Raw genomic sequence first — 72,089 nt, 5'->3', positions numbered from 1 at the left:
AAAAAGGTGTTTAGTATTTCAGCTTTACGCGTGTCATCCTCTGTTTCAATGCCATCCTCATCTCGGAGTGTCTGGATATGCTGTTTCGAGCCACTTACTGATTTAACGTAAGACCAGAACTTACTAGGATTTTCTGTCAGGTCGGTACATAGAATATTACTTTCGAATTCACTGAACGCTTCACGCATAGCCCTCCTTACGCTAACTTTGACATCGTTTAGCTTCTGTTTGTCTGAGAGGTTTTAGCTGCGTTTTAACTTAGAGTGAAGCTCTCTTTGGTTTCGCAGTAGTTTCCTAACTTTGTTGTTGAACCACGGTGGGTTTTTCCCGTCCCTCACAGTTTTATTCGGCACGTACCTGTCTAAAACGTATTTTACGATTGCCTTGAACTTTTTCCATAAACACTCAACATTGTCAGTGTCGGAACAGAACTTTTCGTTTTGATCTGTTAGGTAGTCTGAAATCTGCCTTCTATTACTCTTGCTAAACAGATAAACCTTCCTCCCTCTTTTTATATTCCTACTAACTTCCATTTCAGGGATGCTGCAACGGCCTTATGATCACTGATTCCCTGTTCTGTACATACAGAGTCGAACAGTTCGGGTCTGTTTGTTATCAGTAGGTCCAAGATGTTATCTCCACGAGTCGGTTCTCTGTTTGATTGCTCGAGGTAATTTTCTGATAGTGCACTCAGTATAATGTCACTCGATGCTCTGCCCCTACCACCCGTCCTAAACATCTGAGTGTCCCAGTCTATATCTGGTACATTGAAATCTCCACCTAAGACTATAACATGCTGAGAAAATTTATGTGAAATGTATTCCAAATTTTCTCTCAGTTGTTCTGCCACTAATGCTGCTGAGTCGGGAGGTCGGTAAAAGGAGCGAATTATTAACCTAGCTCGGTTGTTGAGTGTAACCTCCACCCATAATAATTCACAGGAACTATCCACTTCTATTTCACTACAGGATAAACTACTACTAACAGCGACGAACACTCCACCACCGGTTGCATGCAATCTGTCCTTTCTAAACACCGTCTGTACCTTTGTAAAAATTTCGGCAGAATTTATCTCTGTCTTCAACCAGCTTTCTGTACCTATAACGATTCTAGCTTCGGTGCTTTCTATCAGCGCTTGAAGTTCCGGTACTTTACCAACGCAGCTTCGACAGTTTACAATTACAATACCGATTGCTGCTAGGTCCCCGCATGTCCTGACTTTGCCCTACACCCGTTGAGGTTGTTGCCCTTTCTGTACTTGCCCAAGGCCATCTAACCTAAAAAACCGCCCAGCCCACGCCACACAACTCCTGCTACCCGTGTAGCCGCTTGTTGCGTGTAGTGGACTCCTGACCTATCCAGCGGAACCCGAAACCCGACCACCCTATGGCGCAAGTCGAGGAATCTGCAGACCACACGGTCGCAGAACCGTCTCAGCCTCTACTGTCATATACACTTTTCACTACTGAAGTTGATGCGATCGTTAATCCAACGGTACCTACATATCTTCCGCAAGCACTAAGCACTCGCTCTAGGCTATTTCACTGTTCGTGACTTGCTAAACTATTCATTCCCCTGTGTAGACTCATTTATTTCGAAACATAGTCAGAAGACATCGCACAGTCGATAGAGGCCACAGGCATCTCTATATAAAATTCGCTGTATTTTCCTTAATATTCCTCATTACAAACACACTGTGCATGAGCGGCCTGCTCGAAATGCATATTGTTCCTTGGAAATATCAGTTTCTGTGATATTCTTCATGTAGTTATTATCATTTGAGTATTGGTTGTGTTTAGAACACCGATGCCATAGTAGTTTTGATGATTATTGCCTTTCATCTACATCTACATCTACTTGATTACTCTGCTATCCACAATAAAGGGCCTCGCAGAGTGTCCAATGAACCACCTTCAAGCTGTCTCTCTACCGTTGCACTCTCGAACGGCACGCGGGAAAAACGAGCACTTACATCTATCTGTGCGAGCTCTGATTTCTCTTATTTTATCGTGATGATCATTTCTCCCTATGTAGGTGGGTGACGACAGAACGTTTTCGCAATCGGAGGAGAAAACTGGTGATGTTTTCCCTTCATTAAGAGAGATGTTTCTTCTGTTGCTTATCAGGAGCGTGGGATCTTAATTAATAATTATAAGGTTGTTTTATCTAAGTATACGCCTCCATATTTAATTAGTTCGACATTTGTTTCAGATATTCCGGAAGCATTTCTATTCGTTATGGGCTTGGAACCTCTTGCAACTCCTCCACAGTAATGGTCTGTACTGTTCTACTACACATACCTTCTACAGTGTGACCTTCAGCTGCCTATGTGCACCATAAGTCAGTATTATGATTTATTTACTGCTCAGGGCTATCATGTCTCTTCAGGCATATTAATGCCTACCATGTACGCCAAGACGCTGGTGGACGGGTGCCATTAATTTCCGTGTACATTGTACTCTCTTTGTTTCGCAGCGTTCCTTTTTTATACTGTAAGCTTTCCAGCTCTGTGATGGTTTAGAATTTATAAACTTGTAATAAACTGCTTGTTTTTCTTTTACGACATTTTTATTTTCTGTGTTCCCAGTCTGGAGGAATCTCATAGCGATTAGCTAATTCCTCCGTAGGTAACATCAAGCTACATCGAAGAAAAAATTTTAATGACTTTGACATGATACGATTGTGACGGTACGTCCCATAAATATTGACATTTTTATCGGTTGTAAACCGCAGTTAAAGTATTTTATGAATATAATTGTTCTAAAGGATACAGTTAACGTTCTTGAATCAGCTGATATGCAGCGATAATTTAAGAATAGCATCTTTATTTAATGTTTATGAAAATAATAAAGGATCGAAAGAGCCGCGATTGTAAGGCCGAGGAGGAAGGTCGAATTTTATGGGACACACACTGTTTTGTTTCGCTATACGGAAGGCAGCCATTGAGCTGTTACACATATTTTATATAAGTTATTCGTATTACTGCTAAACCAAAATTGTCTTATTATCACAAAGTGAATTTCTTTGAAATAGTTGTCACCTCAAATGCTCGCAGTGGCTAACTATTTTTAATAAGATTTTTTCAGTAATTTGCGCTGCGAGAAGCTCATCTTCCGATGCAGCTTCTGGTCGGCCATCACGCGCCGAAATATTAATTTATTTTTCAAAGTGTTAACAGCAACTGTAAATGCGAGAGATTTCGTTATAAGAACCTTTTTAAATTGCAGCAGATAATTAAGTTACGTTAAAGTTCATGATTTCAAATTATGCAGATTCCATGAGTTCAGAAAGTTTTATCTTGGCCGCTCCACGGCAACAATCGAAATTATCTCAAGCCTTGCTTTGCAATCAGTAAATAGAAATTAACAAAATTACATTCAATTCAGTTAACGGCAACTATATTTTTGTCACCACGTTCAAAATCTAAAGTTGATTTATGAATAACAACGGCCTTTCAAGAACCCGTTTCATATTTACTTATGCACGTAAGTAAAGGTGATAAGAAAACATAATATCCCTGAGAGAAAGAGTCATGCTCAAACCAAAGAAAAATTCATGCAGATAAATTACTAATATATATATATATATATATATATATATATATATATATATATATATACAACGTAACAAATGCCGCCGACGTCACACGATCCACATGCTTAGAGGAAACAACTTGTGATGCCGTCCCTAATAGGCGTTAGGGGTAACCATTGTAGGTACAGGCACAACAATGTCAATCGTAAATAAAATGGCCCACAAGGGAGGAAATTAGATTATCGCTAACTTACGAAATGAGACATTTTTTCTTAAATAAATGAACTGCCTACAAAGAAAAATGACTTTCGTCAAGAAATTTATAGCGGCTGGGGCACCGTATATACAAAAAAGATTGTAGCGATCGTTCTACCATGGTTATATTGTGAGCCTGGACGACAGTCACTGCTGAAGTTCTCACTACTGTTCTGTCTTTCAAGATCACTGAGTTCCCAGGAAATATCGCAGTGCAGAAGCGTTTCTTGTATGCCACCGGGACAGTATCATGCAACGAGTTATCCAATGGCGGCAGCCCAGCGCCCCCATCGCCGCAGCTTCGTCCCCCTACCTCATATTTCCAGTCCCCCCACGCCCCCGCTTCATCCAACGATACCTTTGAGGTGCACCTCGTTATCTGACTGCTCTCAGCTAATGAAGCGGTTAGCTCTCTGTTCCGCGGGTGGTAAACTCGTCTCGTAGTGAGCGCTATTGCGTCTTTACGTCGACCACTGTGTCCTACACAGCATTTTGCGGGGAACGCTTGGTACTTCACTCTTCTCTTAATTTTCAGTTGTAAGTGAATTTTATCAACTGCGCTCTCTGAAAATTCAGCATTTTCGTTAAGACTGGCTGGAATTTGTCTCAGTTATGCGAAATTTTTGTAATGAAACATTAAGAGTGACTAGACGTTCAGTATTAAACTATGGTTTCTCTGACTCATTCGTTTAAGCTTCTGTTGCAGCTGACACTTAACTGTGACAGTACAGTAATCGATGTGGACGAGCGGTTCTAGGCGCTTCAGTCCGGAACCACGCTGCTGCTACGACCGCACGTTCGAATCCTGTCTTGGGCATGGATGTGTGTGATGTCCTTTGGTTAGTTCGGTTTAAGTAGTTGTACGTCCAGAGGACTGATGACCTCGGATGTTAAGTCCCATAGTGCTTAGAGCAATGTGAAGTGCAGTACTCGAGCATACGGCACTTTAAAAAATGACAATCATATTGTCCATTGTGAGAAGTTCTGTAATCACGTCACAGTAAGGATATTTATCACATATGAAATGAGCCTCTGCGAGCAATGACTTCATGAATATTGTTTTATTTTCAACGTGCGACATGTTTCGAAAATTTATTGTCATTTTTTAGAGCTCGATTTTATACTTCCGGAAAGCAGTGCTGTATTTTACTTTTGTCTTCGCCATATTTTAACTTTAAAGTGAAAAAATTTTCTTCACTATTAAAATCAAAATAAGTCTACTTAGAATACATTTGTTAGAAGAGTAACAGAGGAATTTTGCATCCATAAAGAATTGCTGCACTCTATAAAAACCAAAAAGATTCAAACACGTTGTTGAAAAATGTTTTCTAAGATGTTGTAACGATACATATATGCATATCGATTGTCGCCACCTCAAGAACACTGTTCGTTTGATGCGTATTTAGTGCAGACGCTCTGTCAGAAGGCGAGCGCCAAAATAGGTGCGAACATATACCGCCTATACCGCCTAGTGGCAAAAGTATGAAATAAAGCACAGTGACCTCACGCAGTTAAGAACTGCATTGATTGGTGCTGCCACGTAGCGACAAATATAGAGAGTGGTATACGGCACTGTTTACTGTATTTCACATAAAATTTATTTATAGTCAAACTTTTAATACTGTGATTTTGTCGTATCTAAAAGAAATAACTAAACAATAGCCTAAGAAGCATAATGCATTTAAAAAGAGTGAAACCGGTAGGATTATTTGGATGTAACGTAAGTAACGGGAGCGACTATGGGATAAAGAACGCTATGCGAACCAACCCTATTTTAGTCGTTTTTCTGAGTCTTGGTTATGATATCGTTTTTTATAAACAACATAAAGCTGTCACCGTGGAAAGCTGCTTTCGTAAAAGTGACTAAACAGACTTTATGGTTCCTCAGACAACTGTATTAATGAGCCCACTTGTGAAGAGACTGTACATTGCTGATGTGAAACCACTATTAAGAAAGTGATATGGACATTGAAAGGCTTCTAATGGATGCAGGCTGTTATTTCATATTAAGTATTCAGTATCTTTCATGTGATGCAAGCTATTTTTATGGAAAATTTAAGAAGAATTTTCGATGGAGACCGACTGAGTGTTCACTACATCAAGTGAACATTTAAATGTCACTATTGCGAGTGCTATTAGAACTTATGCACAAGCTGAACAGCAGCCCCTACTGAAAGCTAAGTTATGAGTCAATTTCTCTCGAGTGATATGTGACCTTTAGAATAGTTATCGTACTGTTAACAGATTTTGTATGTTTTTATTCATGAAGGGTGAATAATTTCAAACTTTAGCTGGCTTTAAATAATACCATTATCCATATTCAACAATTTATAACGTCAAAACATGATCAGGAATCATAGTTCTACCTTTCTCCACCAAAAATATCATCTAGGTGTGATATAAAATTCATTGTGCCAAATTCTATATTTAAAACCATTCACACAGAAATCTGACTAAACAACACATCTTTTTACTTGTGTCAAACTTCAAGTGTCTTTCATATACCTAGGCTGGTTATAATTACTACGTTCAATATGTTCACTATCATCACATCACTACGATAAAACGAAGTTTGACCTACTTTTTCTCATTGTAACTACTTGTAAGTAGAGGTGGTGAATGTTTCTGCTAGAAACATCAGCCGCCACATGCACAATTAGCCTTCAGTCCATTTTAACTGTCTAATTAACTCTTGAGCACTAATAACTGATATTACAGTGCTTGTTCAGAAAATATTAGATACAGGCTCCCAGGTAGATGCTATTTTTCTTGACTTCCGGAAGGCGTTCGATACAGTTCCGCACTGTCGCCTGATAAACAAAGTAAGAGCCTACGGAATATCAGACCAGCTGTGTGGCTGGATTGAAGAGTTTTTAGCAAACAGAACACAGCATGTTGTTATCAATGGAGAGACGTCTACAGACGTTAAAGTAACCTCTGGCGTGCCACAGGGGAGTGTTATGGGACCATTGCTTTTCACAATATATATAAATGACTTAGTAGATAGTGTCGGAAGTTCCATGCGGCTTTTCGCGGATGATGCTGTAGTATACAGAGAAGTTGCTGCATTAGAAAATTGTAGCGAAATACAGGAAGATCTGCAGCGGATAGGCACTTGGTGCAGGGAGTGGCAACTGACCCTTAACATAGACAAATGTAATGTATTGCGAATACATAGAAAGAAGGATCCTTTATTGTATGATTATGTGATAGCGGAACAAACACTGGTAGCAGTTACTTCTGTAAAATATCTGGGAGTATGCGTACGGAACGATTTGAAGTGGAATGATCATATAAAACTAATTGTTGGTAAGGCGGGTACCAGGTTGAGATTCATTGGGAGAGTGCTTAGAAAATGTAGTCCATCAACAAAGGAGGTGGCTTACAAAACACTCGTTCGACCTATACTTGAGTATTGCTCATCAGTGTGGGATCCGTACCAGGTCGGGTTGACGGAGGAGATAGAGAAGATCCAAAGAAGAGCGGCGCGTTTCGTCACTGGGTTATTTGGTAACCGTGATAGCGTTACGGAGATGTTTAATAAACTCAAGTGGCAGACTCTGCAAGAGAGGCGCTCTGCATCGCGGTGTAGCTTGCTCGCCAGGTTTCGAGAGGGTGCGTTTCTGGATGAGGTATCGAATATATTGCTTCCCCCTACTTATACTTCCCGAGGAGATCACGAATGTAAAATTAGAGAGATTAGAGCGCGCACGGAGGCTTTCAGACAGTCGTTCTTCCCGCGAACCATACGCGACTGGAACAGGAAAGGGAGGTAATGACAGTGGCACGTAAAGTGCCCTCCGCCACACACCGTTGGGTGGCTTGCGGAGTATCAATGTAGATGTAGATGTAGATGTAGATGTTTTACGAGTGCTTATGGTTTATTTTTTAGGTGCAGACGGAAGCAAGCATTTTACGTTTAAATTCTTGTACTAGTTATGCTAAGGTCGTTTTAAAAATCATTTCAAATAGATGAATCAGTTAACGGTTTTATTAGTGTTTTCTCCCCTAAGAAACAAAAATATTTATTCATCATAAATATTTTTGTGGTAGTCTGTTTGCTCAACAGTGCAACTAAGTGAGCTTGCTGCTATATTATAGAAGGAATTGCATCGTTTCTAGACAGTCCCTTCCATGGTCTATGATCACACACATTAGAAAGTTCACCATTGGTCGGGCCTGCACATCACCTCTTGGTCTCGTATCGCACTAAGTGTAGCCATCTCAACTGCACCTGTGCCATAGTTGTACTCACTAGAGTCATAGCCACCAAGACCACTGTCACATGCGAGAAAACAGGATAAAGAGGTGCCACATGATACATACTGCGGTTTCGACTGCATGCCGCAGTTTGCATTACTTAGCTACGGGTTCGACCACCAGTATGCTGTTCACTCTGTCGCTGCAGTCACAATCCACATAACGTAAGCGAATATGGCAGGGAAATTTTGAATGTTTAGAAGCACATTTAAATTTGATCCCAAATTGAAAAATGGAGGCGAAGTTCAAAATCTATCTAATTTTAAAATGATCTGAGCCACACATATGTCATTTATCATGCTATTATTTGATATGTCTCAGGCAGATATTTAAAACTGGGAGATGCACATTCGTCATGCTGGGGGAAGTACAGTGGTTCAAGAGTAACAAAAAATGTAATTCTGTCTTGTAAAATTCACCACAAAAGGTTTATCTGTGAGCGTGATGACAGCTATTAAAATAAACAGGAATCTGTCTCAGTCCTGTTCAATGTATCCAATTATCCCATGAACTTGTCAGTCTTATGTGCACCCACAATGAGTCAAGCATATTTGCGTACCAAGTATGCTTATTTACAGTGGAAGATCGATTTGCAACCCTCAAACACACCAAGATATTTCATGAAAATAATCTCAATTTCCGTCAATTTGAGGACACAGCTTGATCTAACAAGTAGAACAGGAATGCAGTGGTCCAGAATGCTTCTTGCACTGACTACAACATTTGTAGAAACATAGTGACCGTAATTAATTTTGTCCAGCCCTGAACAACACGCTGTCGACTACTGGAGGCTGTGGTGTTACTCAAGTTGTGTAGCCCTATGATAGCCAGCCCACTCGCCCCTAACTATATGCAATCTTCTGGTCAGTCACTACAGATACCCACTATGTATCTGCAGGCAGCAGTTGCTACAAATGAGATATCACTCGATGGGCTCTACGAGACTCACAGCATAGCATGTTACAGCGACGAGAGTCCAGTGCAACTGGTTTGTGGGAGGTTCACACACTGTTTTGTGATGACTGTAGAGTGGTGATAGAAGTGTGAAGCATAGAAAATAAAATGCATATATACAACAAATCACTGAATGTACACGACATGAGGTCAATTTTGTGGTGAAATTGGTGAATTTTAATCCTAAATCAGCTATTACAGAGATTATTCTGCAAGAAATAAGCCCTTGATAGTTATTCTGAAATATGTAACCTAAAATGCATAATAAATTGAAGTCCGATTCTGCCCTGTAAATTGTGACCTTTTCAGTATGAATGCATAATAACTGTGAAATGTCAGAGATTTTACGTCAGTGAAAAGTATTTCCCAGAGAGCAACACATGCAGCAAAGTGGGCGAAAACTATCAGCTGTAGTTCTGACATCTGGCAGTTCTGTTCATTGAATTATCACAATAAGGGTGTACTCAGAAACCTGTGACAAATAGGAAGGGGAAAATTGCACACATATTTCTGATGAACACTACCATTAGGTGCTTCGGTCTATTTAATGTGCATTTATAATGCCAGTATACCCATCTATTCGTCCACAAGTTTTCCTTTGTGATGAATGCAGCCACAATTCCTTCAATGAGACTCTTGTGTGGGAAGTCTTTTGCTGTGTATGTCAATGTTCTAACAAAGTCTAATGATGCAGTACATCACACAGTAACTACTCTAGGAGGCGTGAGACACGGAGAAGTGTGGAAGAATAGCTGTAAATTACATATTAATTTCACTTGTTTAGAGGTACTTTTTTTCAAGTAAGATATGCTTACATGCTTAGGTGATATTGCTTTAAAATCTCTGATTTTGATTTTACTCGCTGCTTACATTAAGCTAACATCTTTTCAGAAGCCATAGTTACAACATGTAGACTATTATCAATTCACATCTCATTAGCCAAGGAGATGAAAGTGAGCTCATTGATGGAAACAGATGCAGGAGTAATACAGGTATCAGCATTAACAGCATTGCACGTCCATACTTAACAGTGTACTGGTGATACCATACTAACATTATGAACAAGAACAAAACAGGACACTAGATCATATCAGTCTTTCTCTCATAATAACCATCATTGAAATGGTTATGGATATGTTTACATAGCACTGGAAGAAACTCAACAGTCCCTATCACTGACTCATAAGCGCTCAAACTATGAAACTTTTTAACTCGTTATATATTCAGTCTGCATACAAGGATACTAGATATGACGGACATCAATCCTTTAGGAGTTTGGTGCAACATTTTGCAATAGTGCATTGCCTGCAAATTATCTATATGTAACAGCAACATGTTACATCCAATAGCACACAGTTAATGTAGTTGGGGGCAAGAGTGTCATAACTGCATGTAATAGGCTACCATAACAGTGAACCACATACACCCTGAAACAAAAAATTGCACGATTCAACACTCGTGACACAGGCATTCATCACTCTGGAAGATAAAACACAGTTTGGAATACAAGAATGTTAGTATCTCACATCTGAGTAATCATAAACAGCATACACAGACATAAAATGTTTCCACAGTATTAACGCCAGTGTTAATTGGATAGGTCTGCTGGGTATACATCTGGTATCACTCTCTCAATATACATCAGTCCTCCTTTAAGCTCACTTGGTGCTGATTACTACACCATCCCACAGCATACACCCATTCACATTCGTTATTCCATAGCCTTCCTTATGAGACCACTTCCTTATCAGGTCTAAGCCTGATACCATATCGACTAATGACCACAGATGTTGAGTCCAGAGCCATTTGAACCTGATACCACAATCCATTGTGAGGGTGCTTGTGCAATAGGTCTTTTGCTGATTGAGATAGTGTTGCGATGTGAAACAATTGCCCCTCTGAGCTTGGACGAGGTCTGCTAGTTTGAGGAATGTGAAAATATTTTCAACTATAATGAAATATATTTGACAGTGATTAAGAGCTATTCCACGTTTTGAGGGTCTGATTTTAATAGGGTTATTCTCAAACGTTTCAGAAGAAGTCTGGACGTTGAGTATTCTGTATGAAATGGGAGTATGGCAGGTTACTGTTTGTGCACTGCACAGTGGTGACTAAGTAACTATTCACTCCATACATCTACACGTCACAGGAAAATTGTAACAAATTGCCAAAATACAGTAAAAAATTGCCCCTAATAATATACGTAAATGCCCCAGAACTGTAACAACGTGTCCCAGAAATGTATCAACGTGCTCCAGCACTGTGACTGCTTGCCCCAAAACCATAAATAATTTCCCGAAAACTTACAGATTACCCTACACTGTAACAAATTGCCCAAAATCTGTAACTCATTGTTCGAAAATTGTAAATGGTTGCCTCAGTTATATAACATCAAACCACGGAATATAGCAAATCGCTCTCCCAAACTATGAAAAATTAAAAAGCACTTCAGCAAAAGTTGTAAGACAAAGCTGCCTCCGACAAACTGTAACTAATTACTTCAAAATTCTAGATAAATACCTACAACACCGGAAGAAACTAAACCACAATTGTATCAGCTTGCCCCAAAAATGTCAACAAAGTAACTGACATTGTGACAGTCCGTATAGTGAGCTATAGAAGATCACAATCCTGAGGCTTCTGGGTTACTCTGCATGATTCTATGTTTATTATTGAAGTCTGTGATTGAAGATAGCAATTGAAATGGAAATGTCGTGTGATTAGGGCTCCCGTCGGGTAGATCGTTCGCCAGGTGCAAGTCTTCCGATTTGACGCCTCTGCGGCGACTTGCTCGACGATGGGGATGAAATGATAATGATTAGGACAACGTAACACCCAGTCCCTGAGCGGAGAAAATCTCCGACCCAGTCGTGAATCGAAAGCGGGCCCACAGGATTGACATTCCGTCGCGCTGACCATTCAGCTACCATTGGCGGACGAAGATAGCAATCAGAGATGGCGACATATGATGTCATCGAAGACATCATATTCGAAGATGTTCATCCAAGATGGTGGATCTAGAGATATGGACACAGCCTAAACGAATTCTTCAAATATCTGTGACGTTGCGGTCTCTTACGCCCAAAACTCCTGTGCACTAGGCAGTCATCAGGTAAATTGGCATACATGTCCTGTATAGCCTACCCTAGTGAAAAGTTGATCATCAAGTAATGTCATCACAGATAATCCATTATGAACACAAAATACGTACTAGAAACGTTACTGTAAGTATTAAAGCCTCTCAGTATTCTTTATTAACGTCCATCATGTGTGTGTCTTTTCTCATAATTTTCATTTATTATATTTCCCTCAGTGTGATGCTTCCCTGACAATATCATTGCAATTCTTGAGACACCTGAGCAGCAGCAGAAAGCAATTCAGAAATCAGACATGGTCCCTGATACGTTGCAGTACGACACAGTACTGTTTCCTGACTTTGAGTTTCTGAAACATCCACCACCTATATGAGTCATCAGTCCGCCAGCATATCACAGAGCACCTGATACATTAAAGCAAGAATCAAGTCATGACACAGATTTGTTCTCAGAATCTGTATTTTCCTATCACAAACAACTCTAGAACTAATCAAATTACTGCATTGCATAGTTCTGCAATAAATAGAGCAGCACACATGAATGGTTGTCTCCTTCTCTCCCACAGACATCTTGGGTTATTCAATTGCTCATACTTTACTGACCAATCACTTTTAATCTCTTCAAATAAAGACTGATCGTCCAACAGCAGCCAAAAGGCGCTGCAGTTGCAATATTAAATTTAATCTCATGTAAAATGTGCTAAGTCTCATATACATTATGAGAACCAGGACAGCAAAGATCCCTTTACATATAGTATTACGCTCGTACGCAAGTTATATTACACATTTCTGAGACAGTAGGTTCTGAGAATTTGCTACGTACAGCTATAAATGATTTACACATATTGAACGGCATTTTTCGTCTAACATACAACACTACTTTAAACCAAAAGCGGGTTGGAAATACACAATCATTTTGTAGCTTACCTTTCCCGAGAGTTTCATAAATTTCAAAGAATGTCACCAACTAAAAACGTAACCATGTCTTACTTGCGATGAAGTGCTGCAAAACATCTGCAATTATAATATTATACCCAGCTATTCCCCTAAATATTTACTTCTTCCATACTTCCTCATATCTCAGTCCTTCTAATGTAGCTGTCGGTGGCGTCCTGTATTGTTAGACGTTGGGTAAAACTGTGACGTCATATATCTCAGAAAAACTTGGAGAACCCAATGTAGAATGGGTTTCCTACCATAATGTGCTTTTGATTGTTAGAGTGATGTAAGCTGAAACAGCAGATCACTCCTTTGTGGTCATACGCAACCTTAGTTAGCAAAAGATTTTCCAGACAAGCGCCTTGACACCGGAATTACACTTGTACACATCTGAACTGATTAAGAAATCTTGTGGAAACATGAGATGTTTGTACTGGCCTGCATGCCCAGCGCACGAAGGCAGCTAAGCCGAGTGTCCGTCAGAGTTATGAGTGGGATATTCAGCTTCCTAGTTGTGGAGATATTGAGTCTGTGGCAGAAATAGGGACAACGTTAAATCGATGATTCAAGGAACAGGCAGAATTCTATGTCAGAAGAGCAAGTACTAATTTCCATATTTTATGGTATCAGTGTTGGTGTCAAAGATATTCATTTCACAGATATCCATTCCCTATCTTTTCTAGGTTACTGTGCATTGTATAAAAACGAGTGAAGAATTCACAACCACCGAACCGGAATCGAACATGAATGTCCTGAACATTTGATGTTACATATCTTCAGTCACCTATCAATGCCTTATGTCACTCAAAATTACTGCTGTGTTACACGATTTAGGTACTATATTCGCTGAGTTCAGCAAAAAATTGACTAGTTTCACAGTACATTCAATTAACCGTTTAATTTATGCACTATACTGTGTGTGTGTGTGTGTGTGTGTGTGTGTGTGTGTGTGTGTGTCACTCCTTACACATAGTTTACGAACATGAGAACTTCCCTCAACTACGTAACATTGGGCTCTTGCTTATGTACTGTATAATTATAAATGCAGGCTGCATTCTGGACAACTATCTCCATCTCCCATCTGTCAGATGGTGCTGCACTCTTCTACAGATGGTAGCTGAGGATTTTCGTAATGAAATGTCTTGCACAAATAAGTTACAGGCCGCTACACTCGACAAATGTAACTTTTTTTCAATCATACCGATATATGTGACATTTTTGAGGATTCTGATTTGCTTTACTACTTTAAATAACCATGTTTGGATCTCAGATGTGATTTATCCATGATGGGTGCATATAACATTAACGATTTTATTGGAGTGTTGTGACGGGTGTCTATGACAAAGGCTGGTTACTGTTTATATTAACCATCGAGATAATAACACATTGCCCACACCAAAGCGGATGTTCTTTACGAACATCTAGAAAGTATTAAAAACAATATTCGTTTATATCGTTCGTTAAAAGTAATAATATATTTTGCAAAGAGGTATTACTGTGTCAGTAAGCTTCAGAACTGGAAATTTTTTTAGCACTCTCTTAAGAACATCAACAAACTTTCAATACTATATGCTACTAAACTGGGGCATTATTTTGTGCCTAGCTTGGGATAATGCAAATTTCGCTAAATTTTACTGACTTTTAGTCCTAACAAACTTTTTAAAGAAATGTCATATGTAAATAAGTTCCTGAGCCTGAAATTATTGAGTATGACATTCAGCGGGGGAAGACGCATATGAAGACTTAAGTTTTTCGGTTAAGTTTAACTGAAAATTACAAACCTGCTGCACTTTTTTTTATTAATAGCTACACATTGCACATGGTTAGCATATCTTCACATTACGTTGAAGAGTGGAGACTGAAAGATAGTTTGTAGATACATGAACTGCGTAAAACACTCACTATTAATAAAACACCTGCAACGGAGAATATTTTCTATTTTTGTAACTTACACTTACGCTGCATCAGGCCGTGTTGGAGTAGAGTAATGTGTATTTACCTGAAAATAAAAAAAAATGGAATCAGGCAGAAGAATTTATTAAAAACGATAAATATTTATTTCAAAATTTTGAAGCATAAAGTAACTGACAAGATTACAATACTTACTAAATGTTGGTATAAAGTGCCAGTTACCTTTGGTACTGCAGTCACTCATCTCACACGTGAATCTTTTGTAGCGATTTTTACAAGCACAGGATCAGTTATTTTCGCTCACCTGAAATACTGCACAACTCTTTCTCCAAGAGGACCAATACACATCTCCTGATATTTGAATTTCCCTCAACGATATTTGAAATGACATGGTCGTGTATATGTGTGGGCTATTGGTCATTTTTAACTTAGATAGATATGGAACGTCCCTTCTATTTTCAGTGTCAGATCAAATGTAAGTATGCTTCTGCATTTTAAAATTTCCTCAAAATTAAAACGTGGGTCACAATGTTTGGAACTGTAATATATTCATTACCAGAATACTAGTGACACATCTCGGAACTGAAATTCTTCAGTTCTCACTAAGTAACTGAATCAGCTGTGTACTTCATGCAACACCTCTGTGCGATACCTGAGGGCAGTGCGGGAGGAACACCAGCGATGAACTTCGTTACGTGCGCCTCCTGAGAATGCAAGAACAAGCTTTCCCTGGTGTGGTATTTGTTTAAATAACGACAATTGCTCCTATTATGTCATAGCAGCGATGGCTTCGGTTTTCTACTGTGACATTAAATGGGAAATATTTTAGAGTTTGCGCAGCGAGGCTACCAGCATTTCAAACTCAGGACAAGTCAACCGTGATGTAATAGGGAAACCAATTACATGAGGAATTTGCCACCCGGATATGACTCCAAACTTAGAACCCAAGTGACGTAGAAACCAAGCAGACTGAGCTGGAAAATATGCCAATTATGCTGGCCGCACCAGTATTCCCAGGTCCGCCATCTCCGTTCTTGAGCCGTAGGATTGTACCACTATTCCCAAGCCTCCATATTGGATTGCCACCTTTAATAATGACGTTATATTGACTGAAATAGTATTTCCAGGTCGTCATCTTTGTTCCTGGCATGATACCGACTGTCCTTGAACTTCGCATCAGCAGACCAATGTCCTACCTTTATGTCCCACCAGTTTACACAGGACAACTGCCATATCCCCCGCAGTAACATCAGAATGGTCAGAGGAAATCAAAGTGGAACTACTGCTGTACTTTGAATTTCCCGTCAACTTTTTGATATCGTGCCACTTTATACACAGGGCAGTTCGCTTATGCCAGAGGAGTAAGGAAAATCTGACAACGATACATGAGATCATCAGTGACACCCTAGGTGGTAGAGGATTGGGGAGGTGGAGGGGGAAGGAGGAAACCAGGTAACAATGAGGGCTGTTCCCTTACACTGTTAGGTATACTACAGTAATTAACTCACGCTGATATGTTTCACGCAGTCGGCAGCAATGTCCTTATCAAGGTAAGAAAATTACCTTTCATAATTATTATTAAACATGTTATGGCGAAAGACTGCTGAACTCTGTTCTAAAGGAACAAGTAGAACTGATTCTTATATTACAGGACATCCAGAATGAAATTTTAGCGGAACTCTAGCAGCCATATGTATCAGTTATCTGTACAACTACACAGTCTGTGTAGGACAAACAACGTTGTGAACGATAAATGATTTTCAAAAGGCCTCAATTATAGCCAGGGTACTTTTTCTCGAAAAAATTCCTGTGTTGTTTATTACGTTATGTTGTAAAACGAGTCATGCTTTCGGCTATGGCTGCAAATGACTGTGTAACGATAAAGTACATTCATAGGATATGGAATACCTTCGTTAGATATGGAACCGGAGGAAATCATCCACATAATTTTTCTGCGCAACTGACTGAGTCACTACATAAAAAGAGCTAATTCTTTTGGCAGACTCGTACACACATTGGTGATCAGAACCTGTGGTTTACTGAAGGTAAACAAATGATGAGAATCAGCTAAATTTAATAAGTAAATAATGCATGGACCATAGATTAGATTAGATTAGATTAGATTAATACTAGTTCCATGGATCATGAATACGATATTTCGTAATGATGTGGAACGAGTCGAATGGATCTTAAGGCATTTGTACGGAGCGACAGAGAATAAAATAATTCAGTATAATGTACCACGAATTGCCGAAGTTTCATGTAGCCAGTGCACCTAAAAATATTTTCTTGTGTAATCTACACCTACATCTATAATTTTCACACAACTTCGATGTGCACAGCTGAGAAAAATTCACATTTTTTTCAGTTATTACGACTTTTCTGTTCATTCCCATTTGATGCGCATGAAAAATGCACTACGTTGTTAGCCAGAATTCTTCCTCTTGGTCGGTACTGGAGCGATACGCAAGGAGTTGCACTATATACCTATATTTTTTATTGAGTACTAATTTCTGAAAATTTAAAAGTAGATTTTCGAAGGAGACTTTACGTCTATCTTCACCTGTCTGCCAATTTAGGATTTTCAGCGTTTCTGTGGCTGTCTGTTATGGTCAAACAACCTCCTGGCAGATGAAGGCTGTGTGCCGGAACTGCACTCTAACATGCAACTTTTGCCTTTGACAGGCAAGAGCTACATGGACTGAGCTATTGCAGTACGAGTCACGACTGCCCTCACAGCTTTACTACCGCGAGTACCTTATTTACTACCTCCCAAACCACATAGTTATACTGCAATGTTGAGGACTAGCACTCCTGAGATGTGAATAATTTGCTGATGCTCTGTAATTGAGACCGCGTTGTCAGCGTTTCAGCGATTGAAAGGGGCCTCTTGTGGGTCTTCATATGACAGTTGCTCGAATTTTTCAGCATCCAGTTTTGTCCGATATGGTTCCGGTGGACCACGTCTTATAACAACGTTTTGCTTTCTGTTGATTAAAATTTTTATAATTTTTTTATTTTTTGCTCTAAAAATGTCGCATATTGGTACTATATTTTATGTATACACAAAGTAGAGTATAGCATAGTGAGGACTGAAGTTCTTTGCATTGTATGTAAGTAATGTCTGTAAAATACTATGTAACTTGTTTAATACGTTAAATAATTTTCTGATAAACTTTCGATTTTAAAAAATATTTTGTGTGTATAAATTGTTCTTGTTGATGTAAATTTGACAAATTAAGACATGGTCACGCTTAGCAACAGAATACGAAATAGGTATGCTTTCGTTTAAAGGAAAAGTGGTCTGGGGAGACTGTAGGGAAGCAGCATACTCACGCCCTATAAAATTCACATCAGTCTTTCCATTGTGTGCCAGCCTAGTCCACTGTAACTAGCTCTGACGTCATAATCATTGCGCAACACTTTAAAATGAAGTAAATAACCTGAAACGTTTCTAGCATGTCAGGAGTAATACAAAATCAATATGTGTTGGATATCAGTTCAATAACTTTAACCATTTTCGAAATTTGGATGTTTTTCTGTAAAAATCATTGGCGCAACAGCTAGAAACTTAAAAAATTATATTTAGATTCCATTCGCATAATAATTTAGTAGAAACAGTATTCTGGATCTCACAAATTAAAATTTTAGTTGAAATTCATGATTTTCTAGTTTTTGTCTAAGAAATTAAGGAAGCAAGATAGATTAGGTAGGCGAATAAATAAAGCTACGATGTTTAAATTTAAGTAGACGGTAGATCCACTATAATCATAAACATGTGAGAAGTTTCAACTGAATAACTATACAACTATAGATATAGCGAGTCTCCAAAGAGCAAGTTCAAAGCTCGTCTACTGCGTGTAGTGTAATTAAATTAATTCTCTCGCCCTAAATGTTTGACTTAGCCACGTCAGACTTTTATTATGATTACCTACTTGTGTGCTGATTGCACAATTAAATTGAAAGCTTCTTCGGCCATCAGCAAAGAAAGCAATGATTTATTCCATAACTTAAAGTGGTGCGTTACTAGCCCAGCAGCTAATCGGGAGAGCAGACTTGATCATGCGTTCCCTTAGCCGTCCGCACCGCGGCTTTATATGTAAGAAAAAGGAAGGCCCCTGTTCTCTCTAGGCGCTGATTAGCGCACCACCTGTACCGGGAGTCGCGTCGCGTCGGTATCGTTGATATAAACAGACTCGGATGCAGTAATAAGTTACTCGGGATACGCGTAACCATGAAATCGTTTTCGAGTGAAGTGTTAATTTTGGGATGACGTTAATGATCTATCTTTAGTTTGCGAATGTCGTATTTTCACGTGCCGCCGCAGGACAGACGTTCTACCATTATTAGCGTGGCGTTTGATGAACATTATCATCAAATTATGGCTAGCATTCACTTAAACATTTAATTTGAACAGTTATAGTGGCATGAGCGCATTAGACTCTGAACTGCTCTGGTAGTTGGATTGTGTGGATTCTTTTTGGTCTGTGACTTTCAGAATATAGCGAACATTTTAGAGAGAATGGTTTTTTGATTGTGAATCCCCGACAAAATCCTAATTCCTCAGAGCTATAAGCTGTAGCTATAAATCTGTTTCTCGGATGAAGTGGGCACTAGGAATTCTAATTACAGGCTTCACGTTTTGCTAATCACTTTCTGGATGCCAATATTGTAGTTAGATAGCCAGTGTTGAGAATGGCAAGCCACAGCATTAAATAAGTAATAGGAAAATTAACAATTATTCCACCCGTCGCCGCACAGAGTGGACAAGGTGACGAGGGTGAATTGGCGCGCTACCTAGAGCAACCGCGGGAAGTAAGTCACACAGTCTGTATTCTGCAGTGATTGAGGCAAAACTTTTGTAGAGCAGGAGAAGCTTTGCCTGCAAATTCGCACAAAGTGCCTCGGATGGGGACTGCAAACTGCTTACGGCATAGCTGCGAGTTGTTGGGCTACTGCATGTAGAATTGACCGACGCTAAGAAGAGAAACTGAGCCTGTACAGCAAGAGACTTGCAGGCATAATGTGGGTAGTGTAGCCGCCATAATTGGTCTCCACAATCAAGTCTACAGCTACCAGATAAGACTTTTATAGTAAATATACTTTTGTACAGTGTGATTCATTAATTTAAATTTTGTTTTAATAATCATTCTCGAACTTCAAAGAAAGTGGTTCAACACGTTATTTCATCGCAAACATAAATCTATATAGGGTACCTTAATGGTGTCTGATGAACCCGGGTGACGAGTAATTACAGGGTGGCGCAGGGAAACGGGAAATTTCGTGTAACGTCATTTCCATGAATAAATTCATCATCATCATCATCATCATCATCATCATTTAAGACTGATTATGCCTTTCAGCGTTCAGTCTGGAGCATAGCCCCCCTTATAAAATTCCTCCATGATCCCCTATTCAGTGCTAACATTGGTGCCTCTTCTGATGTTAAACCTATTACTTCAAACTCATTCTTAACCGAATCCAGGTACCTTCTCCTTGGTCTGCCCGGCTCCTCCTACCCTCTACTGCTGAACCCATGAGTCTCTTGGGTAACCTTGCTTCTCCCATGCGTGTAACATGACCCCACCATCTAAGCCTGTTCGCCCTGACTGCTACATCTATAGAGTTCATTCCCAGTTTTTCTTTGATTTCCTCATTGTGGACACCCTCCTGCCATTGTTCCCATCTACTAGTACCTGCAATAATCCTAGCTACTTTCATATCCATAACCTCAACCTTGTTGATAAGGTAACCTGAATCCACCCAGCTTTCGCTCCCATACAACAAAGTTGGTCGAAAGATTGAACGGTGCACAGACAACTTAGTCTTGGTACTGACTTCCTTCTTGCAGAAGAGAGTAGATCGTAGCTGAGCACTCACTGCATTAGCCTTGCTACACCTCGCTTCCAGTTCTTTCACTATGTTACCATCCTGTGAGAATATGCATCCTAAGTACTTGAAACCGTCCACCTGTTCTAACTTTGTTCCTCCTATTTGGCACTCAATCCGTTTATATTTCTTTCCCACTGACATTACTTTCGTTTTGGAGATGCTAATCTTCATACCATAGTCCTTACTAGTAATTTATCAACGAAAATGAATGTATTCAGTACGCCATAATTCAGTATGTCTTTACAATCAACATGTCCAAAAGTATCTCTTTACTTTTTAAAGATGACATCGGAAAGATGTGCTCCCATCCGGCGTTCACACTCTAACAGCCTGTTATGAAAACTCTGGATTGCGCGGTGTAGCAAATCTTGGGGAATGGCAGTGATTTCGTTTTCAATGTTCTCCTTCAGTTCATGGATTGTTGCAGGACGTGTGCGGCACACCTTGCCTTTAAGATATCCCCACAGGAAGAAGACGCACACACTAAGATCAGGGAATCTCGCAGGCCATGCAATGTCACCGTTACGTGAAATAATGCGTCTTCCAAACAACTGACGAACTGCTGCAATCGACTGTCGAGCAGTGTGTGTGACGTGGCTCCGTCCTACTGAAACCACATGTTTTCGACTTTAAGATTAAGCTCGTACAGTCTCGGTGTAAAGAATGTTTGAAGCATTTCAACATATCGAGCTGCACTACCATCCTCACGTTCAAAATAATAAGGGCCGATAACACCATGACATGATAAAGCACACCATTCGTTACTTAATCCCTAGCGAAGATGCATGCTGTCGAAAGGAGCGGCGAGGACTTCTCTCGATTCCAGCTCTAGCAGCTGCAATGTTACCTGGGGTACGTACCGTTGGAATGCCAGCTGGGTGTTTCTTTTTCGAGGCAGATCCTGTTTCTTCAAAATTACGCACCCACGTTGTAATCGCATACGCAGATGGGACACGTCCATGACGTCCAAGCTGGTAATGCTGTCGAAATGATCTCTGCGCAGCTGTCACACTATCACCAGTGTTGTAAAACGCTCTCACAGCTACTGCACGTTCCGCACCAGTCCAATACTCCATGATTACTAAATAGCAATGCGTTCACATCAATTGTGCAAAGTTTCGAACATCTGCCGGCGCTACAGTGCCGCCAACTGTAACGCTCAAAATTTCCCGTTCCCCTGCGCCACCATGTATAAAGAGGCACCATTTAAATTGTTTTTGTGTTTTCTTAACAATTGCAAATTGTTATAGTAAAAGTTTGGTTACGTAACATTGAACCAGAGAGTAGCCGAGTTAATAGAATCTGGTAAATGACTACACAGAGTTAGTTCAAAGGATAATAGCTTTTAAAAGTAAATTGCAGTAGTATCGAAATATTTTGGTAATTAAGTTTGTTTATTATAGAAAATTATTTTCTGTATGTCCACCCTGGCCAGTTTTTTTTAGCTTCCCTGAAGTTATCTATTGGAATTTTTCTCTTTCTAAAACGTAATGTATGAAGGTGTTGTAATCAAAACGATATTTCAATGTCTGCACTAACATTGTTTACGTGGAGTAATATTAACTTGAAGAGCCAAATTAAACATTAGGAAGAAACTAGGCAAAAACTCATACTTAAGATTTTCCAATACATCACTGTTTCTTTGCATGGGTTAGCTGGTGACCATTAGTACATGTTTAACACCAGTAAATAAACTTGGAACTGCGTTGTCCTAGATTCAGTATAATGTTATTCATACTGCGTTTCTGTTTAACCGCTGAGGAAAAGAATGGAATAGCTTGATTTACTCATCCATGAGACACATCACACCGTCAAATCCTGTAAAAAGGGTAACTCTATTGCTTAGCTTTTCCTATTAACAGGACTATCCACACATAGTGTACTTTATTTGGAAACTAAACTACATTTTAGTAAGAGGGTTATACGTGGCCTTTCCCGTAATAGGATTATTTGTTCTGTTGCGGTATAGTATACGTGACAACATAGAGAAAGTTTTTTTTGTGTTATTTAGGTGAAAGCATTTTAAATTACAATAGTAGTGGTAGGGTTATCGTCTGACAACCACAAAGGAGGAGTGCTGTATTATCCAGCTAGACAGATCGTTGGGGAAAGAGGTAGCAAAAACAGTAATGAGTACAGAATGTGGACTGAGGTAAATCGCAGAAAGACCAAAGTGATGATAAGTAGGAGAAATGAGAAGAGAGGGAAACTTAACATCTGGACTGATGGTCAAAAAGTAGATGTTAAGGGATTCTACAAGGTAGGCATCAAAGTAACCAATGACTGACGGAGCAAAGAGGACATCAAAAGGAGACTAACACTGGAAGAAAGGACATTGATGGCCAAGAGAAGTCTACAAGTATCAAACATAGACCTTAATTTGAGGAAGAAATTTAAGACAATGTACACTTTTGCACAACATTGTATGGTAGTGAAACGTGAACTGTGGGAAAACCGGAACAGGTGACGATCGAAGCACTTCAGATGTGGTGTCACAGACGAATGTTGAAAATTAGGTCCACTGACAAGGTAAGGAATGTGAAGTTCTGTACAGAATTGCAGAAGAATATATGTAGAAAACACTGACAATGGGAACATACAGGATGATAGCACTTCTATTAAGGAATCTGGGAATATCATCGATGGTGCAGAGGGAGCCGTAGACGGCAAAAACTGTAGAGGAAGACAGAGATTAGAACAGATGCAGCAAATAATTGGCGATGTAGGTTGCAGTGGCTATTTTGAGACGAAGAGGTTGGCACAGGAGAAGAATTCATGGAGGGCTGCAGCAAATCCGTCAGAAGCCTGATATAAAAAAAAAAATTAAATAAAAAAAATATTCGCCCTTCATATCTAAGCCTGCCTTCTGAGAACAAATAATAGGCTCTCTGCGACATTCTTTGGCATCATTTGTAAGAGAATAACAGCAGCCGAACTAGTAAATTGCGCCGGCCGTTGTGGCCAAGCGGTTCTAGGCGCTTCAGTCTGCAACCGTGTGACTGCTACGGTCGCGGGTTCGAATCCTGCCTCGGGCATGGATGTATGAGATGTCCTTGCGTTAGTTTGGTTTAATTAGTTCTAAGTTCTAGCGGACTGATGGCCTCAGATGTTAAGTCCCATAGTGCTCAGAGCCATTTGAACCATTTTTCTAGGATAATGCAATCCCATATCTTGGCTGCCATTAACATTGTAGCACAAAAGGCTATCTTAGACGAGGCGTCGTTACCAGGAAGCATGGTCTGTTGACGAATGGCGTGCACAGTGTCAAGCGACGTATCGTGGTTCTGCGCTACAGTGGTAGAACATCTTCAGCAAGTATTGCGCCGACCAGGGGATAGGTCCCATTCTCTAAATGTTTTGAAGATTCACAGCGCTGTTGATCTTGGCGTCACTGGTGTGGGGAGCTTTCAGTCACGCTTTCAGGTAGCAGCTCGTAGTGGCTGAGGGAGTCCTGACAACACAGTGGTATATGTCACGCGCATCCAGCGTAGTCATGTTTCATCTCTCATGCTACAGTATGATGGCACCGTTTTCCGACAGGACAGCGCTCGCTCTTACATGACACATGTCGATGAACTACTGCGGTCCTCTCGTGCCTACCAAGATCCCAGATAGATCATTTATAACACGTTGGGACAACTTACCTGACCAGAACATGCCAAGGCTTACCTACCCGGCCGAATGATGGCACGCATAATGGCTCTGGCGGGATATGAAACTTCATTCTGATATGTGGGCTCATACTGCTAAGTCGCTTGTAAACATGACACAATTTTCTAGTTACTGAGATAACATCATACATCTCTCAATGCGTGAAGTTAAGTTTGTTTCGTTCCCCCCTTCTGGGTGCGGCACTTTGTATATGTGATCTGATGTTCAATGTTCTTCAAAAATGGTTCAAATGGCTCTGAGCACTATGGGACTCAACTTCTAAGGTCATTAGTCCCATAGAACTTTGAACTACTTAAACCTAACTAATCGAAGTACATCACACACATCCACGCCCGAGGCAGGATTCGAACCTGCGACCGCAGCGGTCTCGCGGTTCCAGACTGCAGCGCCTAGAACCGCACGTCCACTTCGCCCGGCTTAATATTCTTACGTAGCAACTTTGTAGAGAATCGCTCGTCGATTGAAACATCTCGATGATCAGCGTCTGGTCCAGATATTGTCAGTTGACTTTAACCATGAATGAACGTTATACAATGCGCATAAGTCGACCAAAATAACTGATCTCGTTAGACTTGGCCGTCACCGCTCACTCTCTCTCTCTCTCTCTCTCTCTCTCTCTCTCTCTCTCTCTCAGCCGTCAGTATCGGCTTCCAAGAATCTAAACTTTCTGTCCGTGTAAATATAAGATGGAACTACCGTACAAATTAATGCAAGGTGAAGGCGGCTGCCGTAATCCGATTCTTTGAAAAACCTTCACGAATTGCACTTTACGCCCGAACATAAGAGTTTTATCCTTGAGTACTGTTCACGGGTCTGAGAATTTCATCAAGTTGAATTAATTGATTAGTTTAAAAAATCTTGAAAGACAAGCGTGATTCGTCATAGGCCTCTTTAGTCACCTTCCGAGTGTAATGGCAAAGCGTGTTAAAATGCAGTTAGTGACATTACAACAAAAATGTTTCTCACGTATTTCCTAAGGTCCAAAATGCGATAAGAAACGTATTATTTTCTCCAACATACATATTGCATAATTATTAGTTCTCTACAATTAGAGACCTCAACGGCAGCGAAGGCGGAGAAGATGGGCTTCGGTACGGCGGAAGTACTCTTTGGGCACAAAAAGAGTACAAGTAGCGACTGAACCCCAGAGGGGCGGTTACTGACAGCGTCTGACTCATGGTAAACGGCTTACTTTAGGCTGGGTATCCTACTGCCTACGTGGAAAGTAATGGGAAACTACCACATTACATTCCCAAGCAGTACATGGTATGTCCCTCCATGTGAAAGATTCCGGATTAAAAACTTCCCCTCATTCGGATCTCCGGGAGGGGAACTCATTGAGAGTTGACATATTTGAAAGGAAGAAAGGGACAGTGAAGGGAGGAAAGATGCGGGTTGGAACATGGACAGTGAGGACACTTCTGCATGCAGGAAAGCTAGAGAATGCAAAACAGGAGATGAAAAGGAACACATTAGATGCCCTCGGTTTGTGTGAAATGAGATGGGGAGAGAATGGGGAGATACTAAGTGGAGATTATAAACTCTTTTACTCAGGGGAAATCAAGAGTGGTGAAGACGGAGTAGGAATATTGATAGGGCAAAAGTTGAAAAATAAGGTAATGAAGGTACAATATATTGATGGAAGAGTTGGGTTGGGTTGGTTTTGGGGAAGGAGACAAGACAGCGAGGTCATCGGTCTCATCGGTTTAGGTAAGGATGGGGAAGGAAGTCGGCCATGCCCTTTCATAGGAACCATCCCGGCATTTGCCTGGAGTGATTTGGGGAAATCACGGAAAACCTAAATCAGGATGACTGGACGCGGGATTGAACCGTCGTCCTCCCGAATACGAGTCCAGTGTCTAACCACTGCGCCACCTGGCTCTGTGTTGATGGAAGACTGATGATGATACGACTGTAGGGTAGTTCAAAAGATTTAGTATTCATACAGGTATATATGCCTACCAGCCAGCACAGAGATGAGGAAGTGGAAGAATATTATGAGAAAATACAAAACTCATCGAGAAAGAAAATAGAAATGCCTGCATTACCATCATGGGGGACTGGAGTGCAGTGGTGGGTGAAGGAAGAGATAAGATACAGTAGGAAGATTTGGATTTGGAATAAGAAATGAGGTGAACGACTAATTAGTTTCTGTAAAGAAAAATCATTAGCAGTGGGTAACACATTATTTGAACACCACAAAAGGAGAAGTTACACATGGATATCAAATTTTAATATGGAAAGATATGAGCTGGACTACATCCTGATACAAAAAAAGTTTCGGAACTGTTTGAAGAACGCCAAAGCTTATCCAGGAGCGGATATAAATTAGGACCACAACCTAGTGATGGAAGAAATACAAGTGAAGTAGAAAAAAAGTCTGGAGAGGTAAAGCAAAGGAAAGAATGAACATAGAAACACTCAAAGGGGTAGGAAAGACATCAGATTTGGAGAACAGATTTGTGGAAAAATGGCAAAGAGGTAGTGTTGATGAAAGTGTTAATGACAAGTGGATAAAAATGAGGGAAGGACTCATGGACTCTGCCAAAGAAGTACAAGGAATTAGGGTATCCCAAAGACCGGGAAAGAATGGGTAACAGAAAACATGTTGAAAAAGATGGAGGAGCGCAGAAAGTGGAATGGCGTAGAAACTGAAGAAGGCAAAAAGAGGTACAGGAAACTGAATAATGAATGAAGAAGAGAAACTGAAGAAACAAGAGAAAAATGAATGGAACAGAAATGCGACAAAATAGAGAAAATGGAGAGAGAGGGAAAGTATGAAATTATGTATAGACTGGCTAGTGAGATAGTTTTTGAACGTAAAAGAAAGAAGAATAACATGGAAAGAGAAAGAGCGGATGGTACTCTATCAGAAGAACCACAGGAGATTTTCAACAGATGATAATAATATATTGAATATCTGTACAAGGAGGATGAAATGCAAAGCGAAATTAAGGTTGATGAAGAGCAATACGTGCCGGAAGATGGGAAGGGATTTACCATCTTGGAAGCAGAAGTAGAAAAGGCGCTGAAGGAGATGAAGAATAGGAAGGCATGTGGAATAGATGATTTGCCAGCAGAACTGTTGAAGAGTCTGGGAAACAAGGCAAGAAAAGAAATAGTCTACCTTTGTAATGAGATATATGTCAAAGGGGAATGGTCTAAGGACTTCGCTGCAACAGTTATGATACCAATAGAGAAAAAGAGAAATTCTAAAAAATGTGAAGAGCACCGGACCATCAGTCTAATTTCTCATGCAGTTAAAGTCTTGCTGAGAGTTTTGAATAGAAGGTTATATGGCAAGCTGGATAGAGGGATTGCAGAGGAGCAGTTCGGATTTAGAAGAGGAAAAGGAACAAGAGATGCTATTGGCCTGCTAAGAACTATAGGGGAAAGATGTATGGAAAAGGGTAGAGAAGTCTTTGCTGTTTTTATAGATTTAGAAAAGGCTTGTTCAGTGGAACAAGGTGATGGATATCTTGAAGAGGAAAAGAGTAGATTGGAAAGAGAGACGACTGATACAGAATCTATATTTACACCAGAAGGTAAGGATAAGGATTGGAAATGAAATGTCAGAAGGAAGCAGCACTGGCGAGGTGTTAGGCAAGGATGTTGCCTTTCCCCACTGTTGTTTAACGTATACCTTGAAGAGACTATTGCGGAAAGTTTAGATGGGAAAAGAGGAATATGTATTGGTGGAAAGAGAATAGAACGTATAAGATTTGCTGATGACATGGTGTTAGTGGCAGAAAGTGAGCGGACAGTGAATAACATGCTCAAAGATCTGAATGAAGCTTGTGTGGAATATGGGATGCAAATAAACACAGCAAAAACAAAGGAAATGGTCATCTGTACAAGACGCAGACTATCCAATATTAAAATAGGACAATCTACCAATAGCCAAATAAGTGAATTTAAATATCTCGGAAGCACAATAACTGAACACTTGAGATGTCACCAGGAGGTGAAAACTCGAATTGCCATAGCGAAGGAGGCATTCAACAGAAAGAGGAGACTCTTATGTGGCAACTTAGATAAAGGACTAAGGAAAGGCTTGGCAAATGTTTTGTCTGGAGTGTGGCACTGTATGGGACAGAATCATGGACACTGAGACGAGAGGGTGAAAAAAGGTTAGAAGCGTTTGAGATGTGAATGTGGAGGAGAATGGAGAAAATAAGCTGGATGGAAAGAGTGAGTTGTGAAAGAGTATTGGAAAGGGTTGTTGAGAGAAGATGTCTGCTGAAGGTTGTAAGAGAAAGGAAGAAGAACTGGTTGGGACATTCACTGAGAAGGGAGTGCTTGCTAGTAGAGGCTTTGGAAGGATTGGTTTGTGGGAGAAGACTGAGAGGAAGAAGGAGATACAAGGTGATAGACGACATAAAGGGAAGAGGAAATTATACAGATCTGAAGAGGATGGCAGAAGACTGGACAGCCTGGAGAACTATCATGTGAAAACCTGCCTTTAGGCAGAACACTAATGATGATGATGATGATGATACAATTAGAGGCATTCTGACGCTTGCACAGCGCTTTATTTCTTCCCACTCACCAAATGCGAATGGAACAGACTCTGAGGAGAATCATACTGGTACACTTTGTACTGTCTGCCAGAAAGAGTAGCTGGTGAGCTGCGGAGGACAAATGTACAAGCTTAGTAGCATGAATTGAGAGTTACCCTGGTGGAATGAAGCTCGAAACTTAGTCCGAACTTCAGTGCGAGATGCTTTTAATAGTTTGCACAAAGAAAAATCTGTCTCTAAATCTAGTAGAAAAGGAAAACAAAGAGAATTCTGGTCATATATAAAGCACGCCAGCGGTAAGACGCAATTAGTGCTTTCACTGCATGATATGAATGCTAAAATTACCGATGACAGTGCCACTAAAGCGGAGTTACTGAACGCAGTTTTCCAAGTTCCCTTCAGCACGAAGACGGAACAAATTTTCCAGAATTCTAATCAAGAGCAGTTACCAACATGAGTAACTTGGAAGAAGGTATCCCTCGGATAGCGAAGTAGCTTAAATGAATTAATAAAGGCAACTTAACTGGTCCAGACTGAATCCAATTTGGTTCCTTTCAGAGTATTCTGATAAAACAGCTCTTTATTTAGTAGTCTCACAAAACGCTCGCTCTAGCAAAAATCCGTACCTAAAGAATCGAAAATTACACAGGTTAACACTCAAGAAGGTAGATAAGAGTAATCCGCTGAATTACAACCACGTATCGCGGGCGTCAAGTTACTGGAATTATGGAACATTTGGAAATTGTGGTAACTTCCTATGGGACCAAACTGCTGAGGCCGTCGGTCCCTAGGCTTACCCACTACTTAACATAACTTAAATTAACTTACGCCAAGGACAACACACACACCAATGCCCGAGGGAGGACTCGAACCTCCGGCGGGGGAATTATGGAACACATTATGTTTTCGAACAGTATGAATTACCTTGACGAAAACGATTTGTTGACATGTTGTGAGCACGAATTCGAAAAAATGTTCTTGTGGAACACCAGTAGCTTTTCATTCACACAAAATAATGAGTGCTGTCGTAAGGGAATCTCGCATTGTTTCTATATTTCTAGATTTCCAGAAAGCTTTTCATAGCGTTCCTCGCAAAAGACTTCTAATCGTCATTGCATGCCTAGGGAGTGTTTTCTCAGTTAGGTTCCTAGATTCGTGATCTCAGAGAGGTCACAATACGCTGGAAGGTCGTCGAGTAAAACGAAGTGGAGTCTGGTGTTGCCCAAGGTAATATTGTAGGCTTTCAGCTGTTCCTAATCCTTGTACACTGTTTAGTACACTATCTGAGCGGGCCTCTTAAATTTTTCTGCAGATTCTGTTGTCATTTACCGTCTCTTGCAGCCATCTGACGATCAAAACCTATAGCAAAATAGCTTGGACAGTATTTCTTATGGTGTGAAAAGTGACAGTTGAGTGAAGGAAATGAGAGAGGTCATCCACCAGAGTACTAAAAGAAATTCGTTAAATTTCTGGTACATCAAATTTCTGTTACACGATAAATCACACAAATATGAAGGCAGTCAATTCAAAAAAATACCTAGCAATTACAACTATGACCAACTTAAATTGGAATGATGACATAGGTAAGTTTGTGGGGATGGCAAAGTAAAGACTGTTTTCTAATGGCAGAACTCTTGGAAGATAAGACAGCTCCACTAAAGAGACTGCCTTACTACACTCGGCCTTCCTCTGAGAGTATATTGCTGTGCGGTATGGAATCCGTACTAGATATGATTGACGGAGAACACTGGAAAAGTCAGAAGCAGAGCAGCTCGTCTTCTATTGTCGCGAAATAGTGGAGAGAGTGTCATGGACGTGATAAGCGAGCTAGGATGCCAATCGTTAAAACAAAAGCGGTTTACATTGCAGAGTGATGTTTTCACGAAATTTCAATAAGTGCATCTCTCTTCTGAATAAGAAAATATTTTACTGATGCCATCACACATGGGGAGAGATGATAAGCGTAATAAAAGAGAGAAATCAGGAGCTCGTGCGGAAATATTAAGTGTTCGTTTATCCCGCGCTATTCGATAGTGGAACGGCAGAGATTTGGCATGAAAGCGGTTCGATGAACTGGAAGAATGAATTGCAGAGTAGTCACGTGCCTGTAGATGTAGAGAAGAACAGTATTAACCCCGTCCAGCCGCCGACAGATGCTGGAGACTGATGATGACGCATCGTACTTGTGTGGAGCACGTCATTAAACTCCATCTCATTAGACCGCACCCTATTACATGGCACTGTTATGTAGTCACGTCTGCCTCGCAGGCTGTAATTCGGTGTAACGGCCTTCCCAAATGGCCACTGTCAGATCACATTACTCATATTTTCGCTGTTACTCATTGGCTTACACAGTACCTGATTCTGCTGAAATTCACTTTGTAAAGTAGTCGGATTGTTGTGTCAAAACGTCAGGAAGGTGCCGTTACTAAAAAGAGAAAAATTCTAAAATACGTCTCTGCATTGTACACAGTAGGTAATGCGAAACGACAGCTTTTGAAGGTACGATGTAGTGGTTACTGCTATTATGTCTAGTTTACTACACCAGTAAACCCCAGATTATATAGAGAATCGGATTCCTATGTATAAAACAACCCCGAAATTCTGATGGCAGATGAGTAATTTGTTAAATATTTAACGTTAAGCACGTGAGCGAAAGAAAGTTGAGAAAAGTTTCGAAATTATCTTTAAAGTTTGTTGGAAGTCGCTAAGTGCTCTCATGATCAAACACTGGATGAGTATAATCTGAATAACGTAAACTCCGTTTTAAGCAGAAATAGTTCTACGTCTTCATGTTGATGACATGTCTCCTGTAGTACATGTCGTACAATGATATAATTTTGCAGGTACATTCAGTGTTATGTGTAGTTACCGTATGAAAAATGTCTTGCGAATGGAGTCAGTAGTGAAGAGGTACTAACTTAAAACGTCATGTCTGATGCTGGAGTTTGTCTGACTGGACAGCGAAAATGTAGTACATCTGCGGCAAGCGTTTTCCCTTTCATCAGTTTTTGTGGTAGACAGCGAGAAAAAGTTTCGCACATTTTTTAAATTACAATTACTCTTGTATCTACGTAATTATTCACCAAGTCAGCTGGCGGTGGGTGGCTGAAGGCACTTCTGCTACCACTAACTGATCGTCACGCCCCTTTTCCTTTCGCGAATGTTGTGTGGGAAGACTGGTTGCATTAGCTCTAATTTCTCGAATCTTGACGAGACCTGTATGGGAGAAAGTAATGTTGTCCGATTTTTCCCGAAACGTACTCTTCTGGAATTTCAAAGGTAAAACTCTCCGTGATTGACAACCTCTGTATTGTAGCGACTCCCACTGAAGTTTGTTCAGCATCGCTGTAAAGCCCTCGTGCAGACTAAAAGATCTCGCGACGAAGCGCGCCTCTCTTCGTTGAATCTTCCCTCTCATCGGTTAGTCTTTACTGGAAGGTGTTGCAAAGTGATGAGAAATATTAAAGATTCTTATGCGTTTATGGTTAAAGTATGCTGGAAGTGGCTTATCACTATCACGCTTATTCTCAAACACAGCATGAATTTAGTCTCGGTATTTGAGCACCGTGAGTTGCGTTGCCTAAAGACATACACACAAGTTGTAGCTGCAATGCTTCTGTCACTGTGCTAAGTCTGTAACATACCTAGAAACGAGCAGATTATGATATCATTTTAAATTTTGAAATTCAATCAGTGATTATACGAAATACCGAAAGTCAAACTTGTGTTAACCTAGAAGCCATCCTGCAACTGGATCTTGGGTATCGTTCCCCAAGCTATTCACTTAGTAATATACGTTAGGCAAGACAAGTGGTTCAAAAATGGCTCTGAGCACTATAGGACTTAACTTCTGAGGTCATCAGTCACCTAGAACTTAGAATTACTTAAACCTAACTAACCTAAGGACATCACACACATCCATGCCCGAGGCAGGATTCGAACCTGCGACCGTAGCGGTCGCGCGGTTCTAGACTGTAGCGCCTAGAGCCGCTCGGCCACCCCAGCCGTCCTGATAAGTGGTGAATCGAGGTTAGAGATGGTACAGTTTCTACTGCCTAGCCAGTGTCTCGACGGTAGACCTATTTTCCTCTCTGACATCACGCCAAAACTCATCCCGCCAATCCAAAATGAACAATTTTTGCTAAGTTCAAATGGTAAGAAATTTTTAAAAAATCAAGATGGCTGAAATAGCCCACTTGTCCTAGTGCTTTGAGCCGGAAGGTTATACATTAAAATTCTGTCGTATTTTATTGTCGTAAATTTCACCAATTTTGGTGTATTTGTGTCTTTAATAATTTCGGTCGATTACCGTCATATTTAATAGCGTGACTGCAGTTCACACTATCATCATTTAAAAAACTGTTCTGGCGTCATGCTTAAGAGCGTTGTTGCATTGTCATGTTTAAATGTCATGGTGATATTTCGACGGACTTACTATGAGGAATTCGTGAAATTTTTAATAGCGCAGCTGCACAATAGGGTTAGATATTGCAGTCACTTATATTACGTGGTGGTGATCTAGCCATCTGACTTTAAGCTATAGCTGCATTTTATTTAATACAGCACACTCGATAGCAGCTTTTTTTTTTTTTTTAAAGAAATTATACATTTCTTTAAACGGTGTTAAACACGGCAAGGTCGAGACTGCCCAGCAACCCCGTTTGCAAACTTTTTGGTGCAGCGTTCCTAGTAGAATTTCACGTCAGTTTCGATTCTACTGTAACGATGTAAAAGGGCTAGTGAATTGTAGGAAATAGGAATACCATCGAGTTAACAACTGTTTCACTTTCTGTAACCCATAAACCACAAATGTACTTCAAACGATTTTCGAAGTACAATCCCTCAGGCATGAGTGTGTGTGTTGTCGTTAGCATAAGTTAGTTTAAGTTAGAGTAAGTAGTGTGTAAGTCTAGGAACGGATGACCTCAGCAGTTTGGTCCCATAGGCATTTACCACAAATTTCCAAATTTCGAAGTCCAGTAGTGTTACTTCATGATCATTTTTGACTGTTAGGAGGATTGGACTCCGTATAAACAATTCACCTAACACTCGGGTGCGCGATGAGTCCGAAATTTAAACAGTTGTGCCGAGTGTCAGTAGACAACGGAAAGAATTTAGCGCTTCTATAAACCAAAGACGTGTGACACGCACTAGGCGAACGTACCGACTACCAAAATAACAGTATTAACTGCCCTACATAATGGGGCATTCAGCTGCTACTACAGACCATCACATCTTCATGGATATTCTGCAAATCACATTTAAGTGGCTGGCAGAGTGTTCGTCCAACCACATACGAGGTGAAACAATAAAGCAATGAGACTGATGTGGAAAAATATGTTGCTTACCGTGTTAGTCAAGTTTAGTATTGTCTCCTTCCCTTCTGATTGCACACACTTTTTCCAGCGCTTCTGCCATGAAAGGTAACATTTCTGGAACTCATCTTCTGTAATATCCTCCAAGACCCTCGTCACACTTTTTAGGACATCTTGTGTTGTTTGAAAATGGTGTCCCTCGACCGCCGTTTGGACTCTTGGAAACAGAAAAAAGTCGCACGGAGCGTTATCTGTTGAATAAGGTGGCTGTCGTAGTACTGAAATTAGTTTTGAGGTTAAAAACCGCTGTACTGACAGAGTAGTATGGCAAGGCGCACTATCGTGATGCAGAATCCAATGATCAGCAATGTTGGCACGGACACGAAGAACTCTTTTACGAAGTCTTTCTAAAATTTCTTTGTAATAATATTGGTTAACTGTTTGTCCAGGAGGCACCCAGTCTTTATGAACAATTCCCCTGGACTCAAAGAAGTACACAAGGATGCATTTTACTTTCGACTTTGACATGCGACCTGTTTTTAGTCTGGATGATTCCTTTGGGCACCATAGCGAACTTTGGCGTTTTGTCTCTGGAGTGTACTGAAATAACCAACTTTCATCACCAGTTATGACATGGCTCAACAATTCTGGATTGATTTCCGTTTGCTGTAACAGATCGGCTGCCACATTTTCCCGTGTTTCTAGCTGTTGTGGTGTGAGATTTTTGGTGACCATTTTTGCACAAATCTTTCTCATATCAACATATTCAGTTATTATTAGACGAACCGTTTCTCGATTGATGTTCAGTTCTTCTGCAATAATTTTCGCGGATGATCTTCGATCAGATCATCCGAGTTCATGCACCCTGGCCAAGTTGACATCCGTCCGTGAGGTTGATGGTCGTTCACTGCTGTCTTCATCTTCAACATACGTTCAGCCCTCGCTAAACATTTTATGCCAACGAAAAACTTGAGCTTTTGACATAACTTCCTCTCAAAAGGCCTTCTGAAGCCTACCGTAATTTGTCGTAGCGTTTTCACCCAGTTTAATGCATGAAGAAACGGAATACCGTTGCGCTATGTTATGCTGATCCATATCTGTGACGAGAGACCAAAACACGTGTTAACTTATTGCAGCACCACTCATGGCTGAGCAGTTGCATCGATGTGTTGCTTCGACTAGAATCAGCTTATAGACCAAGGTCAAAGATATTGTGCCTGCGTAAGCCTGCAGGGTTGCCAAATCTTGCAAAGAAAATCAGTCTCTTTACTATTGTCTCACCTCGTATACTTCACAACGTAAGAATTCAAGAATTTGAAAATTTACATCAGCGATCGATTTGGAGAGCACTGCTATGTTACTTGACAACTGTGCTGGGCTCTGGGTGCACATGCATGCGGTCATGCAACCGATCGAGATAACGGGGGTGTACAGTAATAGTGGGAAATATAGCCTCGCACCCCACCAAATGCAACTGACAGTGGTCACCCAGACAGCGCCTCCAGTTTCTTATCATGACACTGACACCGATAGTTAGGAAAACGTAGACAGACAGACAGGGAGGAAGGGAGGGAGGGAGGTAAAGGCAGTTTCTCATCTACATCCCAAATCACAAGACGTAGGATAGGGCGTATGTATTGATTCACATTGATAGAAGTGTCAAACTGTTTATCCCCCAAAATTAGTTCATGCTGTAGAGCTATGAGAACTGAACACGTATGCTTGTCAGCCGCTGTTGCGAAGCAAACAAAATTTAAAACCTCACAGGAATGCCTACCGAAATTCAATAAAGCTGTGCTTTAAGAAGCGAAAAATACGCGAGTTATTATTTAAAGACCTCACGGTGCAATTTATCTGCTGATGTATCAAGTGATTCTGACAGCTATAAATAATGCAGCGTTTAGTGATTATGTGCACATATTTAAAGAGTTTTTACATAGTGCAGTACCTTCCACACAGTCATTCCTGGCATACCGAAAGAAGCTCTGATAACTCAGTGAAAGCACTGTGTAATGTGACCGAGCACTTCCAGGTCCGAGAGCGCGCACATACGAAGCAGAGCATTCCCAGTTCATTACCAATATGAATGAAAATTACACAGGTAATGACCTCATCTATAAATCTGTAAGAAAGAGGAACAAACTGACCTATATAAAAACTGATATTTATCAATGATAATTAATTGTTTGGAAACATACAAACAGAATGGAATTAATACACCCCCCCCCCCCCCACTCTATTTGATACAGAGACACTCATTAATTGTACAAGACAGAAGAATGGAAAGCAAAATAAAAAATAATATTTTATATTTTTATATTTTATAGAACCAAATTGGGTCAAATTATAGGATGGGGAGCAAGACATTCAAATCGAACTCTGAAAACGTGTCGTTGCTGTTGTGTTCTTCAGTCCACAGAATGTTTTCATGCAGCTCTCCATCTCTGAGCAACTACAGCAACCTACATCCTTCCGAATCTGCTTAGTGTTCTCATCTCTTGGTCTCCCTCTACGATTTTTTATACTCCTTGATTCCCTCCAACAATAAACTGGTTATCCCTCGATGCCTCAGAACGTGTCCTACCAACCGATCCCTTCCTCTAGTCAAGTTGTGCCACAAATTCCTCTTCTCCCCAGTTCTATTCAGTACCTCCCCATTACTTACATGATATACTCACCTAATCTTCAGTGTTACTTTGCTGCACCAAAGTTCAGAAGTTTCTACTCTCTTCTTGTCTAATCTATTTATCGTCCTTGTTTCACTTCCATACTTGGCTACACTCCAAATACTTTCAGAAAAGACTTCCTGAGACGTAAATCTATACTCTATGTTTACAAATTTATCTTCTTCAGAAACGCTTTCCTTGCCATAGCAAGTCTACATTTTATATCCTCTACGTCGACTGTCATCAGCTGTTTTGCTCCCCAAACAGCAAAACTCATCTACATCTTCAAGTATCTCATTTCCTAATGTAGTTCCCTCAGCATCACCTGTTTTAATTCGACTACAATCTATTATCTCCGTTTTGCTTTTGTTGATGTTCATTTTGTATCCTCCTTTCAACACACTGTCCATTCCGTTCAGCTGCTCTTCCAGATCCTTTGCTGTCTCTGACAGATTTACAACGTTATCGGCAAATCTCGAAGTGTTTATTACTTCTCCATGGATTTTAATTCCTACTCCGAATTTTCCTTTTGTTTACTTTACTGCTTGTTTGAATAACATTGGGGATAAGCTAAAATCATCTCTCACTCTCTTCCCAACCACTGCTTCCCTTTCATGCCCCACGACTCTTATAACTGCAGTCTGGTTTCTGTACAAATTGTAAACAGGCTTTCACTCCCTGTATTTGACCCCTTCAGAATTTGAAAGAGACTATTCCACCCAGCCAGCTGGCGTGGCCGAGCGGTTCTAGGCGCTACAGTCTGCAACCGCGCGACCACTACGGTCGCAGGTTCGAATCCTGCCTCGGGATGGATGTGTGTGATGTCCTTAGGTTAGTTAGGTTTAAGTAGTTCTAAGTTCTAGGGGACTGATGACCACAGCAGTTAAGTCTCATAGTGCACAGAGCCATTTGAACCATTTATTCCAGCTTTTACTAAGTTTACAAATGCTAAAAAAGTAGCTTTGTCTTTCCTTAATTTATCTTCTAAAATTATTCGTAGGGTCAGCATTGCCTCGCGTGATTGCACGTATCTGCGGAATCCAAACTGATCTTATTTGACGTCGTTTTTTCCATTCGTCTGTAAAGAATTCGTGTCAGTATCTCGCAGCCCTGATTTATTACACCAATAGTTCGGTAATTTTCACAAAAGAGCTACTTCCTTTGCGATTATTATAGTGTTCTTCAAGTCTGAGGGTAATTCGCCCCTCTCACATATCTTGCTCACCAGGTAGTAGAGTTTTGTCATGGTTGGGTCTCCTAAGGCTGTCGGTGGTTCTAATGGAACGTTGTCTACTCCTGCGGTCTTGTTTCGTCTTAGATCTTTCAGCGCTCTGTCAGATTCTTCACGCACTATCATATCTCCATTTTATATTTATCTACATCCTCCTCCATTTCCATAATACTGCCCTCAAGTACATCCCCTTTGCATAGACCCTCTATAGATTAGATTAGATTAGATTTACTTTCATTCCAATTGATCCATAGAGAGGAGGTCCTCCAGGATATAGAACATGTCAGAAAAACAACAATACTTGACAAATATTTACAACTCAAACAAGTAAGCTAAAATACCATTCCACAGGTCCCAAGAGCAATGATCGTCGTTTTTTAATGAACTCTGTATGAAATAATCATTTTACAAATACTAATGCACTGAATTTAAAATAAGAAAGTTCTTTTTATTTATTTACAAGGTAGTAAACGTATAACTAGTATAATACTTATTTACAATGAACACATTACTGCACTGAAATGGTGCAGAAGTTAGATTGTACTTACACACACACACACACACACACACACACACACACACTTATTTAAGATGAAGACATTACAGTCCTGAAATTGTGCAGAAAACAATAAAACAAAGTGCTTCAACCCACCAAACGGGAAAGCGGTGGTATTTTGATAGACAAAAATTATAAAACACACAAACACACACACAAATATTCAAGTTTTCGCAACCCATGGTTGCTTCATCAGGAAAGAGGGAAGGAAAGGGAAAGACGAAAGGATGTGGGTTTTAAGGGAGAGGGTGAGGATGTGTGTTTATCAACATACCAGCGCCCTCAAGCCCGGCAAGCCAAAGTAACCCTGCCTTTTATATATATTTTTCCCACGTGGAATGTTTCCCTTTTCTACTGAGAAATTCATCAATGGAGTAGAAGGAGTTGGGCCAACAATAAATCTTAAACTGAATTTCATTGGTTGTTAAGCTTTTTGTGGATGCTGGCAAGTTATTGGAAATGTGTGTTCCTGAATAATGCACACCTTTTAGTACAAGACTAAGTGACTTGAGATCCTTGTGAAGATTATTCTTATTTCTAGTATTGATTCCATGAATTGAGCTGTTGGTTTGAAAAAGTGATATAAGTTTAATAACAAATTTCATTAAGGAATAAATATATTGGGAAGCAGTATCCCTAGTCCCATAGACAGGCTTCTGCAGGATATTCTTCAGTTCACACCGCTTATAACTCTTACTGCACATTTTTGTGCCCGGAAAACTTTAGATTGGCTAGATGATTTACCCCAAAAAATAATCCCATAGCATAGTAGGCCAACTTTTTCATTTTTGTATCCCTATGTCTGACCAATTCGCATTTGTTAAGACGCTTCAGCAGTTATGTGGTGCGCTCCTCCCAGTTGAATTTATTATGAAGCTGAAATCCCAAGAATTTAACACTGTCCACTTCCTCTATCTGCTTGTCGTCGTATGTTAGGCATATACTCGTGGGACACCCCTTACAAGTTCTGAACTGCATGTAGTGTGTTTCTTCAAAGTTTAGTGACAAAGAATTGGCTAGGAACCGGTGATTAATGTCCACAAATGTTTTATTAGCTGACCTTTCTAAGACTACACTTGATTTGCTATTTATTGCAATGTTTGTATCATCGGCCAATAAAACGAACTCCTTACACCTTTCTGCTTTCCCTTCTTTGCTTAGAATTGGTTTTCTTTGAGCTCTGGATATTCGTACAGGTCGTTCCCTTTTCTCCAAAGGTCTCTTTAGTTGTCCTGTAGGCAGTATCTATCTTACCGCTTGTGATATATCCCTCTATATCCTTACATTTGTCCTTCAGCGATCCCTGCTTAGCCGTTCTGGACTGCCTGTCGATCTTATTTTTCAGACGTTTGTATTCTTTGCGCCTACTTCATTTACTGCATTTTTATATTTTCTATTTGATGAGTTAAATTCAATATCTCATTTGTTAGCCATGGATTTCTACAAGCCCTTATCTTTATACCAACTTAATCCTCTGCCGCCTTCAATATTTGAGCTCGCAAAACTACCCATTCTTGTTCCACTGTATTATTCTCCCGTTCTTTTCAATCGTTCCTTAATGTTCTCTCTGAAAATCTTTAAAGTCTCTAGTTCCTTCAGTTTATCCACGTTCGACCTCCTTAAAATCCCACCTTCTTGCAGTTTGTTCACTTTTAATGTACAGTTCGTAACCAATACATTGTGGTCAGATGTGGTCAGAGTCCACAACTGCCCCAGGATGTATCTTACAATTTCAAACCTTGTTCCTAAACCTTTATCTAAACATTGTATACACTATCTAAAATCTTCTAGTGTCTCCAGGCCTCTTCCACCTATACAACCTTATTTCATTATTCTTAAACCAAGTGTTAGCTATGATTAATTTATGTTTTTTGCAAAATTTTACAAGGCGGTTTTTTCGTTCATTCCTTACCCCAATTCCATATTCACCCACTACTTTTCTTTCTCTTTCTTTACCTACTATCGAATTCCAGTACACCATGACTATAAATTTTCGTCTCCCTTCAAAAGTGGTTCAAATGGTTCTTAGCACTATGGAACTTAACATCTGAGGTCATCAGTCCCTTGGACTTAGAACTACTTAAACGTAACGAAGCTAAGGACACCACACACATCTATGCCCGAGGCAGGATTCGAACCTGAGACCGTATCAGCTGCGCGGTTCCGGACTGAAGCGCCTAGAACCGCAAGACCACCGCGGCCGGCAAATCGGAGAAAGACGAAGGTAATGAGAAGTAGTAGAAATGAGAACAGCGAAAGACTTTACATCAGGATTGATGGTCACGAAGTCAGTGAAGTTAAGGAATTCTGCTACCTAGGCAGTAAAATAACCAATGACGGACGGAGCAAGGAGGACATCAAAAGCAGACTCGCTATGGCAAAAAAGGCATTTCTAGCCAAGAGAAGTCTACAAATATCAAATACCGGCCTTAATTTGAGGAAGAAATTTCTGAGGATGTACGTCTGGAGTACAGCATTGTATGGTAGTGAAACATGGACTGTGGGAAAACCGGAACAGAAGAGAATCGAAGCATTTGAGATGTGGTGCTATAGACGAATGTTGAAAATTAGGTGGACTGATAATGTAAGGAATGAGGAGGTTCTAAGCAGAATCGGAGAGGAAAGGAATATGTGGAAAACACTGATAAGGAGAAGGGACAGGATGATAGGACATCTGCTAAGACATGAGGGGACTAATGACCACAGCAGTTCAGTACCATGGTGCTCAGAGCCATTTGAACATTTTTTTTCTCTCCGATTTACTCTCAAACCGTACTGTGTACTCATTAGACTGTTCATTCCGTTCAGCAGATCATTTAATTCTTCTTCACTTTCACACAGGATAGCAATGTCATCAGCGAATCGTGTCATTGATATCCTTTCACCTTGTATTTTAATTCCACTCCTGAACCTTTCTTTTATTTCCATCATTGCTTCCTCGATGTACAGACTGAAGAGGAATATTTTACCTCTGGAATTTTTTAGCCAAGAGGATGCCATCATCTTTAACCATACAGTAAAGCTGCATGCCCTCGGGAAAAATTACAGCTGAATTTTCCCTTTGCTTTCAGGCGTTCGCAGTACAAGCACAGCAAGGCTGTTTTGGTTAATGTTACAAGGCCAGATCAGTCAATCATCTAAACTGTTGCCCCTGAAACTACTGTAAAGGCTGCTGCTCCTCTCCAGGAACCACATGTTAGTCTGGCCTCTCACGTAGTTACGTAGAATGATTGAAGCAATAGGGAGGTATATGTACATGTATTTTCTTTTCGGTAGAGTACAGTAGAAAGTAAGATATAAGATATTTAGAGAAATTCTTTAGAATTTTCTACGGAGGCTAATGAGAGCACTATACCTTAGAAAAATAGCAGTGATTTGAGGCCAGGAGGATGAAACGGAACATCTATGTGTTAAGAACGTCTGAGACAAAATTGCCGCTAGCCCTGACTGACGTCAGTGATGCTGAAGCTGTGGAATAAAAGTAGAAGCAAAGAGATACTCAAGGAGTCTCGGCAGTGTAATGAAGGATTTTTTGAAAAAGAGACAATGAGGTAAACAGGGAAAAAATTTGAGATTAATACTGATATATCCTAAACGACGGTAATGACAAGAGTATACGAATATTGCCAATCAAATACAAGAGAAGGAAAGAAACTTGCGTAAGTGAGTTCTTTCAGTTAGTGAAGGAGCATACTTTTGTATAGATGAAAACTTCATCGAAGGATTAAAGAAGATAGCTTACGGATAGTAACCGTTCAGAAAAATACAAGGATTACTGACAACAGGGCAACCAACACTCCTCACTGAATAGAGATTTCCAAAAGTCTGCATTTAGAATATAGGTTTATATCATTCAGAAACTTCTACAATTTGGAAGGGAAGGGAGAAGAACTTTCGTAAATAACGTTTAGAGGAACAATGGGGAAAACTAAGATCCTTGTCGATGTAGCTCCTAATTGGTGTTAGAGAAAGAAGAACTAAATCTTAGTGTTAGTAAAGATACATTTTAAGGGAAAGCAGTTTTCAGAACACTGTCCATTGGAAAAAAGAGGCAACGGCGACGCTAATTTAGCATACTGACGTTTCGGAGGGAAAATAATGTCTTACAAAGGCATTAAAAAGTTTTATTACTTTTGTTGTCTGAGGGAATGAAATTCTGCAGTACAACTGCTAAATACGTTCATTTTACACAATAACGTCGGACCACTGAAGATTCATTTTCAATGGAAACAATTCATTTGTTGTTGTACACGTAGGTTACATAAAACCTGGAAAAGTGGCAACATTTATGAATGATGAGGATATGATAATGATAACTGTAGGCTCGTTCCCATTAACTATTCATGGTTGTTAATAAGAGCATGCCTCATCCTGTGTCCCTACAGTTTCAAAGCCAATTATTCTTAATTTTATTGTATTCGGAGAGTAGCTGATTGCAGGAAGTATACCAAATGATTATTAGCAATTTTTAACTAATTAATTACATCCAAAATCCAGTATGTACAGGTTGTGGTAGACTATGGTGGAACATTTTGTCGAATTAGGCTTTACGAACTCTAACGCGGTTCACCTTTTCATTCTACTTATGCCGCAAATCTAACCTCCTGAAAAACTAATTCAGGCAGACTTCATGACTAACCAGTACTTTTGTCTTGGGTTTTACCATTACTACACGAAAATGAATTGAAAACCAATTCCTTAAGAAAAGGTACAATCCCTAGAAACTATTCTCCTAATTGCGGTCCTTGTCTTATATCTGCAGTGCGTTCTATTCTTTCCTGAACCAACACCAGTCGCTGGCTAAGGCAGATGTTTGTCACATGTGGATATTTTCCCTTGCTGTGCCCCCAGATATCGTGGAGAGAGCCTCCTTCTAGTTTTAGAACAATAAACGAGCGCCCACTGAAAGTTGAAAGCTGGTGTTTGTTGCCGAGGAGCTCTCAAATCGATCCAACACAGGGTCACAGAGAGCGGACACAGAGTCGGCTCCGCATTTCTGCTTTAATCTGTCACCGAAGAATCGCGTGAGATCTGTGGGGCCACGCTGCGAATCTTGGCGAGCTCGTCTTCTCACAACTAACGGACAGGGTTTTCATCTCGCAGCCCTCCTGTACAAGTAATATCACAGACTTCTTTATGCTAAGAACTGTCAGATCCTTTGAGAAATCTGCTGCAAAATTTCTTAAGTTTTTTATTGCTTGATAAAAAGCGGAAGATCGTCTGTACTGAAAAATTTGACGAATATAATTCCATTCAACAGGGTGCATAACAAGTTAGACAAATTTTGTGCACGAGGTATCTATTATTTTAATAGCACGCCAATGGTAATTCGTAATCTAGCTCCCTCTGGGTCATAATATTACCGTTCTGCTTTAACTCAATATCAAACTTAATTTAACAAGATGGAAAAACCGTAAGAGTACGCAATAAATATAACAATGTTGAAAATTGTACCATACCATTGTAACACCATGAAAAGTGTTAAAAATAGTCTGCCAGCGTATATACGTATTAAGCGGCCCTGAGCTGTGCAGTATTTCATTGTGCGCAATATCATTGACGATCTGTAGATGCGATTGAGTCTTGTGTTATATTTTGATGGAGATACTGAAATTAGAATTTCATTGAGCAGACTGCTTAGGTGATAGGGTCTCTAGCTAATATTGTGTACATTTGTCCGATCAAGAGCACTTGCCCGCGAAAGGCAAAGGTCCCGAGTTCGAGTCTCGGTCGGGCACACAGTTTTAATCTGCCAGATAGTTTCATATCAGCGCACACTCGGCTGCAGAGTGAAAATCTCATTCTTTGTCCGATCAGTCTCATTTTGCGTAATTTTTTGCATTATGAAGAGGAAATGACTGATAATTCAGCAGAACGGACGTTCACTAGAAAATGATTGGATGCATATAGGGATTTTCCTGACATAAAGCGTGTTCAATAAAATGAGTATAGTAACAGCCTAAAGTAAACATAGTAACACGATCAGGGAAATGTACCTGAAACAGATCAGCTTCAATTATTAAAGTAATTCAGTTCGCTGCTGACAGATTAAAGGAACAGAAAAATATTATGGAGTGCATGGAAAAGCGGAGTTCGTGCTGACGATATACGGGAGCCAACACTTTCTCAAGTCGATGCCTTGAACTTTATGCAAGAGCAGGGCATTTGCATTTCAATTTTAATAAAAAGTGTGTACCTATTGTTTTTGAATATTAATGTAAATAAATAAACGTTACGCAGATCTAATCATATTTATAGGTGTAACCATTTGCAAAAATGCATCAGAGCCGCTTGGTCTAAGCGTGTTGCCACGGTTCGCGCGGCTCCCGCCATAGGAGGTTCGAGTCCTCCCTCGGGCATGGATGTGTGTGTTGTCCTTAGTGTAAATTAGTTTAAGTTAGATTAGGTAGAGTGTAAGCCTAGAGACCGATGAACTCAGCAGTTTGATCCCATAGGAACTTACCATAAATTTAAAAATTTGTATCAAAGGAGCGAGCGTCCATCCTCAGAAGGTTCCGGCAGTTACTTGGTTCACTCATCTTTAAATTATTAAGTAAATTTTTAAGCGTCAGTTTTCAGCTCTTCTTATACTACTCCTTCATCCGTGTACTCCTCCTCTTTTACTTTCGTGAGCACAAAATCAGCCCAAGTGCCAGTCATGGCTGACGTCCGAACCTGTAATGTTTACACGTTCGAAATTTAACACTACAGTAAATTGCGCCTATCGTTTCTCTGTGTGTAGCCAATCGTCAATTTACTGCGCATTTTTACTGTCTAATATTATTGACAGGGTCCGCCTTAGGACACATGTTATCGTCCTATGGAACAATGACAGTGAATATCTTAGAGCGACAATTACTAATAAGGATTATGAGTTTACCGGTCTGCCTTGATGCAAAATATTTTTGTTTAATTTCTTCTCGAAACTAGTTTCAGCGAAATTATGGCCTTCTTCAGTGGGTTTCTTTAACCGCAAACATGGAAAAGTAGCACCGTTACAAAACATTACAAGAACTTTGTTACACGTGCACTGTTTGGTTCCAGATACAATTATACCTTTTTACTTTCGTATCACTGCATGGTTTCTATGTGTGTTGTCTTTCTGTTGGCATACAGCATGACACCTGCAGGTTAGAGTGGCTGTTATTAACAAATATGAAAATGTAAAGTTACATACATCACTGTAATTGGTAATTGCGGTTGTCTTGTGAATACAATGTCGGTGAGAACCAGGTTGTAACGTAATTATTCACGTAGTCACTTTGGTTAGTCGGCTTGTAGTTGTTCAAAAATCGCATAAACACGTAATTTTTACAGCTTGTCATTCATTCAAAATGTAAATTCACCTTGCTGTTCGTGTATCGCGAAAAGGTTTCGAAAGCTGTAGAGGGATTTCCGACGACTTCTATTCCTTATTTACATCTCTGTGCGTAATGGGGGACGTGATCATATGTTGAAAATGCGTATAATACAGATAACTCAAACTAACTAAACAAATTGACAAAAATTTATGATTATGATAATGGCCACCCACTCAAGTTTTCATGCAAGTGCGCCAGAAAAGGTAGAGGCAGAACACAGAGACAACGCAACAGACCACTCCACATAAAAAGAATGGTACACACTAACATGCAATAATAAAATAGTACGCAGAATTTGAAGTATATTGCACAAACAAGGAACATCCAATAACTTTCGGTACAAATAATATAGTGCTACAAAGACTGATAGACAGAAGAGCTCCAGACAAATTCAACATTGCAGGAATATACTACCTCACATTCAAGTCCGTCAATCCCAATATATAGAACAAACATACAGACACTCCCGAGCAAGGTACACAGAGAACATGAGAGCTCTGAAGAGCGACGGCGCACATTCCATTTCACAGTACCCACAACAAATAGAAACCACCATCACACTAAATTTGAAAGCGATCCACCCATTCTCCAATACAGCTACAATTTATACCGTAATCTATCAATGGAAGGAAATTGCTACATACAGTACAATACAATGGAGGGCAAACAGCATTTATCAACAACACACTCCTTACCGCCTAAAGAGCCCTGACACATGACACTAAACAGAAATATGACACACGCAAATACACACACGAGCACACACACACACACACGTGCTGACACACACATATCCACTTCCTCATCACTCGCAGAGGCGTAAGTAAGGAACAAAAGTCGTCACAACTCCGGTTACAGCTTTCAAAACCTCCTCGCCATACGTGATACATCTCGCAACACTCGCCAACAGGAAGATGGCGCAACGTTTTGAATTACTGCGAAAATGTTAAGTCAATTGTTTCTGTGCCTTTAGAGTAAGTACAAGCCAACCAACAAACGTGAATACGTCACTAATTACAATCTATTACACTCCTAAATTGTATGCACAGCACAGTCGCAATTACCAGTAGTGTAACGTCGACGTATGTAACTTCACACATACACATTTGTTAATAACAGCAGCGGAAACGCCAACAAAGATAGAAAACGTACCAAAAAAGGCAACAGACATAGAAATTACGCACTGACTATAAAGTGTGACGATATGATAAAACTATTCACGCACTACAGTATGCATTTAATAATGGTTTTTGAAATGTTCCGCAATTTATGATGAAGGAACCCATCGATAACTGCGATATTTTCGGTGAAGGTTGACCTGGGAAAAAATTAAACAAAAGTGCTTTGCGTCAAGACGGACTCATAATCCCATATTGTTTTAAGCGGACGGAAGAGGTTTCAAGTTATAATAGGTGGCCATATTATTAGAGACACTGATCATGTTTAATTAATTTATATGTTAAGCCAATTAAAAAAACTGGTTTCCAAAGGATAGTTTTCCTTTGGTATTGCCTCTGGTATCTTTTGTGATTGTTTCCGACAAGTGTCAACACTGGAAACGTACATTATATGTCAAATATGTTAAGTTTCTTCTTATTCGTTTACTGTTAGTTAAAAAGTATATTTTGCTGTATTGCCATTTTTATTACTAAGAGTTGGTTTTTCATTTGTTTTCGTATCTAAAATAATCAAAAAGTAAGTAATATTTCTTACTGCAACTCTTTTACTAAGTTTCTCTGCGTATTTAAATATTTGTTAACCGTTCGACATGATAAGCTCAAATTTGCTTCTTTTTGCAATGGGCAAGGCTTGCGGCACTTGTATAAGAAAACGTAGCGAAGTAGAAACGTTGTTATTGCCTTCCACACATTTCCAGAGAGATGTAGCGACTATTGTAGGGATTTCAAAGTGTATCCCACCGAATTAAAATAAAAATTGAAAGTAAACGACCTCTCGAATCAGGTCGTGTAGGAAAATGTGGCAGGAAAAGGACCACCATTCCTCCTATCGATCGGAGAAGCGGCGATATCTGCCTGAAAAGTCGTAAAATGAGTGTTGTCCATATCACTACGATGATGAACGACGAGAGTATAAAGGTTTCTAAAAGGACAATCAGCGGTTGGTTGAAGAAAATCTGATCGGTCGTTTACACACACACACACACACACACACACACACACACACACAAAAAGCCGCCCCATCGACACTGCGACACTGTGAGAATAAACGACTGTAGAGGTCTCGACAACACTGAAATATGTTGCAAACTAGTGTCGACGAGTTAGTATAGCTTTTCTGAAAGGCGTAATATATTATTAACGATTTTCTACTGTTAATATTACTACTTTGCAGATGTGCTTCCCCAACGAATCAACATTCCAAAATTATGGTTGACAGAAGTTCTTCAGTCGGCTGACTCCCTGGAGAACAAATTCCATGGAGATTGACTTCTGGACTCGGTTAAACAACCGGTCAGTGTCATGGTGTGGTCTGTCATCTCAGCGAAAAGCATGGAGCATCTACACATCGCAGAAGGGAATACCACAAATGCGGCTACCGCCAAGGCTCAATGCCTTTTTATGCATGACTCGGCATCGTGCCACGAAGGCAAGAATGTTACTGCATTCCTGCCCGAAAAAAAATTGTTGTTTTGCCAAGGCCGGGGAATTTGCCAGACACATCCGCTACAGAAGACGCTGTATGTACGTCTTTTTAGAGATGGTTGCGGCACTCGACTTCTCGAAACAGGATATCAAATAAAACACCTTTCGTCCGCATCTCGTGGTCGTGCGGTAGCGTTCTCGCTTCCCACGCTCGGGTTCCCGGGTCCGATTCCCGGCGGGGTCAGGGATTTTCTCTGCCTCGTGATGACTGGGTGTTGTGTGATGTCCTTAGGTTAGTTAGGTTTAAGTAGTTCTAAGTTCTAGGGGACTGATGACTATAGATGTTAAGTCCCATAGTGCTCAGAGCCATTTGAACCATTAGAACACCTTTCAAATGTCTAGTTTCAAAAATTATTTTGTTGGCTACCAGTTTCAGCGTTTTACTACGCCATCTTCAGGCTCCTGACCGACGTGTAAGAAGATTCTGCCTCGTTCTGATGCATCAAGACGTTTCAAGTAACTGGCGGTTGATGATGGTGATTCGCAATCACCCGTTGCTTGAAACTTCCACCAGAGAATGGCATCACAACTCTGAACTCCATTGAAACGTAAAAACATATGTAAAGAGCCCGTCTCGACGCACAGAAGCTCATATTGCCGCAAATGGTGGCGTCTCTAGATATTGACTTTATTTAATTTGATTTCTGTCGATCATAATATTATTTTATGAAAATCAAAAAAATTGTTTTTCCTACATTTCTTGTTGATTTATGAGCGCAGGAGAGTACAAGTAAAGAATCACATATGAAACCTACAACCAACCATTTGTTAGAGAAATCCTAGTAAATTATAAAATAAAAAAATCTCAGTACCGTCTCTAATAGTAGGGGTCGCATACTTTACAGTCGTTATAAATAAAGACCAACTAAATCTGGTAAATTTTACGTTAACCCACTATAAACGTTCTCTACCGGCGACAACTCGCATCTCTTAGAACTATTGGAGACATATTTTACCTATGTTCTAGGTTCTCATGTGTAAAGAGGATATCTTAAAAATTTCTGCCTGATTGTAATTATTTTTTGGTGATTGATTGTCTCGTTTGAGGTATTTCACTATGGTTACCAGTAATGATGGCTTAGGGTAGATAATACTGTATGTTTAAAAGAGCTAGTACTCCGTGTGCTGGCCCTTTAGGACCAGTCGGCCACCGTATCATCCTCTGCCAAGAGCAGCAGTCGGATAGGTTCTAGAGAAACATTGGGTCACCAAACCAACCTACAAGCGGTTGGCCGCTTTCAGTCCTTGGAACCGTTACTTCCCAATTAAGTAACTCCTCAGTTAGTACCGCGAGGCTGAGTGCATCCTGATCCAATCTTACGGCTATGAAATACCCCTAACGTTACCGAAAGCTAATGCCAAATTCTCCATACGGCAGTCAGATAAGCTGACCACTTACGTACGGAGTCGAACGTAAATTACACAATACATAGTACAATCTGAAATTAAAATTACAAAGTACTATGAGGACTGCTTTACTTGATACTGAAACAATTTACAGAAGAAAAACGTTTATGGCAGTTTTACGTTGGTATATATGAAGAAGTCTTTTATGAAGGGTGTGGAGCACCTTTAAAGACACACCTTTAAATCCTTCCAGCTTTTTATTAAAGCTCCTTTTTTATCTCCACGTCAGTGTTCCTTTTTTTTCCCCTCTTTTCACACCCATTCCGGATGATTTCCACTCCACTTCTCTTTCAAAACAGCCATTGCAAAACCCCTCACCCCGTACTGCACACTTCTTTCTTGACGCTTGATGAGGTCAGTAGAGCCCACCTTTGCTAAACTAACAACCCACATCTCTCATTACAGAATCGAATGGGCCGTCAGCACCAGCAATGTTAGAGACCACTGAATGCCACTTATGCCTGTAATTATTGAAAATATATTGCGACAAACTTAAGAATTTCCTCTACAATTTAACTTATAATCAAGATGTATTTTAATACCTTTCAATGATTTGTTAAGGTTTTTTAAAATCTCCAATAGTTACACGGGGTTTTTATGATTGAAACTTCAAGCCCATAATATAGAGGACAAAACAACAATTCTAAAATACTGGTATACATTTCAACTTCATGATTAAGTAAAATAAAAGTATAATAGGAACAAAATATGGCCGGCCGAAGTGGCCGTGCGGTTAAAGGCGCTGCAGTCTGGAATCGTAACTCCGCTACGGTCGCAGGTTCGAATCCTGCCTCGGGCATGGATGTTTGTAATGTCCTTAGGTTAGTTAGGATTAACTAGTTCTAAGTTCTAGGGGACTAATGACCTCAGTAGTTGAGTCCCATAGTGCTCAGAGCCATTTGAACTAAATATGAAAATTACATAAAATAGTAAAATTTTGACTACATACAAGTCTTAACAGGTAACTATATGCTTCCAGGTAGGGATTATTACACTATTATGTCTTAAAACGATTATTAACTGCTGGAAACATACTATACCTATACTTAATATTCTAATCCACCATAAGCTAATTCGTCGGCGTCTGGTCACTACTTGATTGCCGTGTCTTAAGTGTAGGTGGAGTAGTTAATGAATTGGGCTCCTACATAACATTTTTGTGAAATGTGATGTAGAACTCTATGAAGTGGACAGAGCACTACACCTATACACTTTATACTTAGAGCGCTATCTCGCTGGGAATGTTAATGTTACATTCCAGGTTAGTTTCTGCGTGGCGGGATCTCGAGTGAAATGTAAATTCCTTCATTCCTCTGCTTCCTAGCTCTCTCAGGCTGACATTAAAGCGACTAATATTTTTACTAACTTCAAGACTAAGTGATTCTTTTAAATGGCGTTTGACATTCAGTATATTCCTTCTGGCGGTTTCATTGCATTTGAACTTGATATTTGCCATCTCGCACACGTCGGAAAAGGGAACCAAAAAAAGCGCATTTCGATGTCGTGTTTTGACATCAAACACAGAGAAAATTGGAGTGTTCCCCGAGTAATCTCGGTGATCCGCGACAAAAGGCAGTGTTCATCTACATCTACGTAGATACTCCACAAGCCGCCGTGAGATGTGTGGCGGAGGGTGCCCTGTACCAGTACCTGTCATGTACCATTGCGTTCCACTCGCAAACCGAGCGAGGTGTAAACGACTGTCTGCACGCCTCCCTATGAGCCCTAACTTCTCCTATCTTCTCTTCGCGATGCCTACGCGCGATGTATGTCGGAGGGAAAAGAATAGTTCGGCGGTCAGTTTTAAATGCCGAGTATCTACATTTTATCAATAGTTTATCCCTCCAGCGATTCCCATTTGGGTTCCCGAAGCATCGCCGTAACACTTACATGTTGTTCGAACTTACCGGTAACAAACCTAGCAGGCATCCTCTCAATTGTTTCGATATCTTCCCTTAATCCCACCTATTACAGGTCCCAAACACTCGAGCAATAATCAAGAAAAGGTCGCACAAGCGTCCAATATGCGGTCTCCTTTACAGATGAAACAACCTTTCCTAAAATTCTCTCAATAAACAGAAGTCTACCATTTCCCTTCTCTACCACAGTTTAAACATGCTCTTACCACCTCAGTGCAGGCCACAGTGGCCGAGCGGTTCTAGGCGCTTCAGTCTGGTGCCGCGTGACCGCTACGGTAGCAGGTTCGAATCCTGCTTCGGGCATGGATGTGTGTGATGTCCTTAGGTCAGTTAGGTTCAAGTAGTTCTACGTTCTAGGGGACTGATGACCTCAGATGTTAAGTCCCATAGTGCTCGGAGCCATTTGAACCATTTGGTAAGTTCTATGGGACCAAACTGCTCAGGTATTCGGTCCCTAGTCTTACGCACTACTTACTCTAACTTTAACTTACGCTAAGGACAACACACACCCATGCCCAAGGGAGGACTCGAACCTCCGACGGGAGCAGCCGTGCGAACCGTGGCAAGGCACCTAAGACCGCACGGCTACTCCGCCCGGCCTTGTTGAATAAATCTGCTGTCAGTGACAAAATGTTTACCATTGCGCAATACATTTCAAACCCGCCGAGTTCATTTTCAGCTCTTTTTCCACCTCATATCGCTTTCCCACTGTACGCCCTAGTACTGAAACGACTTGACTGTGTCAAGTTGGACACTACTAATACTGTATCCGAACAATACAGGTTTGTTCTTCCTACTCATCGGCAATAACTTACATTTTTCCACATTTAGGGCTATCTGCCATACACCACACCAACTGAAAATTTTGTCTAAGTCGTCTTGTATCTTCCTACAGGCATTCAGCTTCCACACCATACCGTACACCATGGACATCACTAAACAATTACAGACTGCTGCCCACCCTATTTGTCAAATCTTTTACTTATATAGAGAACAACGACAGTGCTGTCACAGTTCCTTGGCGCACTCTTAACGATACCTTTTTCTCTGATGAACCCTCGCTGTAGAGGAGAGCATACTGGGTTCTACTATTTAAGAAGTCTTCTAGCCGCTCACATACCTGTGAACTTATTCCATACGCCCGTACTTTTGTCAACAGTCTGCAGTGGGGCAGCGTGTCAGAATGCTTTCCAAAATCTAGAAAGATCGAATTTGTCTGTTACCGTTCCTCCACAGTTTTCAGTATATAATTTGAGAAAAGGGCAAGCTGAGTTTCACAAGAGCGATGCTTTCTGAAATCATGCTGATTCGTAGACATAAGCTTCTTAGACTCAAGAAACTTGATTATATTCCAACGAGAATGTGTTAAAGGGTTCAAATGGTTGAAATGGCTCTCAGTACTATGGGACGTAACAAAAAAAGTGGCTCTGAGCACTATGGGACTTAACATCTGTGGTCATCAGTCCCCTAGAACTTAGAACTACTTAAACCTAACTAACCTAAGCACATCACACACATCCATGCCCGAGGCAGGATTCGAACCTGCGACCGCAGCAGTCCCGCGGTTCCGGACTGAGCACCTAGAACCGCGAGACCACCGCGGCCCGCCTGTGTTCAAGAATTCTGCAGCAAACAGAAGTTACGGATATTGGTCTGTAATTTTATGGGTCCGGTTCTTTTACATTTCTTATAAAGTGAAGTCCCCTGTTCTATTTTCCAGTCACTAGGACTTTGTGCTGGGCTAGAGATTCGTGATAAATTCTTTGTAAAATCGAACTAGACTTCTATCCGGAGCTGCTGATTTATTTGTTTTCAAATCTTTAGATTGCTTCTCTGTGCCACGCATGCTTATTTGTATGTCGTCCATACGGGAGTCTGTGCGATGGTCAAATGACGGTACGTGTGAACGTTTCTCCTGTGTGAACGATTTCTTGAATGTGAAATTTAAAACGTCGACCCTCGTTTTGTTATCATCAACTGCCATATCGGACTAGTCAACAAGGGACTGAAAGGAATCCTTAGATCCACTTGTCGATTTTACATACGAGCAGAATTTTCGCGCGTTGTCTGGAAGATCTTTTGCTAAGGCGTGACGGTGATTGTTGTATGCTCCGCGCCTAGATATTTTCACAGACGCACGAATCTCTAGTAACTTCACTAGGCGTCGTTTGTGCGTCGCCTTTTGAACTTAGAGTGCAACAGTCTCTACTTCCTCAGCATCTTACGAATTTCGTCATTAAACACTGGTGGGCCTTTTCCATCCTTTATCCACTTACTAGGCACATAACAATCCAGACCACGAGATACAATCTCCTTTAACTTTGCCCATAATTCCTCTCCAGCCATCTTACTGGAACTAAGTGAGATGTTAATAACTGCTTATCTGCTCTTCCTAGCCTTGTTGATTCATTTTTAACTTTCCTAATCACATTTGCTATAATGACATCATGATCGTCTGATCCCCATTTCCATACTGACTGTCGATAAGGCCCAGCCTACTTGTAGCTACAAGATCTAAGATTTCTCCAATAATTGTGGGCTGCCGAGCTAACGGCTCAAGACAATTGTCAGAAAACGTGTTCAAATGTATTTCGCATGATTGTATTTGTAGCCTCCGCAATGAATATAAAGACATCTCCGTCTGTACTCGGCAGGTTAAAGTCGCCTACAACTAGTATTGCATAATCTGAGTATTTACGCACTATTGACCGCAGACTTTCACTGAATGACTAGAATTGCCACAGCGGAATCGAGTGGCCTGTAGAATCATCCAACAATTAACTTAGTTTCACCTACATATGTTTTACGTGACCAGACGACATCACTGTCACATTCGACTTCGATCTCAGCATAGACAACATTTTAGTCAACTGCAATGAAAACTCCCCCTCCTATTGCCCCTAACCAGCCTTTCCGACACACGTTCCAGGACTCACTAATTATCTCAGAGCTTTCCACTTCCGGTTTCAACCAGCTTTCAACCCCAAAAATAATTTGAGCGCGAGAACTTTCCTGGACGGCAGTGAATTCGGGAACTTTGTTACGAATACTTCGACGGTTTACTGATAAAGTCGAAGTGTCTTTGTTCTGAACGCTGTTTGACTTCCATTGCTGCATATCGACTGACGAGTGTCCATCAGAGCATCTCAAGCTACTGTCTAACCTAATGTACCTCAAGTGCGCTTCACAAGCACTCTGCTACATCAGGAGCTGCTTCCTTTGTGTGGATGACTGAAAACCATGTACGAGTATTGCACCATGCTGAGAAAAGCATTCTGATGAATTTGCTTGAGGAGATTTAATTATATGCGCACAAAAGCAAAACACCACAAAATCTCCTCAATCAAAAAACCGAGTTAGCCAATGCAGCCTTTCTTCAAAATTACATTCTTTTTTTTTTTTTTTTTTTTTTTTCATCAGTCTACTGACTGGTTTGATGCGGCCCGCCACGAATTCCTTTCCTGTGCTAATCTGTTCATCTCAGAGTAGCACTTGCAACCTACGACCTCAATTATTTGCTTGCCGTATTCCAATCTCTGTCTTCCTCTACAGTTTTTGCCCTCTACAGCTCCCTCTAGTACCTTGGAAGTCATTCCCTCATGTCTTAGCAGATGTCCTATCATCCTGTCCCTTCTCCTTATCAATGTTTTGCACATATTCCTCTCCTCTCCGATTCTGCGCAGAACCTCCTCATTCCTTACATTATCAGTCCACCTAATTTTCAGCATTCGTCTATAGCACCACATCTCAAATGCTTCGATTCTCTTCTGTTCCGGTTTTCCCACAGTCAATGTTTCACTACCATTAAATGCTGTACTCCAGACGTACATCGTCAGAAATTTGTTCCTCAAATTAAGGCCGGTATTTGATATTAGTAGACTTCTCCTGGCCAGAAATGCCTTTTATGCCATAGCGAGTCTGCTTTTGATGTCCTCCTTGCTCCGTCCGTCATTGGTTATTTTACTGCCTAGGTAGCAGAATTCCTTAACTTCATTGACTTTGTGACCATCATTCCTGATGTTGAGTTTCTCGCTGTTCTCATTTCTACTACTTCTCATTACCTTCGTCTTTCGCCGATTTACTCTCAAACCATACTGTGTACTCAATAGACTGTTCGTTCTGTTCAGCAGATCATTTAATTCTTCTTCACTTTCACTCAGGATAGCAATGTCATCAGCGAATCGTATCATTGATATCCTTTCACCTTGTATTTTAATTCCACTACTGAACCTTTCTTTTATTTCCATCATTGCTTCCTCGATGTACAGATTGAGGAGTAGGGGCGAAAGGCTACAGCCTTGTCTTACACCCTTCTTAATACGAGCACTTCGTTCTTGTTCGTCCACTCTTACTATTCCATCTTGGTTGTTGTACATATTGTATATGACCCGTCTCTCCCTATAGCTTACCCCTACTTTATTCAGAATCTCGAACAGCTATCACCATGTCATATTGTCGAACGCTTTTTCCAGGTCGATAAATCCTATGAACGTGTCTTGATTTTTCTTTAGCCTTGCTTCCATTATTATCCGTAACGTCAGAATTGCCTCTCTCGTTCCCTTACTTTTCCTAAAGCCAAACTGATCGTCACCTAGTGCATGCTCAATTTTCTTTTCCATTCTTCTGTATATTATTCTTGTAAGCAGCTTCGTGCATGAGCTGTTAAGCTGATTGTGCGATAATTCTCGCACTTGTCAGCTCTTGCCGTCTTCGGAATTGTGTGGATGATGCTTTTCCGAAAGTCAGATGGTATATCGCCAGAATCATATATTCTACACACCAACGTGAATAGTCGTTTTGTTGCCGCTTCCCCCAATGATTTTAGAAATTCTGATGGAATGTTATCTATCCCTTCTGCCTTATTTGACCGTAAGTTCTCCAAAGCTCTTTTAAGAATGTGCTCCCTGCCGCCGTTGGATAAGCAGCTGCAGCAGCAAGTCGTATGCTCCTAGCTCTCATTTGTTACATAGTTTAATTCTTAATTTCTTTGCGTGTTTTTGGTACTTGCGTTGTCTAATTCATAAATTTCTGGCGTATTATAGTATTTGAGAGTTGTAGCATCGCGTGTTAGTACCTGAATTGTGTAAATTCGCGTAGTCGTTTGTCTTCTGTTTTTGTTTTGAACGGCCAGTGTCGGTTGGTCACAGTCAGTATGCTCCCTGCCGCCGTTGGATAAGCAGCTGCAGCAGCAAGTCGTATACTCCTAGCTCACTCATTTGTTACATAGTTTAATTCTTAATTTCTTTGCGTGTTTTTGGTACTTGCATTGTCTAATTCATAAATTTCTGGCGTATTATAGTATTTGAGAGTTGTAGCATCGCGTGTTAGTACCTGAATTGTGTAAATTCGCGTAGTCGTTTGTCTTCTGTTTTTGTTTTGAACGGCCAGTGTCGGTTGGTCACAGTCAGTATGCTCCCTGCCGCCGTTGGATAAGCAGCTGCAGCAGCAAGTCGTATACTCCTAGCTCACTCATTTGTTACATAGTTTAATTCTTAATTTCTTTGCGTTTTTTGGTACTTGCATTGTCTAATTCATAAATTTCTGGCGTATTATAGTATTTGAGAGTTGTAGCATCGCGTGTTAGTACCTGAATTGTGTAAATTCGCGTAGTCGTTTGTCTTCTGTTTTTGTTTTGAACGGCCAGTGTCGGTTGGTCAGTCAGTATGCTCCCTGCCGCCGTTGGATAAGCAGCTGCAGCAGCAAGTCGTATGCTCCTAGCTCACTCATTTGTTACATAGTTTAATTTTCAATTTCTTTGGGTGTTTTAGGTACTTGCATTGTCTAATTCATAAATTTCTGGCGTATTATAGTATTTGAGAGTTGTAGCATCGCGTGTTAGTACCTGAATTGTGTAAATTCGCGTAGTCGTTTGTCTTCTGTTTTTGTTTTGAACGGCCAGTGTCGGTTGGTCAGTCAGTATGCTCCCTGCCGCCGTTGGATAAGCAGCTGCAGCAGCAAGTCGTATGCTCCTAGCTCACTCATTTGTTACATAGTTTAATTCTTAATTTCTTTGCGTGTTTTTGGTGCTTGCATTGTCTAATTCATAAATTTCTGGCGTATTATAGTATTTGAGAGTTGTAGCATCGCGTGTTAGTACCTGAATTGTGTAAATTCGCGTAGTCGTTTGTCTTCTGTTTTTCTTTTGAACGGCCAGTGTCGGTTGGTCAGTCAGTATGCTCCCTGCCGCCGTTGGATAAGCAGCTGCAGCAGCAAGTCGTATGCTCCTAGCTCACTCATTTGTTACATAGTTTAATTCTTAATTTCTTTGCGTTTTTTTGGTACTTGCATTGTCTAATTCATAAATTTCTGGCGTATTATAGTATTTGAGAGTTGTAGCATCGCTTGTTAGTACCTGAATTGTGTAAATTCGCGTAGTCGTTTGCCTTCTGTTTTTGTTTTGAACGGCCAGTGTCGGTTGGTCAGTCAGTATGCTCCCTGCCGCCGTTGGATAAGCAGCTGCAGCAGCAAGTCGTATGCTCCTAGCTCACTCATTTGTTACATAGTTTAATTCTTAATTTCTTTGCGTGTTTTTGGTACTTGCATTGTCTAATTCATAAATTTCTGGCGTATTATAGTATTTGAGAGTTGTAGCATCGCGTGTTAGTACCTGAATTGTGTAAATTCGCGTAGTCGTTTGTCTTCTGTTTTTGTTTTTAACGGCCAGTGTCGGTTGGTCAGTCAGTATGCTCCCTGCTGCCGTTGGATAAGCAGCTGCAGCAGCAAGTCGTATACTCCTAGCTCACTCATTTGTTACATAGTTTAATTCTTAATTTCTTTGCGTGTTTTTGGTACTTGCATTGTCTAATTCATAAATTTCTGGCGTATTATAGTATTTGAGAGTTGTAGCATCGCGTGTTAGTACCTGAATTGTATAAATTCGCGTAGTCGTTTTTCTGTTTTTCTTTTGAACGGCCAGTGTCGGTTGGTCAGTCAGTATGCTCCCTGCCGCCGTTGGATAAGCAGCTGCAGCAGCAAGTCGTATGCTCCTAGCTCACTCATTTGTTACATAGTTTAATTCTTAATTACTTTGCGTGTTTTTGGTACTTGCATTGTCTAATTCATAAATTTCTGGCGTATTATAGTATTTGAGAGTTGTAGCATCGCGTGTTAGTACCTGAATTGTGTAAATTCGCGTAGTCGTTTGTCTTCTGTTTTTGTTTTGAACGGCCAGTGTCGGTTGGTTACAGTCAGTATGCTCCCTGCCGCCGTTGGATAAGCAGCTGCAGCAGCAAGTCGTATACTCCTAGCTCACTCATTTGTTACATAGTTTAATTCTTAATTTCTTTGCGTTTTTTTGGTACTTGCATTCTCTAATTCATAAATTTCTGGCGTATTATAGTATTTGAGAGTTGTAGCATCGCGTGTTAGTACCTGAATTGTGTAAATTCGCGTAGTCGTTTGTCTTCTGTTTTTGTTTTGAACGGCCAGTGTCGGTTGGTCAGTCAGTATGCTCCCTGCCGCCGTTGGATAAGCAGCTGCAGCAGCAAGTCGTATGCTCCTAGCTCACTCATTTGTTATATTGTTTAATACTTAATTTCTTTGCGTGTTTTTGGTACTTGCATTGTCTAATTCATAAATTTCTGGCGTATTATAGTATTTGAGAGTCGTAGCATCGCGTGTTAGTACCTGAATTGTGTAAATTCGCGTAGTCGTTTGTCTTCTGTTTTTGTTTTGAACGGCCAGTGTCGGTTGGTCAGTCAGTATGCTCCCTGCCGCCGTTGGATAAGCAGCTGCAGCAGCAAGTCGTATGCTCCTAGCTCACTCATTTGTTACATAGTTTAATTCTTAATTTCTTTGGGTGTTTTAGGTACTTGCATTGTCTAATTCATAAACTTCTGGCGTATTATAGTATTTGAGAGTTGTAGCATCGCGTGTTAGTACCTGAATTGTGTAAATTCGCGTAGTCGTTTGCCTTCTGTTTTTGTTTTGAACGGCCAGTGTCGGTTGGTCAGTCAGTATGCTCCCTGCCGCCGTTGGATAAGCAGCTGCAGCAGCAAGTCGTATGCTCCTAGCTCACTCATTTGTTACATAGTTTAATTCTTAATTTCTTTGGGTGTTTTAGGTACTTGCATTGTCTAATTCATAAATTTCTGGCGTATTATAGTATTTGAGAGTTGTAGCATCGCGTGTTAGTACCTGAATTGTGTAAATTCGCGTAGTCGTTTGTCTTCTGTTTTTGTTTTGAACGGCCAGTGTCGATTGGTCAGTCAGTATGCTCCCTGCCGCCGTTGGATAAGCAGCTGCAGCAGCAAGTCGTATGCTCCTAGCTCACTCATTTGTTACATAGTTTAATTCTTAATTTCTTTGCGTTTTTTTGGTACTTGCATTGTCTAATTCATAAATTTCTGGCGTATTATAGTATTTGAGAGCTGTAGCATCGCGTGTTAGTACCTGAATTGTGTAAATTCGCGTAGTCGTTTGTCTTCTGTTTTTGTTTTAAACGGCCAGTGTCGGTTGGTCAGTCAGTATGCTCCCTGCCGCCGTTGGATAAGCAGCTGCAGCAGCAAGTCGTATACTCCTAGCTCACATTTGTTACATAGTTTAATTCTTAATTTCTTTGCGTGTTTTTGGTACTTGCATTGTCTAATTCATAAGTTTCTGGCGTATTATAGTATTTGAGAGTTGTAGCATCGCGTGTTAGTACCTGAATTGTGTAAATTCGCGTAGTCGTTTCTCTTCTGTTTTTGTTTTGAACGGCCAGTGTCGGTTGGTCAGTCAGTATGCTCCCTGCCGCCGTTGGATAAGCAGCTGCAGCAGCAAGTCGTATGCTCCTAGCTCACTCATTTGTTACATAGTTTAATTCTTAATTTCTTCGCGTTTTTTTGGTACTTGCATTGTCTAATTCATAAATTTCTGGCGTATTATAGTATTTGAGAGTTGTAGCATCGCGTGTTAGTACCTGAATTGTGTAAATTCGCGTAGTCGTTTGTCTTCTGTTTTTGTTTTGAACGGCCAGTGTCGGTTGGTCAGTCAGTATGCTCCCTGCCGCCGTTGGATAAGCAGCTGCAGCAGCAAGTCGTATGCTCCTAGCTCACTCATTTGTTACATAGTTTAATTCTTAATTTCTTTGGGTGTTTTAGGTACTTGCATTGTCTAATTCATAAACTTCTGGCGTATTATAGTATTTGAGAGTTGTAGCATCGCGTGTTAGTACCTGAATTGTGTAAATTCGCGTAGTCGTTTGTCTTCTGTTTTTGTTTTGAACGGCCAGTGTCGGTTGGTCAGTCAGTATGCTCCCTGCCGCCGTTGGATAAGCAGCTGCAGCAGCAAGTCGTATGCTCCTAGCTCACTCATTTGTTACATAGTTTAATTCTTAATTTCTTTGGGTGTTTTAGGTACTTGCATTGTCTAATTCATAAATTTCTGGCGTATTATAGTATATGAGAGTTGTAGCATCGCGTTTTAGTACCTGAATAGTGTAAGATCGCGTAGTCTCCTTCCGCCGCCGAGCAGTGTGTCAGCAGTGCGCAAGTAGCAGCATTACTGAATTTACTAGGCAATCTTGTATTCTTATAACCGTTGAAATTTTGTGTCGATTTGTTTGCGCTCTCAGTAGATTAGTTCAGACGTTCTGTGCACAACAGTTTTTAGCATGGATAGGGACTGCAACTGCTGTGTTCGGATGCAGGCTGTGTTGGCATCCCTTCGCTCCCAGCTTCAGGCAGTGTTGGCTTCGGTCACACAGCTTGAGGCTGTTGCCAATGGGCATCACTGTGGGGGTCCGGATGGGGGTTTGTCGGGGACGGCCAGCTCGTCCCACGCATCCCCCGATCGGACTACGACTGTGGCTGCCCGGGATACTGCCCGCATTGAGGCTGATCCCTCACCTTTGGTAGAGTGGGAGGTCGTCTCAAGGTGTGGCAGGGCGCGAAAGACATTCTGGAGGGCTGAACGGAAGGCCTCTCCAGTTTGTCTGACGAACCGGTTTCAGGCTGTCTCAGGCTGATACTGATCTTCGGCCTGACATAGCTGCTTGTCCTGTTCCAGAGGTTGCCCCTCAGTCTGCAAGATCCGGGCGGTCGCAGAGGCAGCAAGAGAGGGGAAGAAAACCAATGTGCACTCCGTGAGCATTCCGAGGGGAGTCATTCCAGATGTGCAAAGGGTCCTTCCGGATGCCATTAAGTGTACAGGGTGCACCCATCTTCAGGTGGTCGCTCATGTCGGCACCAATGATGTGTGTCGCTATGGATCCGAGGAAATCCTCGCTGGCTTCCGGCGGCTATCTGATTTGGTGAAGACTGCCAGTCTCGCTAGCGGGATGAAAGCAGAGCCCACCATCTGCAGCATCGTCGACAGGACTGACTGCGGACCTTTGGTACAGAGCCGAGTGGAGCGTCTGAATCAGAGGCTGAGACAGTTCTGCGACCGTGTGGGCTGCAGGTTCCTCGACTTGCGCCATAGGGTGGTGGGGTTTCGGGTTCCGCTGGATAGGTCAGGAGTCCACTACTCGCAACAAGCGGCTACACGGGTAGCAGGGGTTGCGTGGCGTGGGCTTGGCGGTTTTTTTAGGTTAGATGGCCTTGGGAAAGTACAGAAAGGGCAACAGCCTCAACGGGTGCAGGGCAAAGTCAGGACATGCGGGGACCAAGCAGCAATCGGTATTGTAATTGTCAACTAGCGAAGCTGCGTTGGTAAAGTACCAGAACTTCAAGCGCTGATAGAAAGCACCGAAGCCGAAATCGTTATAGGTACAGAAAGCTGGTTGAAGCCAGAGATAAATTCTGCCGAAATTTTTACAAAGGTACAGACGGTGTTTAGAAAGGACAGATTGCATGCAACCGGTGGTGGAGTGTTCGTCGCTGTTAGTAGTAGTTTAACCTGTAGTGAAATAGAAGTGGATAGTTCCTGTGAATTATTATGGGTGGAGGTTACACTCAACAACCGAGCTAGGTTAATAATTGGCTCCTTTTACCGACCTCCCGACTCAGCAGCATTAGTGGCAGAACAACTGGGAGAAAATTTGGAATACATTTCACATAAATTTTCTCAGCATGTTATAGTCTTAGGTGGCCATTTCTATTTACCAGATATAGACTGGGACACTCAGTTGTTTAGGACGGGTGGTAGGGACAGAGCATCGAGTGACATTATACTGAGTGCACTATCCGAAAATTACCTCGAACAATTAAACAGAGAACCGACTCGTGGAGATAACACCTTGGACCTACTGATAACAAATAGACCCGAACTTTACGACTTTGTATGTACGGAATAGGGAATCAGTGATCATAAGGCCGTTGCAGCATCCCTGAATATTGAAGTTAATAGGAATATAAAAAAAGGGAGGAAGGTTTATCTGTTTAGCAAGAGTAATAGAAGGCAGATTTCAGACTACCTAACAGATCAAAACGAAAATTTCTGTTCCGACACTGACAATGTTATGGAAAAAGTTCAAGGCAATCGTAAAATGCGTTTTAGACAGGTACGTGCCGAGTAAAACTGCGAGGGACGGGAAAAACCCACCGTGATTCAACAACAAAGTTAGGAAGCTACTGCGAAAGCAAAGAGAGCTTCACTCTAAGTTTAAACGCAGCCAAAACCTCTCAGACAAACAGAAGCTAAAAGATGTCAAAGTTAGCGTAAGGAGGGCTATGCGTGAAGCGTTCAGTGAATTCGTAAGTAAAATTCTATGTACCGACTTGACAGAAAATCCCAGGAAGTTCTGGTCTTACGTTAAATCAGTAAGTGGCTCGAAACAGCATATCCAGACACCCCGGGATGATGATGGCATTGAAACAGAGGATGACACGCGTAAAGCTGAAATACTAAACACGTTTTTACAAAGCTGTTCACAGAGGAAGACCGCACTGCAGTTCCTTCTCTAAATCCTCGCACAAACGAAAAAATGGCTGACATCGAAATAAGTGTCCAAGGAATAGAAAAGCAACTGGAATCACCCAACACAGGAAGGTCAACTGGACTTGACGGGAAACCAATTCGATTCTACACAGAGTACGCGAAAGAACTTGCCACCGTTCTAACAGCCGTGTACCGCAAGTCTCTAGAGGAACGGAAGGTTCCAAATGATTGGAAAAGAGCACAGGTAGTCCCAGTCTTCAAGAAGGGTCGTCGAGCAGATGCGCAAAACTATAGACCTATATCTCTGACGACGATCTGTTGTAGAATTTTAGAACATGTTTTTTGCTCCAGTATCATGTCGTTTTTGGAAACCCAGAATCAACTCTGTAGTAATCAACATGGATTCCGGAAACAGCGATCGTGTGAGACCCAACTCGCTTTATTTGTTCGTGAGACCCAGAAAATATTAGATACAGGCTCCCAGGTAGATGCTATTTTTCTTGAGTTCCGGAAGGCGTTCGATACAGTTCCGCACTGTCGCCTGATAAACAAAGTAAGAGCCTACGGAATATCAGACCAGCTGTGTGGCTGGATTGAAGAGTTTTTAGCAAACAGAACACAGCATGTTGTTATCAATGGAGAGACGTCTACAGACGTTTAAGTAACCTCTGGCATGCCACAGGGGAGTGTTATGGGACCATTGCTTTTCACAATATATATATAAATGACCTAGTGGATAGTGTCGGAAGTTCCATGCGGCTTTTCACGGATGATGCTGTAGTATACAGAGAAGTTGCAGCATTAGGAAATTGTAGCGAAATGCAGGAAGATCTGCAGCGGATAGGCACTTGGTGCAGTGAGTGGCAACTGACCCTTAACATAGACAAATGTAATATATTGCGAATACATAGAAAGAAGGATCCTTTATTGTATGATTATATGATAGCGGAACAAACACTGGTAGCAGTTACTTCTGTAAAATATCTGGGAGTATGCGAGCGGAACGATTTGAAGTGGAATGATCATATAAAATTAATTGTTGGTAAGGCGGGTACCAGGTTGAGATTCATTGGGAGAGTGCTTAGAAAATGTAGTTCATCAACAAAGGAGGTGGCTTACAAAACACTCGTTCGACCTATACTTGAGTATTGCTCATCAGTGTGGGATCCGTACCAGATCGGCCTGACGGAGGAGATAGAGAAGATCCAAAGAAGAGCGGCGCGTTTCGTCACACGGTTATTTGGTAACCGTGATAGAGTTACGGAGATGTTTAACGAACTCAAGTGGCAGACTCTGCAAGAAAGGCCCTCTGCATCGCGGTGTAGCTTGCTCGCCATGTTTCGAGAGGGTGCGTTTCTGGATGAGGTATCGAATATATTGCTTCCCCCTACTTATACCTCCCGAGCAGATCATGAATGTAAAATTAGAGAGATTAGAGCGCGCACGGAGGCTTTCAGACAGTAGTTCTTCCCGCGAACCATACGCGACTGGAACAGGAAAGTGAGGTAATGACAGTGTCATATAAAGTGCCCTCCGCCACACACCGTTGGGTGGCTTGCTGAGTATAAATGTAGATTTAGATGTAGATGTAACTTTCGATTCTAATATTGGATCCCCTATCTCTTCTAAATCGACTCCTGTTTCTTCTTCTATCAAATCAGACAAATCTTCACCCTCATAGAGGCTTTATGTGTATTCTTTCCACCTATCTGCTCTCTCCTCTGCATTTAACGGTAGAATTCCCGTTGCACTCTTAATGTTACCACCGTTGCTTTTAATGTCACGCAAGGTTATTTTGACTTTCCTGTATGCTGAGTCTGTCCTTCCCACATTCGTATCTTTTTCGATGTCTTTACATTTTTCCTGCAGCCATGTCCCTGCACTTCCTATTAATTTCATTCCTCAGGTACTTGTATTTCTGTATTCCTGATTTTCCCGAAACATGTTTGTACTTCTTCCTTTCATCCATCAACTGAAGTATTTCTTCTGTTACCCATGGTTTCTTCGCAGCATTATTCTTTGTACCTATGTTTTCCTTCCCAACTTCTGTGATGGCCCTTTTTAGAGATGTCCATTCTTCTTCTACTGTACTGACTACTCCGCTATTCCTTATTGCTGTATCTATAGCGTTAGAGAACTTCAAACGTATCTCGTCATTCCTTAGTACTTCCGTATCCCACTTCTGTCCGTTTTGATTCTTCGTGACTAATGTCTTGAACTTCAGCCTACTCTTCATCACTACTATATTGTGATCTGAGTCTATATCTGCTCCTGGGTACGCCAAACAATCCAGTATCTGATTTCGGAATCTCTCTCTGACCATGATGTATTCTAATTGAAATCTTATCGTATCTCCCGACCTTTTCCAAGTATACTTCCTCCTCTTGCGATTCTTGAACAGGGTATTCGCTATTACTAGCTGAAACTTGTTACAGAACTAAATTAGTCTTTCTCCTCGTTCATTCCTCGTCCCAAGCCCATATTCTCCTGTAACCTTTTCTTCTACTCCTTCCCCTACAACTGCATTCCAGTAGCCCATAACTATTACATTTTCGTCCCCCATTACATACTGCATTACCCGTTCAATATCCTCATACACTTTCTCTATCTGTTCATCTTCAGCTTGCGTCGTCGGCATGTATACCTGAACTATCGTTGTCGGTGTTGGTCTGCTGTCGATTCTGATTAGAACAACCCGGTCACTGAACTGTTCACAGTAACACACCCTCTGCCCTACCTTCCTATTCATAACGAATCCTACACCTGTTATACCATTTTCTGCTGCTGTTGATATTACCCGATACTCATCTGACCAGAAATCCTTGTCTTCCTTCCACTTCACTTCACTGACCCCTACTATATCTAGATTGAGCCTCTGCATTTCCCTTTTAAGATTTTCTAGTTTCCCTACCACGTTCTAGCTTCTGACATTGCACGCCCTGAGTCGTAGAACGTTATCCTTTCGTTGATTATTCAATCTTTTTCTGATGATAACCTCCCCCTTGGCACTCCCCTCCCGGAGATCCGAATGGCGGACTAATCCGGAATCTTTTGCCAATGGAGAGATCATCATGACACTTCTTCAAATACAGGCCACATGTCCTGTGGATACACGTTACGTGTCTTTAATGCAGTGGTTTCCATTGCCTTCTGCATCCTCATGTCGTTGATCATTGCTGATTCTTCCGCCTTTAGGGGCAATTTCCCACCCCTAGGACAAGAGAGTGCCCTGAACCTCTATCCGCTCCTCCAGCCTCTTTGACAAGGCCGTTGGCAGAATGAGGCTGACTTCTTATGTCGGAAGTCTTCGGTCGCCAATGCTGATTATTTATCAAAATTTTGGCAGTGGCGGGCATCGAACCCGGGACCGAAGACGTTTTGATTATGAATCAAAGGCGCTACCCCTAGACCACGGGTACACAATTTCATTCACCTGCTTTTAAATTTCTATTAAACAAATACAATTTTCTAATATTTGTAATACTTGTATATGCACATCCATACCTGTGCTTTCTACATATGCCGTAATATGTCCTTAGTTGTAACATTTATTTATGTATGTCTGGCCCTCATCATTTACTTTTGTTCCAATTTACACCATAATATTTACGTAATATCACTGCAGTAACACTTTATAACTGACTGCTTTATTTGTTTATCTTAATTTCAATGAGCGCTCTTGCAATGTAAAAAGTAAGTAATGTAACATTAGTAATCTGTAAATGTCTACTGTCACATACATGCACATAACGAAACATCTCTGAGAGTGAAATTCTTAGTCATTGATATGGTTGTAACATCGCCACCTTTGTATTCATATCTCCATATATATATATATATATATATATATATATATATATATATATATATATATATATATATATATATATATATATATATATATATATATATGGGGAAACAAAACACGAAGTATAATGTAAAACGTGAACCAGCCGTCTCAAGATGAACCTATCGGCTCGAAACCGGTAATGGCACTATTTAAATAAATAAATAAATAAATAGCATTGTAAAAAGTGGCCGGTTGCTATAATCTTCTGTTTAAGCGTAAACCTGTAACTGCATTCCAGTCCTTCTGAGCTGTTGCTATGCATTTCTATTATTAAGTCACTAGTCCTTTCCGACAAGGACATTACATAATTACAAATGTAATTAAAATGCGAAGATCTGAAGATGCTTTATTGAAAACTGAATCAGTCGTAGGCATACTTAATAAATTTATGTTCATGTTAATATTTTTGTCGATGTTAAAAGACAAAAATATGTTGAAGTTTAGGTTAAATCATCGTCATCTAGGACAAACGCTGTTAAGTGGCCTCGTAACGGGATTCATTATCGTTACCTGAGATGACAAGCCTCTGCAGGAGCAGTACCACAAATCTGTACTGCAGTCTTCTTCAGAATGCCTTCTATTTATTTGCCCAGATCGCTATGTCAACATGTCAGTGGCTTACTAGTTTCGATAATATAAATCGCCATCTTGAGGTCCATAAAACAGCACTGGTAGTTACACCACACAATAATTTACGCTACTCTGTCACAATAAGCTCGTACATAGTGCACAAGATAGTCGAGCCTTTACAGTAATGATATGGTTGAGGATCTGGCATTTTTTCGGAAGAATCCTTTTTAGTTACATGCTTTGTTCAGAAAGCGTGAAATTTAATAGGTTGAGACATAGGTAGATGTTCTGTTACTATTAAGAGCTAGACCGAGGGAGATTAGGAAAGTAAGGTCCGATCGGTCCCAAAACGGAAACCATTGCGAGAAGCGAAAATATATATTCTTTTAAATCAACACACTGACATTTTAGTGTATTATTACTTATGCAATTACGACCCAGGCATTGGATTTTTACGCCGTTTTCAAGTGATTAAGTTTATGTCATTAACATTTACAGCAGGACTTCAGGCTCAAAATTGGCCATAAACTAAGAAAAACATAGGCTCTCCATGAAATCTGGCATTTTGAGGTTGATGTACTGCAATATATGTTAATGTCATAAACTCAGTTACTTGACAATGGCATAAAAGGCCGAAGCCTGTGTCGTAATTAAAAAAAAAATAATAATAATAAAACAGTCAAATTGCGCTGTGTTTCATTTAAGGATTATTGTATGACTGTTGCTCAGCAACATCAAAAACTGTTTACCGAAAATATTTTATTTGCAACAGGTTGCTACACCTTGCAGTTGCATCTCTTAATAGTCACCGCTCCGACTTACACATCTGACGTAGCTTTGTACGATCTTTCCCATACCATCGTCACAGAAGCTGTCTGTTTTCCAATTATTTAACCTATCTACATCCCGTTGTCTGTGCCAAAACGTTGTCTTTATAGCCAGTTAGTCCTATGAGTAGAGGCAGGGATGAAACTCGGCCTGAGACAGTTTCGGGCTGTGTTGAGGGTGATCAAACACTTCCCATCAAAAACGCTGCAGAGGCATCTTCATTGCCCTAGCAAAGTGTGGCCAAGGATCGTCATGAAGAAGGAAATGCATGACAGTTATATTATGTGGGCTGCACGATACCAGGTTAAGTCTGTCACCTGGCCTTCATACATGGCGAGAGATGCTGTTTTCTTGGAATCTTTATGTGCTCACTTTGAGCTCTGAACTGGAATGAGCGACGTGACGCGCTCGACGAACACAGTAGAGACACTGCACGCACACCTACGCAAAGCTTTATCGGATATTCGCTTTTGTTATCATTTCGCACTTTACTTTCCGAATAGCCCTCGTAGATCAAGAGATAGCAAATGAGGTGTTGATTAAGGATGTAGAGTTCTATGCTGAATTCCGAAATTTAAGGAGTACGAGAGCATATTTGTCACGAAAGCTACTTCCTTACGTCTCAACACACTTCCCATCTTCCCATCGTTATTTCTAATCCGTGTTTCTCACATATTTGTATCTTCTCACATTCTATGGACACACTTCTAATTTCTTGTCCCACCATTACAGTCAGCTTTGAGCATCCGTTTGTAACACCACGTTGAAAAGTTTGAGTTCTCCCCTTTCTGATTTCACACAGTGCATGACTCACATGACGCAGACCTATGTGTGCACCAGATATACACTGGTGTCAAAAATTAAAGCACAAGAAGGAAATGTTGCAAGGTTGCGTTTATTATGCCACAAAACAGTACAAACAGTACAAACAGTTGATACTAAAGTAACGAATACAAAACGTAAACAACTGTAACCTACACAACAGTAGAGAAAAATATCCAGGGTCTTTCTCCAACTTCACGATTTTGTGCACACGTTCCGACAACTGGTTAATGTACTCAGTATGGGGTGTGACCGCTTCTGGCAGCAAAGCAGACCTCACAACGACGGGGCAATCTGTGGATGATCTTATCAGTCTCATGTTGAGGCAATAACACCTATTCCTCCTGCAGAGCAGCTCGCTTTACAGTGGCTGGTGGATGCTGACGTGATGGAAATCTTCTCCATACTGCATTCCTGACAACCTCTGTGGGATTCAAATCGGGAGAGGGAGTAGGCGACGGCATGCGCGCATTTTCTTCAGTTTCCAAGGAAACATCAGCCACATGTGCTCTATGAGAGCGAGCATTATCGTCCATCAGTATGAAGTCTGGTTCCACTGCACATTTCAACAACCGCGAATGAAGTCCCAAGATCTCGTCACGATACTTGACAGCAGTTAGAGCTTGCCAATTCACCCGCAGAATTCCATGAAGAAACATAATCCTGCCTACACATTCCTCAATGTTTTGGTTACGGTATCATGTTCCGCGTTCCCTCCAGATGGGAATCCATTGAGAATCGCTCTCCAGACTGTCGGGTCATATCTGTGAAAACAACATTGGCCCACTGCTCTATCATCCAGGTGGCATGTTGATGACTCCACTCTAGACATACCCTTCTGCGAAGACGCGTCACAGCTAGAAATACAGCAGATCTCCGACACTTAAGCCTTCTGCACACCATTTGCCTCGATACAACACGTCCAGTGGAAGCAGCGAACTTCCATGCCAGTTTCTGTGCTGTACTAAAGCGGTACTGTCGTTACCTTACAGCCACATAACGGTCCTCACTTCTGTAGTCACGCATGGTGTCACATCCACGACACAAATTTTAGCTACAGTACAACGAGAGGAAATTATGCCTGTAACAGTTATAAACATTATCTATCCGACATATGAAAAAACAGTGAAATAAAACGATAAATACTAAATATTTATATAATATTTTATGATGTAATTGGACATATCGATGTGTATCATACAAAGACAATGATAATTGTAAATTCCTTTTATCATCTGCGTTTGTCTTCCTTTGTTTTTACCTTTTGTTACTTGGCTTTTGTAGGTTGCGGACGCGAGACGTGCATGAAACTGAGGTCTGTTAAGAAATTCTAATTATTTGTTAATTATTACTTTAGAATAGAGTTCATTATTATTATAAATATCAGTGAATAATTATTTGTAACTATAATTCCTCCCTCAACAAGCATTAACTGTGTCAATTATTTCTTTCCGCTGCAAGGAGCGCAGCCATTGAAGACAGCGATTTGTATCGCGTTTTTATCTGTGTTTCTTACGAAAGTATCAAAGGTTTGCTTGATGAAAATTAGTCTAAATAGAGCACAACATGAAAGTAAAGTTTAATAAGCATTTCAAATACTTATCCTGTTAAAAGGGAGTTCGCTCTAACAATAGAAAGTCTCCTTCAATTGTCTGTCGTCATCTTGACAATTATCTCAGCGGCAAATTCAAATACGCAACTCTGCAGACAGAAACGCCGAAGTTAATATAAATGTGTAAAAATAAATGTGCACCGGTGGTCCCGAACTCATTTTAATGAAAATAATTCGAATCAGATTGGTTCTTTGAGAAACAGTGCTCATAGCGCGATCCATATAACAAACTTTTCTTGCTGATGTATGGAGCCGAAATTAGTTACACACGAGTTGCGAAGGATATTGTTTCAGGTAACATACGTCAGTGTTGTGCGTGGCTGATATTCGGTGGTTTTAATGATCATTTTGCTGAAGATCACTGCTTCCATCTTAATAGTTGTACAGAATCTGTTGTATGAACTGTGACTTAGTGACACTTACACAACTTACAGACAACACTTTAACACAACGTTA

The sequence above is a fragment of the Schistocerca piceifrons genome, chromosome 5, assembly GCF_021461385.2.
Source record: "Schistocerca piceifrons isolate TAMUIC-IGC-003096 chromosome 5, iqSchPice1.1, whole genome shotgun sequence".
Taxonomy (NCBI): Eukaryota; Metazoa; Arthropoda; class Insecta; order Orthoptera; family Acrididae; genus Schistocerca; species Schistocerca piceifrons.
Note: the sequence above shows the minus strand (reverse complement) of the source record.